At 45.0% G+C, this 72,089-nt stretch overlaps 1 pseudogene; it reads right to left on the reverse strand.

Annotated features, from left to right (window-relative positions):
* Positions 1 to 1,768: 1,768 nt before the first annotated feature.
* Positions 1,769 to 45,280, reverse strand: LOC138666370 (oocyte zinc finger protein XlCOF6-like; annotated as a pseudogene).
* Between the last annotated feature and the right edge of the window lie 26,809 nt (positions 45,281 to 72,089).

Genomic DNA, 72,089 nt, shown 5'->3' on the forward strand with positions numbered 1-72,089 from the left:
CCGGAGGGAGCCCAAGAGCGGAATTCACAACAGATGACTTAGCGTTCTCGCGAGACCGCTAAGTCTTCTGGGTAATGTCGCAATGCATCTCTAGGAACGGAAGCTGGCGGCAGGCGCGAGCGCATCGTCGGACGACGGAAAATGTGAATGTGTTTTTTTATTATTTTTTACATTACATCTTTTTACTATTGATGTTGCATAGGCAGCATCAATAGTAAAAAGTTGATCACACAGGGTTAATAGCGGCGTTAACGGAGTGCGTTACCCGCAGCATAACGCGGTCCGTTAACACTGGCATTAACCCTGTGTGAGCGGTGACTGGACGGGAGTATGGAGTGGGCACTGACGGCAGGAGAGTATGGAGCGGGCGCCAGGCACTGATTGGACTGAAGTAGGGAGGGACTAATTCTCGGCCTGACTGTGCCCGTCGCTGAGTGGTCGCGGCAGCCAGGACAGGCAGCTGGGCGAGACCAATCAGCGATGTGGGATTTCCGAGACAGACAGACGGAAGTACCCCTTAGACAATTATATATATATATATATATATATACATATGTATATATATATATATATATATATATATATATATACACATACAAATGAATAATAAAGAGTTTTAGAGATCAAAACAATGAATTAAACATTAAAGACATTAGAGAATGACAAAAAAGCAAAACACATTTTCTATCAAAGTCCCCTGTGCTTTAGCTGCAAAAGTTGTATTGCGATGCTTAACACAAAATTCCGGGGGGGGAACGGGAAAGCGGGAATGGACGAGATGGGAGAGGGGGGGGACAGGGACATGAAGGGGGGCACAGGGACAGGGGGAGACAGGGACGGGGGAGACAGGGATGGGACGAGGGATACAGGGACGGGGATGGGGGAGACAGGGATGGGACAGGAGACAGGGGCAAGACAGGGACAGGGATGGGGGGAGACAGGGACGGGACACGGATGGGGGGAGGCAGGGATGGGACGACAGGGATGGGGGAGGGGGAGACAGGGACGGGGAGACAGTGACTGGGGAAGACAGGGACGGGATGGGGGAGACAGGGACAGGACGAGGGGGAGACAGGGACAGACGGGGGAGACAGGGACGGGGGGAGGCAGGGATGGGACGAGACAGGGACAGGACGGTGGGAGACAGGGACGGGGAGAGACGGACGAGACGGGGGGAGACAGGGACGGGACAGGGGAGACAGGGACAGGACGAGGGGGGAGACAGGGACGGACGGGGGGGAGACAGGAACGGGGGAGACGGATGGGTGGAGGCAGGGATAGGACGAGACAGGGATGGGACAGTGGGAGACAGGGACGGGGAAGACAGGGATGGGGAGAGATGGACGGGACGGGGGGAGACAGGGATGGGACAGAGTAGACAGGGACGGGACAGGGGGGAGACAGAGACGGGACGACAGGGACGGGGGGAGACAGGGACGAGGGAGACAGGTACTCGCTTGAATATAGGTCAATATTAAATAGTCTACTGATTAGTTGCCTTTGGTGAGGAAAAATGAAATGAGAGGCTTGGCGAGTGAGTGTGTATACATCACCTCACCCTATATACATGCTTTTTCTATTAGTCACCTACTGACTAACCTTCAGCGGGTGAATTTTGAGTATAGTTTCACATTTGGAATTAATAAAGTTTAGTTTTATCCTTTTTTTCAGCAAACATGAGGAATGACAAGAGACAACCAATTTCAGAAGATTCAATTTTGGTAAAACTATTCCAACATTATGAACATAAAAAGGCTTCTTCGCTATGTGACATCTCTGATGTTTATTAACAGTTGATTTCCAAGTAAAATATTTTCCACATTAACAAAATGAAAAAGGCTTCCCCTCTGTGTGACTGCTCTGATGTCTAACAAGAAGTGCTTTCCATTTAAAACATTTCCCACATTCTGAGCAGGAAAAAGGCTTCTCCCCTGTGTGAGCTCTCTGGTGACTAACAAGATGCCCTTTGTAGGTAAAACATTTCCCACATTCTGAACAGGAAAAAGGCTTCTCCCCTGTGTGAGTTCTCCAGTGACTAATAAGATTCCCTTTCTGGTTAAAATATTTCCCACATTCTGAACAGGAAAAAGGCTTCTCCCCTGTGTGAGTTCTCTGGTGACTAGCAAGATTCCCTTTATGGTTAAAACATTTCCCACATTCTGAACAGGAAAAAGGCTTCTCTCCTGTGTGGGTTCTATGATGGCTATCAAGATCTATTTTCCATTTAAAATATTTCCCACATTCTGAACAGGAAAAAGGCTTCTCCTCTGTATGAGTTCTCTGATGTCTAACAAGATTCCTTTTCTGGTTAAAACATTTCCCGCATTCAGAACAGGAAAAAGGATTCTCCCCTGTGTGAGTTCTCTGATGACTAACAATATTCGCTTTCAGGATAAAACATTTCCCACATTCTGAACAGGAAAAAGGCTTCTCCCCTGTGTGAATTCTCTGATGACTAACAAGATTCCCTTTCTGGTTAAAACATTTCCCACATTCAGAACAGGAAAAAGGCTTCTCCCCTGTGTGAGATCTCTGATGACTAACAATATTCGCTTTCTTTTTTTTAAATCAAATATTTTTATTAAACAGTAAGAAAAATATAAGTAGATTACATTGCTGTAAACAGTACATACATATGTTCTGCATTTTCAACAAACTTTTTAATCCCAAACCAGCCTCCCTCCCCTCCCCCACACCCCCGGAGACCCACCAAGAACCACTCCGATCCTCCCAAACGTCTATCCTTAACCAAGAACAAGAAGCAAGAAGGTGTCATGTCAGTACTGCTCCCACGGGGGCAGAGTACCCAAAAGCTAGAAAACAATCTCCAGATCACGTCGACTCAAGCCAAGGATTCCACAACTTGTTGAAAAGGTCCATCTTGTTTCTTTTAGAATAAATGCTCTTCTCCAATGCCACGATATAGTCCACTTGTGTCATGAAATCTCTTCTCGTTGGTGGCTCTACCCTTATCCAAAACTTAGCGATCAACTTTCGGGCAATAAACAGTAATCTCGCAATAACTGTTTTGTACGAGTTATCAGTTACAATCTCCTCCACGTAACCCAATATGCATACCAGAGGGTCCCGTGGTATCGAACATTTGTATGTTAGTCCCACTTTATTTAGCACCACGATCCAAAATGAGGACAACCTGGGGCACTGCCACATCATATGGAGGATACCCGCCTCGGACTGCGAGCACCTAGGGCACTCGGAGTTAGGTCTTAGACCAGCTTTGTACAACATGTCCGGAGTTCTATAAGCCCTATGAATAACCAACAGCTGTGACAGCCTCCCAGGCTCACTCATCGAGATCCTGGGCACGTATTCCAATATTGAGTCCCACTGATCGCCGTCAATCGCCCCCAAGTCTGCCTCCCACTTCGCTCTGGCTCTGATAGGGTGCCCCTCTAAAAAGGAAAATAGAAGGAATTCATATATTGCTGAGATCACCCCTTTCGTGCCTTCCCCCATGAGGATAAAATCTAGCATTAGATCCACCTGGATCTCCATAGGCCCCCTCTTACATTGTGCCCGATATGCATGAGAGATGCGGTTATATTGGTACAGTTCAGAGCTGGGTAGCCGAAATTCCTCCTGTAATGTTTTGAAGTTCTTAATTCTACCTTGGAGCAAGACTTGGCTTATCCGAGAGATTCCCGCTCCCTTCCAAACATGGAATCCCTCCATCTGTCTAAACTCCTGCAAAAGACAATTATTCCATATGGGCGAAAACATAGTAAGTGCCCTCACACCCCTAATTCCTTTAACTTTGTCCCAAACCTTATGGATAAGCCTAATAGTGCAGAATTTAGTACCCTTCTCTCGGAAATGCCCACCCTCCAAACCCTCAGTTAGTACCTTTGACCCAATCAATTTCCTCAGACTGCAGGGTGTCCGCTCCCAACCCGATTCCACACCCCATCCCCTAAAATGTTGACATTGTGAAGCCAAAAAGTATAACCATGGGTTAGGCAGTGCCACTCCCCCCTCCGTCTTTGGTCTTTGTAGAATTTCCTGTTTAAATCTAGGACTTTTCCCGCCCCAAATCAGCTCGCCAAACAAAGATCTAATCCTCCGAAATCTATTCTGCGATATCCATATAGGGGAGTTGTGCAGCACGTAGAGAAGTTGCGGCATCACAATCATCTTTATTAGATTTATTCTACCAATGACCGATAAGTGTAACTTTTTCCACGCCTGAACCTTAATACATATCTTCCGCAATAGTGGCGCCAAATTTAGTTCCTCAAAACTTGTCAGAGGTAACGCGATCTGAATCCCCAGATATTTAAATTTATCCACCAACCTCAACTTTGTATGAGATTCCCTCATTACACTATTCTCATAATCCCCATCTACTAACATCATATTGGACTTTTCCCAATTGATTCTCAGGCCAGAGTAGCTCCCAAATTCTTCAATAATGGCCTCCGCCCCTGTCAGGGATTCCCCCGAGTCCTCCAGGAAGAGCAAAATATCATCTGCGTATAACGCTACCTTTTCTTCCGAATCCCCGTACATAAATCCCCTCACCTCCCGGGAGCCTCTAATTTTCGCAGCAAGGGGTTCCACCGCCAGGGCAAAAAGCAGCGGGGACAAAGGACAGCCCTGTCTAGTTCCCCTAGACAAAGAGAAAGTCTCAGAGAGGGCGCCATTCACCCTTACTTTCGCCACCGGGGAAGAATACAACAGCCGCACCCATGAGATGAATCTAGGTCCAAACCCCAAACGTTCCAACACTGACCACAGATAACTCCACTCCACACAGTCAAAGGCCTTGTGGGCGTCCAAAGATGCCACAACCCGTTTGCCAACATTATCCGAAGGGATTTGTAGATTTAAGAACAACCTTCTCAGGTTGAGTGCCGTTGATTTGTTAGGCATGAAGCCTGACTGGTCAGGGTGTACCAATTTGTCTATCACCCTACTCAACCTATTTGCCAAGGCTTTTGCCAAAATCTTAATGTCAGCAGTCAAGAGTGAAATTGGTCTATAGGATTCTGGCATCAGTGGATCTTTGTCGGCCTTAGGGATAACCACCACTATAGCCTCTCTCATCGACAAAGGCAACTCCCCTCTTTCCAGCGAGCTATTATACACCCCCACCAGCCTGGCCAACAGAGTTTCTTTCAAGGTCTTATAAACTTCAGCTGGAATACCATCCGATCCCGGAGCCTTACCCCCCGCAACACCCGCCAAAGCCACCCCCAATTCCTCCTCCCCAATCGGTTCCTCCAATAATTCACACTCCTCTCCACTCAACCGGGGCAGATCAATTTCTTCCAAGTACCTCGCCATATCCTCGGATCCCCTCTCCACACTGGACGTATATAATTTTTCATAAAATTTCGTAAACACTTCCAGGATCTGCTCCCCCTGAGTAACCAACGTTCCCTCCTCCGTCTTAATAGAGTAGACATGTGAAGAGTCTCTTTGCGCGGACACCACTACCGAGAGCAAGTGCCCCACCTTCTCCCCCTCCGAGTAGAAAGTCTCTCTCTGAAAGGCCCTCAACCTCTCCGCCTTTTTCAAAAATAACTGATCGACCTCCCTCTGAGCTGCCCTCATACGACTCTGAGATTCCCTAGTACGATGTTCCCCCAATGCCGCCTCTGCTGCTTTCAACTCCTCTAGAACGCCCTGATCCCGCTCTTTAGTCCTTGTCTTATGTCTTGAGACGTCCCTAAACAAAATTCCTCTTAAATACGCTTTCATGGTGTCCCACACTACATGGCATTCCGCGCTCCCTTCATTAATCTTGAAAAACTCCTCTATCTCTACCCCCACCTTTGCCATGTCCAAAATTTGTCACAATATTCGCTTTCAGGATAAAACATTTCCCACATTCTGAACAGGAAAAAGGCTTCTCCCCTGTGTGAGTTCTCTGATGACTAACAAGATTCCCTTTCTGGGTAAAACATTTCCCACATTCTGAACAGGAAAAAGGCTTCTCCCCAGTGTGAGTTATTTGATGGCTATCAAGATCTATTTTCCATTTAAAACATTTCCCACATTCTGAACATGAAAAAGGCTTCTCCCCTGTGTGAGTTCTCTGGTGACTAACAAGATTCCCTTTGTGGGTAAAACATTTCTCACATTCTGAACATGAAAAAGGCTTCTCTCCTGTGTGGGTTCTTTGGTGTTCATCAACATTCCCTTTATAGGTAAAACATTTCCCACATTCTGAACATGAAAAAGGCTTCTCCCCCGTGTGAGTTCTATGATGAGTCACAATCAGTGATTTACGTGCAAAGATTTCCCACATTCTGAACAGGAAAAAGGCTTCTCCCCTGTGTGGATTCTTTGGTGTCTAACAAGATTTTCTTTGAGGGTAAAATATTTCCCACATTCTGAACATGAAAAGGACTTCTTTGCTTTAGACGCTGTTTGTTTTTTAATGCCTCTTTTGTGACTTTGATTTTCCTTAGTAGTCAGTAATGAATCAGAAGACAGGACCTGTTTCATAGGATCAGATGATAGATCTTAGCTGTGAATGAATGATGATATATCTGGAGTAACAGCAATCTCTTCAGTTGTATCTTGTAGGATCTCAAGATCATCAGATTTAAACATTGACGATGTCAGATGTCCCTCTGATCTTCTGGTACAGTCATCTGCTAAGATAAAAAAAACATTTTTTTTATAAAATATCCTAGAGTTTTATATTTTTGAACATTTCTACTTAAACTGTCCATAAAAATGGCAAGCTATGTAAAAAAACTTTAATTATTTACCAAGACAATGACAGTTCACAGTCTAGTAGAAAACCTTGTTGGATGAACCAATAATGTGTGGCATTCAACTGTTTGTTCATTCTGCCTCCCAAATATGAAATAAAAAGAAACCAATCAATATTATGTAGGTGAAAATAATACCAATTCTCATCTCAGAAAAAACAAGTCCCCACTCAGGTCCATCATCTGTCAATGGAAAAACAGAGGTTCCCACACTATTAGTGGCTCAAAGACTGTTGAAAAGCAACAGCGTTTCTATAAACCAATCCAGCAAAATCTGCTCTCACTTCTGAGTCTTGCAGTGTGCTCAAACAACATTTAGGATCCCTGTATTTACCAATATTCTAGTGAGAAGACTCCACTTAATTTGCGGTGTGCGTCTCCTGGAGCACAATCTGAGCACTATGTCCTGGGTAATAAAATGGCAGGTGTGTAATTTTCACTCTCCAACATCCACTTCGTGCTAATTTCCAGAAAGTGGATATGGAGTCAAAATATTCATTCCTCCTGCACACGTGGTCTAAATTGTTGGTACCCGTCGTTTAATGACAGAAAAACCCACAATGGTCACAGAAACAACATGAATCTGACAAAAGTAATAATGAATAAAAAATTTTAATCTATGAAAATGAACAAATGTAAGTCAGACATTGCTTTTCAACCATGCTTACACAAAATTTAAAAAAAATAAAAAATACAACTCATGAAATAGGCCTGGACAGAAATGATGGTACCCTTAACTCAAGCACTTCGTGATCGCCAACAGTAGATAAACATCGGCGCTAGCAGGGCTTTGTGCAGCACCAACGTTTGCCTACAGTCGGCGCACAAATCTTACTGTGACCCCCGACCTCATCGAGACCTGACTGGTTCAGGTCCTGATGACATCAGCATCACACCAGCTAATGAGACAAATGACTAGGACAGTTGATTGCAGCAATGAACTTTCCTCGGGCGATCTGCGTCATAAAAACGCTGTTACTCCTCAGATCTCCTGTCTGTGAGAGATTAGAGGAGAAACAGTGTTACAAGTGCTGCTGCCAACAGCTGCGTCAGTCAGCGATCGTGTTATAAAGTAAAAAAAAAAAACAGATAAGGCAGGTTAGGGTTAGTGCTATTGGTAAGGTTAGTGTTGGGACTAAAAATAGGGTTACTGTTAGGCTAAAGTTAGGGTTTGTTCTAAAGTTAGGGTTAGGCTAAAGAATTAGCCTTTTCTCAATTGTCTCCCCAATAATTTGGTCACGTCACATCAGAGTTTTCTATTTCCAGAAAAAATAAAAACGAATAAAATGGCCATCAGTATTATAGTGCAGAGGAGGCTTATGCAGTTTTATGTTCTGACAGTGAAGATAGTGCAGTGCCAGATGGCGATGTGGATTTCGAGGGCTTTAGTAGCAGCGACAGTGATAGCTCAGAAATGAGCAGTGATTCTGGTCCATCCTCACACACATGGACCAGTACAACAAGAAGGACAAATAGCGTTTCTGGAGAAATGTCTCCAACTCAGGCAACAATGCCCAGTACTAGCGCTGTCCCTAGTGCTCGTGAATTGGTGCACACCAATGTCCAAGGGGCTTTGCCTCTTGATGTAGCATTTCCCATATGGGAGGCTTCGGATTAGACTACTCCATTCATCCTTAATTTTAATGCCATTTCTGGTATAAATGTGGAGGTGGAAAATTTTGGACCTATTCATTTTTTTAAATCTGTTTATGACAGATAACTTGCTAGAGCATATTGTCCTATAACACTGGCTACGTAATATATAGCACAGCCCACATAGTATGTAACACTGGCCACGTAGTATGTAACAGTGGCCACGTAGTATATAGCAGCCACGCAGTATATAACACAGCCCACTTAGTATATAACACAGCCCACATAGTATATAACACTGGCCACGTAGTATACAGCAATGGCCACGTAGTATATAGCAGCCACGCGGTATATAAAACAGCCCACTTAGTATATAGCAGTGTTGGCACCATATCCCTGTTAAAAAAAACTATTTAAAATAAAAAATAGTTATATACTCACCCGCCGGTATCCAGCGAAGCTGTGCCGATGCGAGACCGCTAAGTCTTCTGGGTAATGTCGCAATGCATCTCTGGGAACGGAAGCTGGCGGCAGGCGCGAGCGCATCGTCAGACGACGGAAAATGTGAATAGCAGGTTTTTTTTATTATTTTGAACATTACATCTTTTTACTATTGATGTTGCATAGGCAGCATCAGTAGTAAAAAGTTGATCACAAAGGGTTAATAGCGGCGTTAACGGAGTGCGTTACCCGCGGCATAACGCGGTCCGTTAACGCTGGCATTAACCCAGTGTGAGCGGTGACTGGACGGGAGTATGGAGTGGGCACTGACGGCAGAAGAGTATGGAGCGGGCGCCAGGCACTGATTGGACTGAAATAGGGAGGGACTAATTCTCGGCCTGACTGTGCCCGTCGCTAAGTGGTCACGGCAGCCAGGACAGGCAGCTGGGCGAGACCAATCAGCGATGCGGGATTTCCGAGACAGACAGACGGAAGTACCCCTTAGACAATATATATATATATATATATATATATATATATACATACATACAAATGAATAATAAAGAGTTTTAGAGATCAAAACAATGAATTAAACATTGAAGACAGAGAATAATGACAAAAAAGCAAAACGCATTTTCTATCAAAGTCCCCTGTGCTTTAGCTGCAAAAGTTGTATTGCGATGCTTAACACAAAATTCCGGGGGGGAGCGGGAAAGCGGGAATGGACGAGATGGGGGAGGGGGGGACAGGGACGGGAAGGGGGGCACAGGGACAGGGGGAGACAGGAATGGGGGAGACAGGGATGGGACGAGGGATACAGGGACGGGGATGGGGGAGACAGGGATGGGACAGCCCTAATTTTAATGCCATTCCTGGTATAAATGTGGAGGTGGAAAGTTTTTGGACCTATTAATTTTTTTTTTTATTCCAAACGATTTTATTGGATTTTTCAACTGGAACAGGGTAGTTATGAGGGGTGGGTAGGGGAGGGGGGGAAAGGGGGAGTGGGAAGGGAGAAGGGATATGGTGGGGGAGGGTAAGGGGAAAAATAACATTAACAATCAGTGTAATGTGCATCAGATATCAAACAGTTTGTTGACAGCAAAAATCATGCAAGCCTTTAGAAAACCATTTGATGTACATCCTGTAAATGAACAAATTAACGTATGTGAGTGGGAAACCTTTATTAACCTATGTCACTCTTTATAATGGTGGAGTAGGTATGTTAACTAGTCTTGAGGTTCAAGTATTCATTTTTTTTAATCTGTTTATGACAGATAGCTTGCTAGAGCATATTGTCCTACAAACAAATTTATATGCATCCCAATTCATCAGCCAGAATTCACAATCCTATTATGCTAGATCAAATTTATGGACACCAACTAATGTCCTAGAAATGAAAAAATATTTAGGACTTACATTCGCTATGGGGCTTGTTAAAAAAAATGACCATTAGGTCCTATTGGTCAAACCGCCCTGTTCAAGCCACCCCAATGTTTTCTGCCGTTCTTCCTAGGACTCGTTATGAAATGCTCATAAGATTTTGGCATTTCAACGACAATAGTCAATGCCTTCCCAGAGATGCCCCAGAACATGACAGACTATTCAAAATCAGACCCATCATCGAAGACTTGACAGAAAAGTTCTTAAAGCTTTACACCCCAACAGAAAACATTTCCATTGATGAGTCCCTTGTAAAATTCAAAGGAAGACTGCACCTCAAGCAATTTATTCCTTCTAAGAGGGCAAGGTTCAGAATAAAGTTCTATAAAATGTGTGAGAGTTCAACCGGATGCACATCAGCTTTTCGCATTTATGAGGAGAAAGATAGCCAACTAAACCCACCAGGATGTCCTACTTATCTGGGGACATCTGGATAAATCGTTTGGGAGCTGATAACTCCATTTTTACAAAAAGGCTACAGTCTGTATTTTGACAACTACTACACCAGCATACCCCTATTTAAAAGTCTGTTTGAACATAACATGGGGGCTTGTGGGACCATTTGCAAAAAACGTCAGGGGATTCCACAATCATTGGTCAAAAAAAGAGCTGAAAGGGGCATTCAGGGGCTTTACACAATGGAAAGCTGTGTGAAAAAGATATTTTTATCCTGAGCTCGATCCACACAGATGCCACAAGGGCCACTACAGACCAACAGGGATCCACTACTCCTAAACCTGTGTCTGTCATTGACTACAACAAATATATGGGGGGTGTGGACCTTGCAGACCAGGTTCTACAGCCATACCAGGTACCAAGAAAATCATATACCTGGTATAAAAAGTTAGTCTTATTTGTTTGTTTCAGGTGGCCTCATATAATTCTTTTGTGTTATACAAAATGCAGTTACTTTCCTTGATTATCAGGAAAAGGTCATTGAAATTCTTAACCCTCAACTGGTGAGGTGAGGTTTTTGTCACGCAACTGGTGATGTGGGGTTTGCTATACCCCAGTGTTTAGAAATCTCTTATTTTTACAGAAAGTGCAAAGATCACATTTGTTTTAATCGTTTTCTTATTGGCGATTGGTTACACATGAGTATAACAAATTTTTGACACCCACAAGTATCGAAAAATGTAATACTTTGATGGAAATAAAGAAGCTTTCAAAATTTGAAAATGTAAAAAAGAATTACCGTCTATACTCGAGTATAAGCCGAGATTTTCAGCCCATTTTTTTAGGCTGAAAGTGCCCCCCTCGGCTAATACTTGAGTCATTGCCGGCGGGGGAGGGGAGCGGAGGCTGTCACATACTCACCTGGTCCTGGTGCGGTCCCTGTATCTCCGATGGTCTCCTGGCAGAGCTTCCTGTGTTCAGCAGTCACATGGTACCGCTCATTAAAGTAATGAATATGAACAGTGAGAGAGCTGGAAGACAGAGCGGCACGCAGCGGTGGAACGAGGAAGATGAATATCGCAAGTGTCGGGGACTTGAGTGACAAGAGGTGAGTATGTGACTTTTTTATTTTAATCGCAGCATATGGGGCATAATCTATGGAGCATTTTATGGGGCCATAATTATAATCTATGGAGAATCTTATGGGGCATAATCTTTGGATCATCTTATGGGGCCATACTGTATGGAGCCTCTTATATGGAGAATCTTATGGGGCATAATCTATGGAGCATTTTATGGGGCATAATCTATGGAACATCTTATGGGGCATAATCTATGGAGCATCTTATGGGGCCATTATTAACCTTTGTGCAGCATTATATGGGGCATATTTTAATATGGAGCATTCTATGGGGCGTATTTTGTATGGAGCATCTTATGGGGCCCATCATGAACTGTATGGAGCATTATATGGGGCTCCTGATTCAATATGGATATTCAAAAACACTTAACCTACTGATGTCTCAAATAATTTTACTTTTATTGGTATCTATTTTTACTTTTGAAATTTACCGGTAGCTGCTGCATTTTCCACCCTAGGCTTATACTCAAGTCATTAAGTTCATAGTTAGATCATAGTTATTAAGGTTGAAGGAAGACTATAAGTCCATCTAGTTCAACCCATAGCCTAACCTAACATGCCCTAACATGTTGATCCAGAGGAAGGCAAAAAAAAACCATGTGGCAAAGAGTAAGCTCCACATTGGGGAAAAAAATTCCTTCCCGACTCCACATACGGCAATCAGACTAGTTCCCTGGATCAACGCCCTATCAAGGAATCTAGTGTATATAACCTGTAACATTATGCTTTTCCAGAAATGTATCCAGTCCCCTCTTAAATTTAAGTAATGAATCACTCATTACAACATCATACGGCAGAGAGTTCCATAGTCTCACTGCTCTTACAGTAAAGAATCCGCGTCTGTTATTATGCTTAAACCTTTTTTCCTCCAAACGCAGGGGATGCCCCCTTGTCCCTGTTTCAGGTCTATGATTAAAAAAATCATCAGAAAGGTCTTTGTACTGTCCCCTCATATATTTATACATTAAAATAAGATCACCCCTTAGTCTTCGTTTTTTCCAAACTAAATAGTCCCAAGTGTAATAACCTATCATGGTATTGCAGACCCCCCAGTCCTCTAATAACCTTGGTCGCTCTTCTCTGCACCCGCTCCAGTTCAGCTATGTCTTTCTTATACACCGGAGACCAGAACTGTGCACAGTATTCTAAGTGTGGTCGAACTAGTGACTTGTATAGAGGTAAAATTATATTCTCCTCATGAGCATCTATGCCTCTTTTAATGCATCCCATTATTTTATTTGCCTTTGTAGCAGCTGCCTGACACTGACCACTGAATATGAGTTTGGCATCCACCCATACACCCAGGTCTTTTTCATTGACGGTTTTGCCCAGAGATTTAGAATTAAGCACATAATTATACATCTTATTACTTCTACCCAAGTGCATGACCTTACATTTATCCCCATTAAAGCTCATTTGCCATTTATCAGCCCAAGCTTCTAGTTTACATAAATCATCCTGTAATATAAAATTGTCCTCCTCTGTATTGATTACCCTGCAGAGTTTAGTGTCATCTGCAAATATTGAAATTCTACTCTGAATGCCCCCTACAAGGTCATTAATAAATATGTTAAAAAGAAGAGGGCCCAATACTGACCCCTGTGGTACCCCACTGCTAACCGCTACCCAGTCCGAGTGTGCTCCATTAATAACCACCCTTTGTTTCCTATCCCTGAGCCAGCTCTCAACCCACTTACACATATTTTCCCCTATCCCCATTATTCTCATTTTATGTAGTATTATTATTATTATTATTTATTTATTTATTTATATAGCACCATTGATTCCATGGTGCTGTACATGAGAAGGGGTTACATACAAGTTACAAATATCACATACAGTAAACAAACTAACAATGACGGACTGATACAGAGGGGCGAGGACCCTGCCCTTGCGGGCTTACATTCTACAGGATTATGGGGAAGGAGACAGTAGGTTGAGGGTTGCAGGAGCTCCGGTGTTGGTGAGGCGGTAGCTTTGGTGTTGGTGAGGCGGTAGCTCCGGTGTTGGTGAGGCGGTAGCTTCGATAGTGATGAGGCAGCAGCGGTGTCAGTGCAGGCTGTAGGCTTTCCTGAAGAGATGAGTTTTCAGCTTCCGTCTGAAGGACCCGACTGTGGTTGATAGTCGGACGTGTTGGGGCAGAGAGTTCCAGAGGATGGGGGATGTTCGGGAGAAGTCTTGGAGGCGATTGGATGAGGAGTGAATATGTGTGGAGGAGAGAAGGAGGTCTTGGGAGGACCGGAGATCACGTGAGGGAAGATATCGAGAGATTAGTTCAGAGATATATGGAGGAGACAGGTTGTGGATGGCTTTGTAGGTCAGTATTAGCAATTTGAACTGGATACGCTGAGGGAATGGGAGCCAGTGAAGAGATTTGCAGAGGGGGGAAGCGGAGGAGTAGCGAGGAGAGAGATGGATTAGTCGGGCAGCAGAGTTAAGGATGGACTGGAGAGGTGCAAGGGTGCTAGCAGGGAGGCCACAGAAAAGGATGTTGCAGTAGTCAAGGCGGGAAATGATGAGGGCGTGCACAAGCATTTTAGTAGATTGGGGGTTGAGGAAAGGACGGATCCTGGAGATATTTTTGAGCTGGAGGCGACAGGAGGTGGAAAGAGCTTGGATGTGTGGTTTGAAGGACAGGGCAGAGTCGAAGGTTACTCCGAGGCAGCGGACTTCGGGTACGGGGGAAAGCATGATGTCATTGACTGCGATAGATAGGTCAGGTAAGGAAGATTTGTGGGATGGAGGAAAGATGATGAGTTCAGATTTGTCCACATTGAGTTTGAGGAAGCGAGAGGAGAAGAAGGAGGATATGGCTGATAGGCACTCTGGGATTCTGGACAGCAGAGCGGTGATGTCTGGGCCAGAGAGGTAGATCTGAGTGTCATCAGCATAGAGGTGGTACTGGAATCCATGGGACTTTATGAGTTGTCCCAAGCCAAGTGTATAGATTGAGAAGAGTAGGGGTCCTAGAACAGAGCCTTGGTGGACCCCAACAGAGAGAGGGTGGGATGATGAGGTAGTATGGGAGTGGGAGACGCTGAATGTGCGGTTGGAAAGGTACGAGGCGATCCAGGATAGGGCGAGGTCTTTGATGCCAAAGGAGGAGAGCATCTGCAGTAGGAGGCAGTGGTCAACTGTGTCGAAAGCAGAGGACAGGTCTAGAAGGAGGAGTACAGAGTATTGTCCAGTAGCTTTGGCGGTAAGTAGGTCATTAGTGATTTTGGTCAGGGCAGTCTCAGTTGAGTGATGGGGGCGGTAACCAGATGTTAGATTGTCGTACAACAAGTTAGATGAGAGGTGGGAGGAGAGTTCAGCATGGACGTGCTGCTCCAGGAGTTTGGAAGCAAATGGGAGCAGCGATATTGGGCGATAGGTGGACATAGCAGTTGGATCAAGGGTTGGCTTTTTAAGGATAGGCGTGATTGTGGCATGTTTGAACGCAGAGGGGAAGGTGCCAGAAGTTAGTGATAGGTTGAAGAGGTGGGTTAGGGATGGGATAAGTGTGGTGGTGAGGTTGGGGAGGAGGTGTGATGGGATGGGGTCGAGCGCACAGGTGGTGAGGTGGGATTTGGAGAGGAGACAATTAAGTCCCCCTTCAGTGATGTTGGATAGGGAGGTTATGGGGTTTGGGCATTGGTCTGGTATACAAAGGGGTTGTGGTGGTTGAACAATAAAGACTTGCCTTGTCTGGTCGATCTTATTTTTAAAGTGTGTGGCAAAGTCCTCAGCAGAGATGAGGGAGGTTGGAGGGGGCAGTGGGGGGCGGATGTTGTGAATTCTGTGGTCAAGCTCCCTCCTGTGGTCATGAGTGGTACTTCGGCCGGTTCTGTCTATGAGCTTCCTTTGGTGGATGTGAGTGGGGCTGCGGCTTCTGAGTTTCCTTCCTCAGGTGACGAGGTGAAGTCGTTAGGTGCTGCTCTATTTAACTCCACCTAGTGCTTTGCTCATTGCCTCCAGTCAATGTTCCAGTATTGGTCTTGCTCTCTCCTGGATCGTTCCTGTGGCCTGTCTATCCTGCATAAGCTAAGTTTTGCTTGTGTTACTTTTGTTTTGCAATATTTTTTGTCCAGCTTGATATATTGGTTTTTCTCGCTTGCTGGAAGCTCTGGGACGCAGAGGGAGCACCTCCGTACCGTTAGTCGGTACGGAGGGTCTTTTTGCGCCCTCTGCGTGGTTGTTTGTAGGGTTTTGTGCTGACCACAAAGCTATCTTTCCTATCTTCGGTCTGTTCAGTAAGTCGGGCCTCACTTTGCTAAAATCTAATTCATCTCTGTGTTTGTATTTTCATCTCAACTCACAGTCATTATAGTGTGGGGCTGCCTTTTCCTTTGGAGAATTTCTCTGAGGCAAGGTAGGCTTATATTTCTATCTTCAGGGCTAGCTAGTTTCTCAGGCTGTGCCCGAGGCGCCTAGGACTGGTCAGGAGCGCTCCACGGCTACCTCTAGTGTGGTATGATAGGATTAGGGTTTGCGGTCAGCAGAGTTCCCACGTCTCAGAGCTCGTCCGATGTTATTGGTAACTGTCAGGTCACTTTGTGGGCTCTTAACCACTAGGTCCATTGTGGTTCTGAATCACCAGTTCATAACAGTACTGGAGGCCCAAAGTACTAATGCTTCTCAATAGAGGGAAAAGAGAAGTTCTGAGACCATTTTTTTTTCTTTGCACTGTGTTTTGTCTTTTTTTTCCCCTAGACATTTGGGTGGTTCAGGACACAGGTGTAGTGATGGACATTAAAGGTCTGTCTTCTTGTGTGGATCATCTCACTGCAAGAGTACAAAAAATTCAAGATATTGTGGTTCAGAAATCTATGTTAGAACCTAGAATTCCTATTCCTGATTTATTTTCTGGAGATAGAGCTAAGTTTCTGAATTTCAAAAATAATTGCAAACTGTTTCTGGCTTTGAAACCCCGCTCCTCTGGTGACCCAGTTCAACAAGTTAAGATCATTATTTCTTTATTACGTGGCGACCCTCAAGACTGGGCATTTTCCCTTGCGCCAGGAGATCCTGCATTATGTGATATTGATGCGTTTTTCCTGGCGCTCGGATTGCTTTATGATGAACCAAATTCAGTGGATCAGGCTGAGAAAAATTTGCTGGCTCTGTGTCAGGGTCAGGATGAGGTGGAGATATATTGTCAGAAGTTTAGGAAGTGGTCTGTGCTCACTCAATGGAATGAATGTGCGCTGGCAGCAATTTTCAGAAAGGGTCTCTCTGAAGCCCTTAAGGATGTCATGGTTGGATTTCCTATGCCTGCTGGTTTGAATGAGTCTATGTCTTTGGCCATTCAGATCGGTCGACGTTTGCGTGAGCGTAAAACTGTGCACCATTTGGCGGTTTTATCTGACCTGAGCCTATGCAGTGCGATAGGACTTTGACCAGAGCTGAACGGCAAGAACACAGATGTCAGAATGGGCTGTGTTTCTACTGTGGTGATTCCACTCATGCTATCTCCGATTGCCCTAAGCGCACTAAGCGTTTCGCTAGGTCTGCCACCATTGGTATGGTACAGTCGAAATTTCTTTTGTCCGTTACTTTGATCTGCTCTTTGTCATCCTATTCTGTCATGGCATTTGTGGATTCAGGTGCTGCCCTGAATTTGATGGACTTGGAGTATGCTAGGCGCTGTGGGTTTTTCTTGGAGCCCTTGCAGTGTCCTATTCCATTGAGAGGAATTGATGCTACGCCTTTGGCCAAGAATAAGCCTCAGTATTGGACCCAGCTGACCATGTGCATGGCTCCTGCGCATCAGGAGGATATTCGCTTTCTGGTGTTGCATAATCTGCATGAAGTGGTCGTGTTGGGGTTGCCATGGCTACAAGTCCATAACCCAGTATTAGATTGGAAATCAATGTCTGTGTCCAGCTGGGGTTGTCAGGGGGTACATGGTGATGTCCCATTTCTGTCTATCTCATCATCCACCCCTTCTGAGGTCCCAGAGTTCTTGTCTGATTACCAGGATGTATTTGATGAGCCCAAGTCCAATGCCCTACCTCCGCATAGGGATTGTGATTGTGCTATCGATTTGATTCCTGGTAGTAAGTTTCCTAAGGGTCGACTGTTTAATTTAGCTGTGCCTGAGCACGCCGCTATGCGGAGTTACGTGAAAGAATCCTTGGAGAAGGGTCATATTCGCCCGTCATCATCGCCATTGGGAGCAGGGTTCTTTTTTGTGGCTAAGAAGGATGGTTCGCTGAGACCTTGTATTGATTACCGCCTTCTAAATAAAATCACGGTCAAATTTCAGTACCCCTTGCCGCTGCTGTCTGATTTGTTTGCTCGGATTAAGGGGGCTAGTTGGTTCACCAAGATAGATCTTCGTGGTGCGTATAATCTTGTGCGTATTAAACGAGGCGATGAATGGAAAACTGCATTTAATACGCCCCAGGGCCATTTTGAGTACCTGGTTATGCCATTCGGGCTTTCTAATGCTCCATCAGTGTTTCAGTCCTTTATGCATGACATCTTCCGAGAGTACCTGGATAAATTCCTGATTGTATACTTGGATGATATTTTGGTCTTCTCGGATGATTGGGAGTCTCATGTGAAGCAGGTCAGAATGGTGTTCCAGGTCCTGCGTGCGAATTCTTTGTTTGTGAAGGGGTCAAAGTGTCTCTTTGGTGTTCAGAAGGTTTCATTTTTGGGGTTCATTTTTTCCCCTTCTACTATCGAGATGGACCCTGTTAAAGTTCAGGCCATTTATGATTGGACTCAGCCGACATCTCTGAAGAGTCTGCAAAAGTTCCTGGGCTTTGCTAATTTTTATCGTCGCTTCATCAATAATTTTTCTAGTATTGCTAAACCGTTGACTGATTTGACCAAGAAGGGTGCCGATGTGGTCAATTGGTCTTCGGCTGCTGTGGAAGCTTTTCAAGAGTTGAAGCATCGTTTTTCTTCTGCCCCTGTGTTGTGCCAACCAGATGTTTCGCTCCCGTTCCAGGTCGAGGTTGATGCTTCAGAAATTGGAGCAGGGGCTGTTTTGTCACAAAGAAGTTCTGATTGCTCGGTGATGAAACCATGCGCCTTCTTTTCCAGGAAGTTTTCGCCTGCTGAGCGAAATTATGATGTTGGCAATCGAGAGTTGCTGGCCATGAGGTGGGCATTCGAGGAGTGGCGTCATTGGCTTGAAGGAGCTAAGCATCGCGTGGTGGTCTTGACTGATCACAAGAACTTGACTTATCTCGAGTCTGCCAAATGGTTGAATCCTAGACAGGCTCGTTGGTCGCTGTTTTTCTCCCATTTTGACTTTGTGGTTCCGTACCTTCCGGGCTCTAAAAATGTGAAGGCGGATGCCCTGTCTAGGAGTTTTGTGCTTGACTCTCCGGGTTTGCCTGAGCCGACAGGTAATCTCAAAGAGGGGGTAATTTTGTCTGCCATCCCCCCTGATTTGCGGCGGGTGCTGCAAAAATTTCAGGCTAATAGACCTGACCGTTGCCCAGCGGAGAAACTGTTTGTCCCTGATAGGTGGACGAATAGAGTTATCTCTGAGGTTCATTGTTCGGTGTTGGCTGGTCATCCTGGAATCTTTGGTACCAGAGATTTGGTGGCTAGATCCTTTTGGTGGCCATCTCTGTCGCGGGATGTGCGTTCTTTTGTGCAGTCCTGTGGGATTTGTGCTCGGGCTAAGCCCTGCTGTTCTCGTGCCAGTGGGTTGCTTTTGCCCTTGCCGGTCCCGAAGAGGCCTTGGACACATATCTCTATGGATTTTATTTCGGATCTCCCCGTCTCTCAAAAAATGTCGGTCATTTGGGTGGTTTGTGATCGCTTCTGTAAGATGGTCCATTTGGTACCCTTGTCTAAATTGCCTTCCTCCTCTGATTTGGTGCCATTGTTATTCCAGCATGTGGTTCGTTTACATGGCATTCCAGAGGACATCGTTTCTGATAGAGGTTCCCAGTTTGTTTCGAGGTTTTGGCGAGCCTTTTGTGCTAGGATGGGCATTGATTTGTCTTTTTCCTCGGCTTTCCATCCTCAGACAAATGGCCAGACTGAACGAACCAATCAGACCTTGGAAACATATCTGATATGTTTTGTTTCTGCTGATCAGGATGATTGGGTGTCCTTTTTGCCTTTGGCTGAGTTCGCCCTTAATAATCGGGCCAGCTCGGCTACTTTGGTTTCGCCGTTTTTCTGCAATTCTGGGTTCCATCCTCGTTTCTCTTCAGGGCAGGTTGAGTCTTCGGACTGTCCTGGTGTGGATACTGTGGTGGACAGGTTACAGCAGATTTGGACTCATGTAGTGGACAATTTGACTTTGTCCCAGGAGAAGGCTCAACGTTTTGCTAACCGCAGGCGCTCTGTGGGTCCCCGACTTCATGTTGGGGATTTGGTTTGGTTGTCATCTCGTTATATTCCTATGAAAGTTTCCTCTCCTAAGTTTAAGCTTCGTTTCATTGGTCCGTATAGGATTTCTGAGGTTCTTAATCCTGTGTCTTTTCGTTTGACCCTTCCAGCTTCTTTTTCCATCCATAACTTATTCCATAGGTCATTGTTGCGGAGATACGTGGCACCTGTGGTTCCATCCGTTGATCCTCCTGCCCCGGTTTTGGTTGAGGGGGAGTTGGAGTATATAGTGGAGAAGATTTTGGATTCTCGTGTTTCGAGACGGAAACTCCAGTATCTGGTTAAGTGGAAAGGCTATGGTCAGGAAGATAATTCTTGGGTCTTTGCCTCTGATGTCCATGCTGCCGATCTGGTTCGTGCCTTTCATATGGCTCATCCTGGTCGGCCTGGGGGCTCTGGTGAGGGTTCGGTGACCCCTCCTCAAGGGGGGGTACTGTTGTGAATTCTGTGGTCAAGCTCCCTCCTGTGGTCATGAGTGGTACTTCGGCTGGTTCTGTCTATGAGCTTCCTTTGGTGGATGTGAGTGGGGCTGCAGCTTCTGAGTTTCCTTCCTCAGGTGACGAGGTGAAGTCGTTAGGTGCTGCTCTATTTAACTCCACCTAGTGCTTTGCTCATTGCCTCCAGTCAATGTTCCAGTATTGGTCTTGCTCTCTCCTGGATCGTTCCTGTGGCCTGTCTATCCTGCATAAGCTAAGTTTTGCTTGTGTTACTTTTGCTTTGCAATATTTTCTGTCCAGCTTGCTATATTGGTTTTTCTCGCTTGCTGGAAGCTCTGGGACGCAGAGGGAGCACCTCCGTACCGTTAGTCGGTACGGAGGGTCTTTTTGCGCCCTCTGCGTGGTTGTTTGTAGGGTTTTGTGTTGACCGCAAAGCTATCTTTCCTATCTTCAGTCTATTCAGTAAGTCGGGCCTCACTTTGCTAAAATCTAATTCATCTCTGTGTTTGTATTTTCATCTCAACTCACAGTCATTATATGTGGGGGGCTGCCTTTTCCTTTGGGGAATTTCTCTGAGGCAAGGTAGGCTTATATTTCTATCTTCAGGGCTAGCTAGTTTCTCAGGCTGTGCCCGAGGCGCCTAGGACTGGTCAGGAGCGCTCCACGGCTACCTCTAGTGTGGTATGATAGGATTAGGGTTTGCGGTCAGCAGAGTTCCCACGTCTCAGAGCTCGTCCGATGTTATTGGTAACTGTCAGGTCACTTTGTGTGCTCTTAACCACTAGGTCCATTGTGGTTCTGAATCACCAGTTTATAACAGGCGGAGGAGGGAGTTAAATGTTTTGAATAACTGTTGGGGTTGTGGGATAGGGAAGATACGAGGGTTGTGAAGTAGGCCTGTTTAGCAGAGGTGAGTGCAGATTTAAAAGCAAGTGTTGCTTGTTTGAATACAGTGAAGTCATCTTGCGAGTGTGTTTTCTTCCAACGCCGCTCCGCAACCCTGGACACTTGCCTTAGCTTTTTGGTGGTGTTATTATGCCAAGGTTGTCTATTGATGCGTCGCGCTCTGCCATGGACGAGAGGGGCAATCGTGTCAATAGCTGATGCAAGAGTGGCATTGTAGAAAGCAGCGGCACTGTCTGTGTCGTGGAGTGAGGATATGGATGCCAGTGGTAGGATGGAGTCAGAGAGTGTGTGGGTGTCTAGGTGTGCAAGGTTTCTGCGTGGGTGCGCATGTTGCTGGATATGGATGATTGGTGAGGAGGACAGGGATGAGAAGGTGAGCAGATGGTGGTCGGATAGAGGGAGAGGGGAGGTGGTGAAGTTAGATAGAGAGCAGAGATGGGTGAATACCAGGTCTAGTGTATGCCCATCCGTGTGGGTGGCTGCGGAGGACCACTGAGTAAGTCCAAAGGATGAGGTAAGGGACAGAAGTTTGGAGGCTGTTGACTGAAGGGTATCAATGGGGATGTTGAAGTCACCCATGATGATGGTGGGAGTGTCAGCAGAGCGAAAGTGAAGAAGCCAGGTGGAGAATTGGTCAATAAAGGCAGTGGCCGGGCCCGGAGGTCGGTATATGACGGCCACTTGGAGGTTGGAGGGAGAGTAGATGCGGACAGAATGGACTTCAAAAGAGGGGAGGATAAGGGAGGGAAGAGGTGGGATTGGGTTAAAGGTGCAGTTTGAAGAAAGGAGAAGACCTACTCCTCCACCATGTTTGTTGCCGGGTTGAGGGGTGTGGGTGAAGTGGAGGCCTCCGTAACACAGTGCAGCAGGGGAGGCTGTGTCAGAGGGTGTTAGCCATGTTTCTGTGAGGCCAAGGAACGCAAGATTGCGGGAGAGAAAAAGGTCGTGAATCACATGAAGCTTATTGCAGATTGAGCGGGCATTCCAGAGTGCTCCAGAGAGAGGGAGCAGGGAGGTGGGCATCAGGGGCACGGGTTTTATGTTGGAAAGATTGCGGAAGTTCATGTTGGATAGGGAGTGATAGGAGGGAGTAGTAATGGGAGGTATGAGATGTGGGGGTCCAGGGATGGGAGATATGTCTCCAGCAGTGAGGAGAAGGAGAGAGAGAGAGCAGGTGGGAGAAAGAGAGTGGCCGACTTGTTTTATGTGTTTGTTGGACAGATTTGAGGTTGAGGAGCAGGTCAGCAGGGGAGGACAGGTGGGGAGGTAAGAGGGAAGGGGAGATGATTATTAGGTTAGAGAGTGCTGGGATTTGTGATAGCGAAGGAGAGAGAGAACTAGTGGAGCAAACACTGTAGGGGCATAGGTAAACATGGCGAAGAAGTAAGATGGGTTAATAAAAAAGCTAGATCCAAATAATAAGAAGTGCTTACTCGGAAGACGTACCCAGAAGAAACAGAGCATAGAGTGGGGTCCTGACTCCTGCCGTGACTAACTGCCGTTGAAATAACTGCGGCGTCTGTATGCTTAGCTGCCGTGATGCTTTGCTGCAGGGATTCGCGTGCCTGACCTTTTTGTGTGGCACCGTATCAAAAGCATTTGAAAAGTCCATATACACTACATCCACTGGGTTCCCTTGGTCCAATCCGAAACTTACCTCTTCATAGAAACTGATCAAATTAGTCTGACATGAACGGTCCCTAGTAAACCCGTGCTGATACTGGGTCATGAGGTTATTCCTCTTCAGATACTCCAGTATAGCATCCCTTAGAATTCCCTCCAGGATTTTACCCACAGTAGAGGTTAAGCTTACTGTCCCCTTTTTGAATATTGGCACCACATTTGCTATACGCCAGTCCTGTGGTACAGACCCAGTTATTATGGAGTCTTTAAAGATTAAAAATAATGGTCTATCAATGACTGTACTTAATTCCTGCAGTACTCGGGGGTGTATCCCATCCGGGCCCGGAGATTTGTCAATTTTAGTGATTTTTAGACGCCGCCGCACTTCCTGCTGGGTTAAGCCGGTGACATTTAATTGGGAATATTTATCACTAGTCATTTTGTCTGCCATGGGATTTTCTTTTGTAAATACTGATGAAAAAAAGTCATTTAGCATATTGGCTTTTTCCTCATCCTCATCCACCATTTCACCCAGACTATTTTTAAGGGGGCCAACACTATCATTTTTTAGTTTCTTACTATTTATGTAGTTAAAGAATATTTTAGGATTATTTTTACTCTTTCTGGCAATGAGTCTCTCTGTCTCAATCTTTGCTGCCTTGATTTGCTTTTTACAGAATTTATTTAATTTTTTGTATTTATTTAATGCCTCCTCACTACCTACTTCCTTTAATTCTCTAAATGCTTTCTTTTTGTCACTTATTGCGCCCCTTACAGCTCTATTTAGCCATATTGGTTTCCTCCTATTTCTAGTATGTTTATTCCCATACGGTATATACTGTGCACAGGTCCTATCCAGGATGCTAATAAATGTCTCCCATTTTCTTTGTGTATTTTTGTGTCTCAGGATATAGTCCCAGTTAATTGCACCAAGATCATCTCTCATCCGTTGGAAATTTGCCCTCCTGAAGTTTAGTGTCCTTGTCACCCCTCTACTACACATCTTATTAAAGGATACATGAAAACTTATTATTTTGTGATCACTATTCCCCAAGTGACCCCCAACCCTTATATTTGATATGCGGTCTGGCCTGTTGGTTAATATTAGGTCTAGCAGTGCCCCCCTTCTTGTTGGGTCCTGAACCAGTTGTGAAAGGTAATTGTCTCTCATAGTTGTCAGACACCGATCACCTTTGCTGGAACTGCAGGTTTCTGTTCCCCAATCTATTTCAGGGTAGTTGAAGTCCCCCATAATAATGACTTCTCCCTGAGTCGCAGCTTCATCTATTTGCTTTACAAGGATATTCTCCATTGCTTCCATTATTTTTGGAGATTTATAACAAACCCCTATCAGTAATTTATTATTTTTTCCCCCTCCCCTTATCTCCACCCACAGGGACTCTACATTTTCATTAAATTCACCTATATTATCACGCAGGATGGGTTTTAAGGACGATTTTACATAAAGACACACCCCTCCCCCTTGCTTATGTGTATGGTCATTTCTGAACAGGCTATAGCCCTGCAAGTTAACAGCCCAGTCATGGCTCTCATCCAGCCACGTCTCAGATATCCAAGTCTCTATCTGCACTATCTTCCCCTCCTATAAATTGAATACCCTCCCCCCCAATTCCTAGTTTAAACACTCCTCCAACCTTCTAGCCATTTTCTCCCCCAACACAGTTGCACCTTCCCCATTGAGGTGCAGCCCGTCCCTAGTGTAGAACCTGTAGCCAACTGAGAAGTTTTCCCAGTTTTTTGTGGTAAAATTAGGGGTCTCGGCTTATACTCGAGTATATACGTTACATGAGTGGTGATGTGGGGTTCAGCAAGGCCAAGACAGCACTTAGCGACAGCTAGCTCTGTTATGCGTGGCCAAAAGAGAGAGGCCTTGACAACATCCTGTTGACAAGGAAATGGATGGAAGCTAGTGAGACACGTATCTTCATACCAGCATTTTTCAATGAATGGCAGCCGAACGAAAATTCCCTGGGGTGTGGCAAACCCCACCTCACCAGTTGAGGGTTAAGAAAAAAAAAAAGTCTTTTTTCAGCTCATCTGTCCACTCAGTGCATGGCTGCCATCCCAGGAAAATCCAACAAGTAATAAAAAATCCAGTACCAAGAGGTTGTAGTCCAATAAGCTTTATTGCAAAATCTTCATTAAAAGCATGGACAACCGACAATAGAAAAATGGCATAAATAGCAGGGGTCCCTGACACGGGTTTACACATTTCAGGGCCAGATATGCCCCTTAGTCATAACCTAGTGTTTATACCAGTGAGTTAGGGTTTATATAAAACGCCTCATCACAGGGTTCAGTTATTTCACACCCACAACATTAAAACTCTTTCACCAGTACAAAAATACAACCTTAAACCCAACAATATGCTGCTGTCATTATACACAGTCCAGAGTTCAGTGATCAATATTAATAACACAATATTCTATCTGTGCTTATTTACACCGGTGGGACAGGCGGCCTCTATTATCAGGATCCAATGAGTTTTTCGGCTAAGGAGTTTTTGTTGCCAAGCTCCGCCCCTTCTGGGCTTGCTGACCCTTTCCATTCCGAAAAACTGGAAACCGCTCAGATCACCGCCGTGCACCTGATAAAATGTCTGGATACATTAGAGGGATTAGGTCTCTTGTCACTGGATCCCTGAGAGGCTCACTGAGGCTGCCGGAGGTCTCGTGTTGTGCCCCTGATATAGGAGAGATCACAGATACTGCAGGTAACCATGTATGTGACTCATGTACTACTGCAAGTCATAAAGTCACCAATAACCATTGTCTCAGGCCTCACTTAACAAATTGCTTGGTATTTCCTACATATTTACCTGCTCCACATCTGCCCCTGCAGGTGAAGAAACCTTTAGTAGACAACCAGGACGTTTTACTAGGACCATCCATCACCAGATTAGGAAGGTGGGAGCTCTCCTTAATAAACCCCCTCCTGAAGAATACTCTCCAGAGCAGGATCCCTTCTGAGCATTGGCGCATATTTATTGAGAATCGTCTTTATCTGCTATAGGTGGTGACAAATGTGGGTTTTTTATCCTCCTGTGTTTTTGGTCTTTATGGAATTTTACCAGGTCAGTTCTGGGGATTTTTTCAATTTTTTTTTGCTTTTTCCAAAGCCCAATTCTGATGACCTCTTTCCCTCCAGCGTGGACAGATGTCTACGCTCTCTTTCATATAGGATTCATGGTCGCTGCGGATTCTTTTAGATCTATATAATTCTCTCCTAGGGATATTAACCCTCACATGTCAGGGATGACAGGAATCGGCTCTCAGAATGGTGTTGCCCATAGTTTCCTTGCGGAAAGAAGTAGGTAGTTTTTACCTTATTCCTGTCCAGTGTCAGACTGGAGTACCAAGGGCCCACCAGTCAGTAACATTGACTTTGGGGGGCCCACTTTTCACCTGCTTACAAATATTCAAATATTACACTAGCCTTGTTCACAAATGTACCTATATCTCTATTTAATAATAAACCTGGCAGTTGGGTTAATAAATGATGAGATGCTGCTTTTTTTCTGTAGAGTGAATCAACTGAATTATTCCAAGTACTGTCCATACAATGGGGCTGGTGGTCCAGATCTGCACAGGGGTCCACCGGGGCATTCCCCTGCGGTCCAGTCTGAGCCTGTTCCTGTCATTCAGAGATCAATAGATCCAGAAAAACTGATGCTAGTTTTATTATGGGTGTGGTTAAAAATGGTTACAGTTATTATAGTTCAGATAACTCATAAATTTGGGAATCTCGGAAACGTCAGTGCTAATGCTCAGAAGCGATTCTGATCTGGAGAGTATTCTTCAGGAGGGGGTTTATTCTCCACAAGGAGAGCTCCCACCTTCCTAGTCTGGTGATGGATGGTCCTGGTAGAACGTCCTGGTTGTCTACTAAACGTTTCTTCAGCTGCGGGGGCAGATGTGGAGCATGTAAATAAGCAGGAAATACCAAGCAATATATTAAGTGAGGCCTGAAACAATGGTTATTGGTGACTTTATGACTTGCAGTAGTACATGTGTCACATACATGGTTACCTGCAGTATCTGTGATCTCTCCGGCAGCCTCAGTGAGCCCCTCAGGGATCAGTGACAAGAGACCTAATCCCTCTAATGTATCCAGACATTTTATCAGGTGCACGGCGGTGATCTGAGCGGTTTCCAGTTTTTCGGAATGGAAAGGGTCAGCAAGCCCAGAAGGGGCGGAGCTTGGCAAAAAAACTCCTTAGCGGAGAAACCCATTGGATCCTGATGGAGACCGCCCGTCCCACCGGTGTAAATAAGCGCAGATAGAATATTGTGTTATTAATGTTGTTCACCGAACTCTTGACTGTGTATAATGACAGCAGCAGATTGTTGGGTTTAAGTTTGTATTTTTATACTGGTGAAAGAGTTTTAATGTTTTGGGTGTGAAATAACTGAACCATGTGATGGGGCATTTTATATAAACCCTGACTGACTGCTATAACACTAGGTTATGACTATGGGGCATATTTGGCCCTGAAACACGTAAATCGGTGTCTGGGACCCCGGCTATTTATGTTATTTATGCCATTTTTCTACTGTCGGTTGTCCAGGCTTTTAATGAAGATTTTGCAATAAAGCTTATTGGACTGCAACCTCTTGGTATCTCATTGAAAATCTTGTTTTTGGAAATATTGTCCCCGTCAATCCTTTAGAATCTGAAGATGTCAGAAGACTCACTGAGCGACATTTTATTGCCCTCATTCCAGCAACTGAAACAAGAAATAACCCGAGAGAAGATGTCGTGTATGTTCCAAGAGAGGAATGAGGCATGATACACGCTATTATTGCCCACAATGCCCATCATTGCCGGCCTTATGCCTCCATGACTGATTTACAATCTTCCACACAGAACCACGTTTTTAAACTGTTGTGACATTCAAGCATTTGGTTTATTTAGTGATTTGAGTAGAGCTGATAACAATTTCCGGTGGTAGGTGGGGCGATGTCTCCAGAGACACAAGCTGGGCACAATATATTGGGCACTACAATGACCGTTTTGCTCTAAAACTTCCACTACGTATTTCTGGAAATCATCCGTATAGTGAAAATGGTCACTATATCCACAGATGAATAACCAGAGGGGTGTCATTTCCAAAATGGGGTCAGTTTAGTGGGGGGTTCTGTTTTCCTGGCACTTAGTAGCTCTCCAAAGTGCCATAACATCAGAATCCCCCCTGAAATGACCCCATTTTGGAAATGACACCCCTCTGGGAATTGGAAATGACACCTCTCTGCGAATTCATCTATGGGTGTAGTGACCACTTACCTATCTACCTACTTTCCAATGTAAAATCTGGGGTTAAAACAACATTTTAGTGGTTAAAATGTAACTATGTTTTATTCACTGCCAATTATATAATTTTCTATGGAGCAGCTGTGGTGTCAGTATGCTCACTGCACCACTAGAAGAATTCATTCAGGGAAGTATTGTGTAAAATGCAGTCACTTTTGGGGGCTTATGCTGTTCAGGCACCTCAGGGGCTCTGACAATGTGACATGTCACCCACAAACAATTCCAGCAAAATCTGCACTCCAATATGGCGTTCCTTCCCTTTCGAGCTCTGCCATGCGCCCAAACAGTGGTTTACCCCCACATATGGGATGTCAGCATACTCAGGACAAACTGCTCAACAACTTTTGGGGTCCAAATTCTCCTTTTACCCTTTGGAAAAAAATTGAGGGTGAAAAGATCATTTTTTGTAGAAAAAACATGATTTTGTATTTTCACGGCTCTACGTAATTAACTTGTGTGAAGGACTTGGGTTTTCAAAGTGCCCACCACACATCTAGATAAGTTCCCTAAGGAGTCTAGTTTCCAAAATGGGGTCACTTGTTGGGGTTTCCACTGTTTAGCCATGTCAGGGGCTCTGACCACGTGACATGTCACCCACAAACCAATTCCAGCAAAATCTGATCTCCAATATGGCGCTCCTTCCCTTCCAAGCTCTGCCATGCGTCCAAACAGCAGTATTCCCTCACATATGGGGTATCGGCGTGCTCAGGAGAAATTGCACAACAAATTGTATGGAGCAATTTCTTTTGTTACCCTTATGAAAATGCAAAATATGGAGCTAAAAAATGTATTTGTGAAAAATGTTATTTTTTTTATTTCCACGGCTCTACGTTATAAACTTCTGTGAAACACCTGTGGGTTCAAGGTGTTCAATACACATCCAGATAAGTTCCCAAAAGGGTATAGTTTCCAAAATGGTGCCAATTGTGGGGGGTTTCCACTGTTTAGGCACATCAGGGCTCTCCAAACGTGACATGTCAACCGCTAATTATTCCAGCATATTTTACGTACATTCAAAACGTCAAATGGCGCTCCTTCCCTTCCAAACCCCGCTGTTCACCCAAACAGTAGTTTTCCCCCACATATGGGGTATCGGTATGTTCAGGAAAAATTGCACAACAAAATGTACAGACCATTTTCTCCGGTTACCCTTGTGAAAGTAAAAAAAAAAAATAGGTCTAAAGGAAAATTTTTGTGAAAGAAAAATGTTTATTTTTTCCTTCTACATTCCATTCATTCCTGTGAAGCACCTGAAGGGTTAATAGGCTTCTTGAATGTGGTTTTGCGCACCTTGAGGGGTGCAGTTTTTAGAATTGTGTCACTTTTTGGGTATTTTCTGTCATATTGACCCCCCAAACTCACTTCAAATGTGATGTGGTCCCTAAAAAAATGGTTTTGTCAATTTTGTTGTAAAAGTGAAAAATCACTGGTCAATTTTAACCCTTATAACTTCCTAACAAAAAAAAAAATTTTTTTCCCAAAATTGTGCCGATGTAAATTAGACATGTGGGAAATGTTATTTATTAACCCCTTCCTGACCTGTGACACAGCGTATGCGTCATGAAAGTCGGTGCCAATCCGACTTGTGACGCATATGCTGTGTCACAGAATGATCGCGTCCCTGCAGATCGGGTGAAAGGGTTAACTCCCATTTCACCCGATCTGAAGGGACAGGGGGAGTGGTAGTACAGCCCAGGGGGGGTGGCTTCACCCCCCCGTGGCTACGATCGCTCTGATTGGCTGTTGAAAGTGAAACTGCCAATCAGAGCGATTTGTAATATTTCACCTATTAAAACTGGTGAAATATTACAATCCAGCCATGGCCGATGCTGCAATATCATCGGCCATGGCTGGAAACACTGGTCTGACCCCCCCACCCCACCGATCGCCCCCCTCCCCCCCCCAAGTCACTGATCTGTCCGGTACACAGCTCCGCTCCCCTCCGTCCTCCTGTCCGCTCCCCCCGTCCTCTTGTCCGCTCACCCCCGTGCTCCAATCCCACCCCTGTGCTCCAACCACCCCCCCTGCACTCCGATCCACCCCCCCTGCACTCCGATCCACCCCCCGGTGCTCCGATCCACCCCCCCGTGCTCCGATTTACCCCCCCATGCACCGATCCCCCCCCGTGCCCCTCCCCACCCCATCATACTTACCAAGCCTCCCGTGGTCCGTCCGTCTTCTTTCCTGGGCGCCGCCATCTTCCAAAATGGTGGGCGCATGCGCAGTGCGCCTGCCGAATCTGCCGGCTGGCAGATTCGTTTCAAGTGCATTTTGATCACTGCGATAAAACCTATCACAGTGATCAAAATAAAAAAATTACTGAATGACCCCTCCCCTTTGTCACCCCCATAGGTAGGGACAATAATAAAATAAAGAATTTTTTTTTTCTTCCACTAAGGTTGGGGTAAGAACTAGGGTTAGGGTTAGGGTTTCGGTATGTGCACACGTATTCTGGTCCTCTGCGGATTTTTCCACTGCGGATTTGATAAATCCGCAGTGCTAAACCGCTGCGGATTTATGGCGGATTTACCGCGGTTTTTCTGCGCATTTCACTGCAGTTTTACAACTGCGATTTTCTATTGGAGCAGTTGTAAAACCGCTGCGGAATCCTCAGAAAGAAGCGACATGCTGCGGAATGTAAACCGCTGCGTTTCCGTGCAGTTTTTCTGCAGCATGTGTACAGCGATTTTTGTTTCCCATAGGTTTACATTGAACTGTAAACTCATGGGAAATTGCTGCGGATCCGCAGCATTTTCCGCAGTGTGTGCACATACCTTTAGAATTAGGCTATGTGCACACGGTGCGGATTTGGCTGCGGATTCGCAGCAGTGTTCCATCACGTTTACAGTACCATGTAAACCTATGGAAAACCAAATCCGCTGTGCCCATGGTGCGGAAAATACCGCGCGGGAACGCTGCGTTGTATTTTCCACAGCATGTCAATTCTTTGTGCGGATTCCGCAGCGTTTTACACCTGTTCCTCAATAGGAATCCGCAGGTGAAATCCGCACAAAAAACACTGGAAATCCGCGGTAAATCTGCAGGTAAAACGCAGTGCCTTTTACCCACGGATTTTTCAAAAATGATGCTGAAAAATCTCACACGAATCCGCAACGTGGGCACATAGCCTTAGGGTTAGGGTTGGAATTAGGGTTGTGGTTAGGGTTGTGATTAGGGTTATGGCTACAGTTGGGATTAGGGTTAGGGGTGTGTTGGGGTTAGTGTTGGAGGTAGAATTGAGGGGTTTCCACTGTTTAGGCACATCAGGGGTCTCCAAACGCAACATGGCGCCACCATTGATTCCAGCCAATCTTGTATTCAAAAAGTCAAATGGTGCTCCCTCACTTCCGAGCCCCGACGTGCGCCCAAACAGTGGTTTACCCCCACATATGGGGTACCAGCATACTCAGGACAAACTGCGCAACAATTATTGGGGTCCAATTTCTCCTGTTACCCTTGTGAAAATAAAAAAATGCTTGCTAAAACATCATTTTTGAGGAAAGAAAAATTATTTTTTATTTTCACGGCTCTGCGTTGTAAACGTCTGTGAAGCACTTGGGGGTTCAAAGTGCTCACCACACATCTAGATAAGTTTCTTTCGGGGTCTAGTTTCCAAAACGGGGTCACTTGTGGGGGATCTCCAATGTTTAGGCACACAGGGGCTCTGCAAACGTGACATGGTGTCCGCTAATGATTGGAGCTAATTTTCCATTTAAAAAGCCAAATGGCGTGCTTTCCCTTCCGAGCCCTGCCGTGCGCCCAAACAGTGGTTTACCCCCACATATGGGGTATCACCGTACTCAGGAGAAACTGGACAACAAATATTGGGGTCAAATTTCTCATGTTACCCTTGGGAAAATTAAAAAATTCTGGGCTAAATAATTATTTTTGAGGAAAGAAAACGTATTTATTATTTTCACGGCTCTGCGTTATAAACTTCTATGAAGCACTTGGGGGTTCAAAGTGCTCACCACACATCTAGATAAGTTCTTTTCGGGGTCTAGTTTCCAAAATGAGGTCACTTGTGGGGGGTTTCTACTGTTTAGCCACATCAAGGGCTCTGCAAACGTAACGTGACGCCTGCGGAGCATTCAATCAAAGTCTGCATTTCAAAACGTCACTACTTCACTTCCGAGCCCCGGCATGTGCCCAAACAGTGGTTTACCCCCACATATGGGGTATCACCGTACTCAGGAGAAACTGGACAACAACTTTTGGGGTCAAATTTCTCCTGTTACCCTTGGGAAAATAAAAAATTGCAGGCTAAAAGATAATTTTTGAGAAAATAATTTTTTTTTTTCATGGCTCTGCGTTATAAACTTCTGTGAAGCACTTGGGGGTTCAAAGTCCTCACCACACATCTAGATTAGTTCCTTTGGGGGGTCTAGTTTCCCAAATGGGGTCATTTGTGGGGGATCTCCAATGTTTAGGCACACATGGGCTCTCCAAACGTGACATGGTGTCCGCTAATGATTGGAGCTATGATAATTTTCCAGTTAAAAAGCCAAATGGCGTGCCTTCCCTTCCGAGCCCTGCCGTGCGCCCAAACAGTGGTTTACCCCCACATATAGGGTATCAGCATACTCAGAACAAACTGGACAACAACATTTGGGGTCCAATTTCTCCTATTACCCTTGGCAAAATAGGAAATTCCAGGCTAAAAAATCATTTTTGAGGAAAGAAAAGTTATTTTTTATTTTCATGGCTCTGCGTTATAAGCTTCTGTGAAGCACCTGGGGGTTTTGAAGTGCTCAATATGCATCTAGATAAGTTCCTTGGGGGGTCTAGTTTCCAAAATGGGGTCACTTGTGGGGGAGCTCCAATGTTTAGGCACACGGGCTCTCCAAATGCGACATGGTGTCCGCTAACAATTGGAGTTAATTTTCCATTCAAAAAGTCAAATGGCGCGCCTTCCCTTCCGAGCCCTGCCGTGTGCCCAAACAGTGGTTTACCCCCACATATGAGGTATCGGCGTACTCGGGAGAAATTGCCCAACAAATTTTAGTATCCATTTTATCCTATTGCCCATGTGGAAATGAAAAAATTGAGGCGAAAAGAAATTTTTTGTGAAAAAAAAGTACTTTTTCATTTTTACGGATCAATTTGTGAAGCACCTGGGGGTTCAAAGTGCTCACTATGCATCTAGGTAAGTTGCTTGGGGTGTCTAGTTTCCAAAATGGGGTCACTTGTGGGGGAGCTCCAATTTTTCGGCACACGGGGGCTCTCCAAACGTGACATAGTGTCTTTAAAGAGTGGAGCCAATTTTTCATTCAAAAAGTCAAATGGCGCTCCTTCCCTTCCAAGCCCTGCTGTGCGCCCAAACAGTGGTTTACCCCCACATGTAAGGTATCAGCATACTCAGGACAAATTGGACAACAACTTTCGTGGTCCAGTTTCTCCTTTTACCATTGTGAAATCAAAAAAATTGTTGCTAAAAATAATTTTTGTGACTAAAAAGTTAAATGTTCATTTTTTCCTTCCATGTTGCTTCTGCTGCTGTGAAGCACCTGAAGGGTTAATAAACTTCTTGAATGTGGTTTTTGTGCACCTTGAGGGGTGCAGTCTTTAGAATGGTGTCACTTTTGGGTATTTTCAGCCATATAGAGCTCGTAAACTGACTTCAAATGTGAGGTGGTCCCTAAAAAATGGTGTTGTAAATTTCGTTGTAAAAATGAGGAATCGCTGGTCAAATTTTAACCCTTATAACTTCCTAGCAAAAAAAAAATTTTATTTCCAAAATTGTGCTGATGTAAAGTAGACATGTGGGAAATGTTATTTATTAACTATTTTGTGTCACATAACTCTCTGGTTTAACAGAATAAAAATTCAAATTGTGAAAATTGCGAAATTTCCAAAATTTTCGCCATATTTCCGTTTTTATCACAAATAAACGCATAATTTATTGACCTAAATTTACCACTAACATGAAGCCCAATATATCACGAAAAAAAAATCTCAGAACCGCTAGGATCCGTTGAAGCGTTTCTGAGTTATTACCTCATAAAGGGACACTGGTCAGAATTGCAAAAAACGGCCAGGTCATTAAGGTCAAAATAGGCTGGGTCATGAAGGGGTTAATAAACATTACTGATTTTATATTATAGTGCATTGTGTATAATAAAGTATTTTTGTGCTTCATGGCAATTTGGGACTTTATTTGGATTTGAGTACACACATTGCAGGTTATTGGGGAAACTATCTGTAGGGACGTCCTCACCAGTAGACCGGACCCGCACTGCCATGTAGCCCTTACAGCCGGACTAGCTGGATGTTGTTGTTTGTTTTTTTAAATTCATAATTGTTTTTTCTTTATAAGACATAAGCTGGTTTTCTCTGAGGGTTTCACTGCTGCTGCCACCACTGATGGGACAGGCTGTGACATATTTTCCAGAGGAATAATGTATCTCTCCTGTTCTCTCCTGGTTCTCCTCCTATCTCTCTGACCGATCCTTCACTGTATGTTTTGCTGGTTCCTCCTCCTCTCACCTTCCCCTTACTGTTGGGGTTCCTCAAGGATCAGTCCTAGGCCCCCTACTCTTCTCGTTGTATACTGCCCCTATTGGACAAACAATCAGTAGATTTGGTTTCCAGTACCATCTCTATGCTGACGACACCCAATTATACACTTCTGCTCCCGATATCACACCGACCTTTTTAGAAAACACCAGTGATTGTCTTACCGCTGTCTCTAACATCATGTCCTCCCTCTATCTGAAACTAAACCTGTCAAAAACTGAACTCCTCGTGTTCTCTCCCTCTACTAACCTACCTTTGCCTGACATTGCCATCTCCGTGTGCGGTTCCACCATTACTCCAAAGCAACATGCCCGCTGCCTTGGGGTCATCCTTGATTCTGACCTTTCATTCACCCCCTACATCCGATCACTGGCTCGCTCTTCTTACCTGCATCTCAAAAACATTTCTAGAATTCGCCCTTTTCTTAATTTCGACTCTGCAAAAACTCTGACTGTTTCACTTATTCATTCTCGTCTGGACTATTGTAACTCTCTACTAATCGGTCTCCCTCTTGCAAAACTCTCCCCGCTCCAATCTGTCCTGAATGCTGCAGCCAGGATCATATTCCTCACCAACCGTTACACCGATGCCTCTACCCTGTGCCAGTCATTACACTGGCTACCCATCCACTCCAGAATCCAGTACAAAACTACTACCCTCATCCACAAAGCACTCCATGGCTCAGCACCACCCTACATCTCCTCCCTGGTATCAGTCTACCACCCTACCCGTGCCCTCCGCTCCGCTAATGACCTCAGGTTAGCATCCTCAATAATCAGAACCTCCCACTCCCGTCTCCAAGACTTTACACGTGCTGCGCCGATTCTTTGGAATGCACTACCTAGGTTAATACGATTAATCCCCAATCCCCACAGTTTTAAGCGTGCCCTAAAAACTCATTTGTCCAGACTGGCCTACCGCCTCAATGCATTAACCTAACGATCCCTGTGTGGCCTATTTATAATAATAAAAAAAAAAAAAAGGTTCCTCGCATCATGTTTTCATACACTTTATGCAGTATTAGCCCTCTGTGTCTGTACTGCTACATACTTAGGCAGGTAACTGGTTCATGCAGATTTACATGAACACCTGAGCCTTACACTATAGCTGGTCCGAATAACTAAAGCAATTGTTACCATCCACCTCTCGTGTCTCCCCTTTTCCCCATAGTTTGTAAGCTTGCGATCAGGGCCCTCACTCCTCCTGGTATCTGTTTTGAACTGTATTTTTGTTATGCTGTAATGTCTATTGTCTGTACAAGTCCCCTCTATAATTTGTAAAGCGCTGCGGAATATGTTGGCGCTATATAAATAAAATTATTATTATTATTATTATTATTATCTCTGGAATGTTAGGCAATATTCACAGTTTTAGTTTTTTGTACTAATGGTTACAAAATTCTGACGACCTGTGACAGAGCTGGAATGAATATGTCGCATGTATTTGTCTTGCTCCATCAATGAAGGAATGTTCCCCTCAGACCTCCTGGATCAGACCTAAATCTCAGGACAATAAAACCTCACCCTCCTCATCTATGAGCTGCCCCAATATTTCTGGCCACAACTGTTTCCCCCTCCCATATTGATAGTTCTGCATCACTTGTCTTATTTATGGCCAGTTCTCTATAATATGGGACTCTTCACATTTTATCTCGCTTATCTTAACATAACAATCAGTTGAGTGCAATCCTGTAAATGTCGGCTGCCCTCGGAGCAATGTTCTTCTATCAGGCCGGGCAGATCTGTATTCAGCTGCAATGTGACTGAGATCAGATGGGTGTGAGCAGAAAACATTGGACGCCATACGGCCCATCAGTGCAACATTTATAAAGATACAATTCTGTAATATGGAAAACTGGAAATGGTCCTGTAAGATTAATAAACCTGGGCTAGTCCACCACTGAGAAGTGAGAACAGATCACCCGTTCTCCTGGATGAGAGTGGGAGCGCTTTCTGTATCCACTGCTGTAAGTGTCCACCTATACTGAGCCTGATAAAGACCGGAGGAGACGCCGGCTACAATCATTGTTACACTTCTCCTTTAAAAGGGTATCAACCACTGATGATTCTCAAATTTTAATATTTTACTGATTCTTTTTTTTAAAGAAAAATGTAGACAATTACAGTATCCTGTTTATTTACCACCCTTGTGCAGCATGCCGTAACAACCTGATGCACGCTGCCAGTAATGAAGCATGGTTCAGTCTGCCCTAATTCAGCCTCTTCTCTACTGGGAATTATTGTTGGGGGAGTGACATGAGGAGAGCATCAAATGAAGGTCGTGGTGGAGGTGTACCTGCTTCAAGGAGATGACATGGTTGATCTGTGCCCGTTACGTGTCCACATGAAACACGTTCCTCTGGTGCATGCAGTCCACGGGATGTTCTGCACCATATCCTAGGCACGAGCACCGCTGGATGGATAGTGAGGCAAGAACATGTTCAGACGGTGTTAGATTGGATGGCTGAGAGCGCCTCCAGTTCCGTCTACTGCTGAAAGCGCAGAGTTTTCACCTGAGGACCGTGGGCATCTTTCTACCACCTCACCCCCTTGCAAATTGGCCAAGCAGTATCAGCCCAAAGTCATGAAGCCTTCTCTTCTGATTTTTTTTTTCCTGAAAAAGTGTTGCATTGAATTCAAGGCCTGCCCTGCTACCAGTTCATAGGCACCCCAATAAGCCTTTCAACCCACATAGTGGATGGGCCCATGAAAATCCACTTCACAATATGCTTTTTGTGCTCCGTACTCCTTTGTTTTACACATTGGCGGCAAGGCCAGCCCTGCTGCATAGTCATATGCACCCCATTAGGCCTTGGAACCCAAATACTGGATGGTTCCATGAAAATCCACTCGTATTTTTTATGGTATGATGGTTCCCTCTTTGCAGAATTATTTACAGGAGAATTTTCAATACAAAGCAATTGCAAACTACAAAATTCAAGGAATATTAAGATTGAATAGAGTGAGTGCGTACATTTTTGTATATGTTAGCAATAACACACACAGGTTAATAATTACATATAAGGATTACATACATATACTGATTACGTATATATGAAGATTAACTTCATACAGTCTACTTAGATCATCACCAAGAGGCTTTTAAATATCATCCGTCTGGAATATCAGAGAAGGAACACCAAGACAGAGAACCCCTGGGAGATTACTTACACTGCATGTGCGTCCCCAATTATGCAGGTATGAGCACACTGTACATGTACAGGTACCCCAGTTTTGGCATCTGCCTTAGTCATGTTTCTCTGGTCTTATATAGTGATTTACACTATGTAGTAGTTCTAGTTTCACCCAGACCTTCAAGTGGCCAGCTTTCAAGGTTGTATGAAACTGAGATATCATGGAGTCATCAGACCAGGGGCCATAGACCACTAGAAAATAAAAGCCACAAGGATTTAGATCAAACCACCACAGGCTGAGTTTCAGTAAACCTTAATGTTTTACAATGACAAACAGCAAATATATAGAGGTTTCAAACTGATTCCGAAGTGAGAAAACAAGCATTCATCAAGATTGTGTCACTATGAGCATTGTCTGTCACATCTGTAAATGTTTTACAAGACATGCAGCTATGTGATTGTCCGAATGCATTCGGTGTACAGTATTTCAATTGTGTTTAAAAATCACCATTTGTATATTCGCCATTTGTACATTTGAGGCAGCCAAAGTTATGGCTCTCAAGGAGAGAAACTAATATAGTGGACAAAGAAATATTTGTAATAAACTACTGAGCCAAACTAACATCATTGCATTATCAAATTTATATGAAGTGTATTGTGTCCAATTTGAGCAACCAGGCAACACAAAAAGGAGCTGTTCCAGTGAGCTCTTTAAGGTACAAAAATGTGTAGTGTTTGCCATCAAGGATGTGGTTTCACCAATGGGGGGTACCTTTTTTAAAAATATACTATTGCCATCACAGCCACCCTTGCCCAAACTTCACGGGCCTATAACAATACAAAGCATGCTCACCCAGGTCATGTCGTCGGAGATAAGGAAGAGACATTGCAGGAGACAGCGTTAAGAATTAGGCCAATGTAGTGGTGTGTGTCTCTGAGACTTGTAATGCAGTGCATGATCTGCCAAACAGTTCCCCAATGGGGGTACCTTTTTTAAAAATACACTAGTGCCATTGCATGCCCCTAGCCCACATATCAACGGCCTATAACAGTACTGAGCAAGTTTACCCTGGTGATCTAGTGGCAGGAACATTTTAGATTGCAAGAGACTGAGTTAAGAAGTCGGCCCAATGGAATGTCATGCCCAATTCCCCAATGTGGGATTCTTTTTTTAAGAAAATAAGAGTGCCAACACAGCCCCCTTGGCCAAAATGCATCGTACAGAGCACATTCACCCTGGTGATCTACTGGCAGGTACAGGACAGTTTGCAGGAGACCGAGTTAAGAAGTCGGCCCAATGGAATGTCATGCCCAGTTCCCCAATGTGTTGTCCTTTTTTTAAAAAATAAAAGAGTGCCATCACAACATCCTTGGCCAAAATGCACCGTACAGATCACTTTCACCCTGGTGATATATTGGTTCTGGATGAGGAGGATGAGGATAAGGAGGAAGATAAGAACAAACAGACCCAATCTGGAAGCGTATACCCATGTGGGGTTGTGAAGAGGTGCATGAGAATACGCCTCTCCAAAAGAGAGAATGTATTTGAAGTTATGTTTCGCTGTTTTCACTTGGTGGTGTACAGAAGTCTTTCCCAATCCAGGCCTTGTTCATTTTTCTAACAGTCAGCCTGTCAGCATTTTCATTTGACAGGCGGATGAGCTTATCTGTTATAATTCCACCAGCGGCACTGAAAAACCCTCTCTGACAGAACGCTAGCAGCAGGGCAGGCCAGGACCACCAAGGCGTAGAGAGCCAGTTCATGTCACGTGTCCAGCTTGGATACCCAATAATTCAAAGGCACAGAATAATCACGGAGGACGTTTGTATGATCTGCAAGGTACTCCCTCACCATCTTCCCAAACATTGCACTTCTTGTGACAGCACCCCTTGCCTCTGTGCCGCAACGATGGGAGTGTCTGAGAAAACTGCCCCAGAACTTGGCCATTGTTCCCCTGCCTGAGCTGGATTGTACTTCTGTCTCTTGCTTGGAGTCCTTGGTTGTACAACAAACTCTGACGTCTGCTGCCAGCGTTCTCACATGGGAATTTTCTAAGTAATTCCGCTACAAGGGCCCTGTGGTACTGCAAAATTTTAGTACACCTCTCTGCCTCAGGCAGAAGAGATTGAAAGTTATCCTTGCAGCATGGGTCTAGAAGTGTCACCAACAAGTAATGAGTGTCACCCAAAATTTTGATAATCCGAGGGTCACGTGAAAAGCAGCGCAACATAAAGTCAGCCATGCGTGCCAGACTGCTAACAGGCAAGACTTCCGTGTCCTCACCAACAGGACGACTGACTATGCTGTCCTCCTCCTCCTCCCTGTCCTCAGGTCATCCCCGCTGAATGGAAGCTAATACAGATGTGTTTGTAGTACCATCTATAGTACATGAAAGTAGCTCCTGTTCTTCCTCCTCATTGCCTACCAATCCACATTGAGAAGACATGAAGCTGGGCTGAGTGTAATCCCCCTGTATGTTTCCTTCCTCCATGTCCTCGTATTCCATCTGCAATGCATCCTCTTTGAGTGTGAGCAGTTTTTCAGAATGCTGAGAAGCGGGATAGTGATGCTAATTATGGCATCATCGCCACTCACCATCTTATTGCAGTCTTCAAAGTTTTAGAGGATGTTACATATGTCTGACATCCATGTCCACTCCTGAGGTCTTATGTGTGTAGTCTGACCTGAAATTCGACGGCCTTGTTGATGTTGGTAGTCAACAACGGCCCTCTTCTCACAAATCCTTTCCAAAATATGCAGCGTAGAGTTCCAGCACGTGGGGATGGGGACATCACACAACAGTCAGTGAGCTGGAATCTGAAAACGCTGCTGAAACATGGCAAGGGCGGCTGAAGCTGTAGCTGACTTTCTAAAATGGGCAGACAGACGGCATACTTTCACTAGCAGATCCGGCTGCTCCAGGTAGCTTTTCAGAAAACGTTGAACCAAGAGGTTAAGCACATGGGCCAAGCAAGGTACGTGTGTGAGCTCACCTTGCCTCAGAGCCGCCACCAGGTTACGGCCATTTTCACACACGACCATGCCTGGCTGTAGGTTCAGCGGTGTCATCCAAACATCTGACTGCTCTTTCAGTGCTGACCACAACTCTTCTGCATTGTGCGGTTTGTCATCTATGCAGATTACTTTCTGCACAGCCTGTTGCCGCTTGGCTGAGGCAGTGCTGCAGTGCTTCCAGCTTCTGACTGATGTGTTGATTTCAGAGATGGAGGATGAAGAGGTGAAGGAGCTGTAGACTGTGGGGGCAACCCTGATTGACATAGGGCCAGCAATCCTCCCGCGTGGGGAGGATGTGTTCCATCCCAAGGTCCAACTGGGTCCCGGCTTCCACTATGTTAACCCAGTGTGCTGTGATTGAGATGTACTGTCCCTGCCCACAAGCACTTGTCCACGTGTTCGTGGTTAGGTGGACTTAGCCGGTAACAGCATTGTTGAGGGCACGGGTAATGTTGTGGGACACATGCTGGTGTAGTGCCGGTACAGCACACCGGGAGAAATAGTGGCAACTGGGAACCGAGTACCTTGGGATGACAGCCCCCATCAGGTTGCAGAAAGCTTCCATCTCAACAAGCCTAAAAGGCAGCATTTCTAGCGCAAGCAGAAGAGAAATATTAGAATTGAGGACTGTGGCCTGTGGGGCATTGGCTGGGTATTTCTGCTTGCGTTCCAAAGACTGGGTTATAGACAACTGAACGCTGTGCTGGGACAAGGACGTGGACGGGCTCGCTGATGGTGCTGCTTGACTGTGGCCACAACAGGTGCCGGGCTAGAGGCATCTTTACATGCACGGTGTACTGGGGATTGGCTTCTACGCAAAACAGTGGAAGAAGCAATGGTGTGACCAGCAGGCAGTGGTCCTCGAGCCTGGGGTTCGGCCCACAAAGTCGGGTGCTTTGCTTGCATGTGCCTGATCATGCTGGTGGTCAGACTGGTTGTTTGGCTACCCTTGCTGAAGCGGACATAATAATAATAATAATAATCTTTATTTATATAGCGCCAACATATTCCGCAGCGCTTTACAGTTTAACAGTTTCAAACACAAAAGTCATAAGTAACAACGTTAACAATACAATAATTAAAGCAAAATAAGACGACCCTGCTCGTGAGAGCTTACAATCTACAATGAGGTGGACAATCTACAATGAGGTGGGTGGACATGGCAGGTGCTGCAAATGGCCTGTTTAGGGTTATCGGCAGAGTCTTTAAAAAATAACCAGACTTGGGAAGATCTCACAGGTGGAATGGCAACTTCACTCATGTTGGTGTTACGGGGAACGGATGCACGCCTTCTGTCTGTGGCCACCACACTGCTTCTTCCTGCCTGTTGGGGGGATATGCCTCCTTCCCCATTTGTGCTGCTGTCCTCGCTACGCATGTCCTCCTGCCAGGTTGGGTCAGTTACTATGTCATCCACCACCTCATCTTCCACATCCGCACCCCGCTCCTCCTCCTGACTTTCTAACAATTGTGTCTCATCATCGTCCACCTCTTGTGACACTTTCCCACCATTGCCTTCGTGTGACTGGGGCTGGTCAAAGCTTTGGGCAGCTCTACATGCGATCTCATCTTTCCCCACTTCAAGTTGACTGGGAGAGATTTCTGAATCTTGTAATGGAAAACTGAACAGCTCTTCAGAGTGTCCAAGTGTGGGATCAGTTGTTTCAGGGCACTCGGCATGGTGGGAGGAAGGAGGATCAGGGTGAATATCCTGGCCACACTCACGGCTACTCAGAATTGACCGTGTGGAAGACAAGGTGGTGGCTAAGTGACTGGAAGCATTATCCACTATCCAACCAACAACCGTTACACACTGCTCTAGCTTCAATAGTGGTGTGCTGCTGTCCCCTAGAAACTGGGACAGGAATGTCGAGCGAGAAGATGTGGGTCTTTGTTGTTGCCCACGGTCTCATCCTCTGGATGCACCATCAGCATCACGTCCACTTCCCCGTCCCTTGCCCCTTGCCTTTGTGAATTCTGTCACACTAGGGTGCGACCCGTCTTAATTGTCTGTGGTCAAATTGGTTCTCTAGGAGAGAAAGTACGTGCACGGAGGAAAGAATCACAGGACACAGTGGATCGTGTCTCAAATGGTTCTCGCCCGGTTTAATGGTTGTAGATTGCCTCCTTTTATAGGAGTAAAGCACATTACATCATTGGGTTTTTCCAACTTAACACTTATCAGAAAACTCTTTTGATCTTTACATGTTCTATGTTATTATCTTTATTACTATAGTACCATTATTCTAATGATTATTACTTTTAATCTATTCCTGTACCATTATCGCCCTAATGGCGCCTTTGGGTCAAGCTGACATCTGTCTCTGCACGTATTCTACTTATCTTTGGTTTATTGGCGATCGATTCACCTTCGTGCAGATACATTTACTCTAGATAAGGGTAGGGGATTTACACAGCCTTTCTTAAAGTCCATCTGGATACTGGGTGTATCCTGGTACATCCTGGTACAGAGTGATCAACAGAATTTAGTCTTATAATAGAGAATCAGAAAACCTTAAAGCTACATGAATCTAATATATATATATTCAGCAAAGCGTCCATATAAGTTTGATTTCAGTATATCTTCATATGCCATATAGTCTCTCCATAACAGTTCCCCCTTTGGAGATATGCAGAATCAAAAACCCTAATCTCGTCGAACCTATCGATCTGCTCCATTGCGCCTAAATCTGACTAACTAATTTTCACCGTATAAATGAGACGGTCCATCTCTAGTAGATGGACCCCCTCCTAACGGACTTTGCACAGGAGGAGTCAGATCCTAGTCTCTCCCTCATCGGCGTGCTTCAGGCAGACGTATTATGGGGGAGGTGGATATGGCAGTCCTCTCATGGTCTCACAGCAGCATCTTTCGTCTATGGGATCTTCAAAGTCAGCATGCATGGTCATCACTGTGGTTTCCATGGTTGTCATCATCATTTTCTTAAGGCATGGAGCTAAGCAACATAGAATTAAGGCTAATATAATCAAAACACTTAGAATAGCTATTCCAAACTTTGTGAGTGCTCTTTGCCACCCATCCCACCACCCAAACCAGGTGTCCCATTGATCCTTTACCCCTGAATTTTGGGCTAATTCTTCTGATAGGTCAGTAAGGCCTTTAAGTGCCCTGGTTATGCTTCCGTCCGGAGCAGTGTTGTTAGGGATGTAAGTACAACAGCTAGTACCTATCATTTTGCAGACTCCACCTTTCTCTGCTAGGATCATGTCTAGGGCCATCCTGTTCTGGAAGGCCATGATGGATGTGGGACCTAATTGCTCAATGAGTCCCTTTATAGCATCTCTAGTAAAATTAACAAATCTCTGCTGATTATAGTATAGGTAATTTATCCATTTTACATTCTTATTTACCCCAATCATGGGGATTATTGACTCAAACCCAGCTGCTACCTCATTTCTGGCTTTGAACTCGTTAGGTACTCCCTGTGGGACCCCAATAGTGTCTATGTAGATGTGGGGGTCAAAAGAACCTTGTAGCTCCCTTTTTACTTTTTGGGGCAGGTGGTCTTCTTGGAGTACTTGGTCCCAGCTTGGTAGATCGAATATATGAAAGGGCATAAGGGCTTTTACCATGGCACATTGTCCTTTCCATGGGGTATTAAGTCTAGGCCTGATTTTCATGTCTCCACATAGCCAATATACATCAGGCAATTGGTAAATTTGTCCTACAAACAAGGAATCATTGTATGGGGTGCCTTCCTGGACCGGGATCACTTGGTTATTACAGTATTCAGGTGGTAAGTTATCTACCTGTCGTCCAGCACCTTTTCTTTGAAAACAGGTGTAATTCCCTGGATAGGGGGTAATCCCATGGCCAGTTGGTTCACTACTTTGGTAAGGAGGATATAAGTGGGATACAGTTTGGCATTTATGTGAGTTACCTGGTTGGTTATTCATGTACAGAGATAAGGCACATAAGAATCCCTCCTCATCCACCCGTGGGTCTATTGGGAATGGTACTGTGCCTAAATGGGGTCTGGCGGTGGTACAAGCTATGCACGAGGAGCGATTTGCATTGGTAACAGTGTATCTTACCCACTCTAGCCAGACATTGGAGTCAGAGAATCCTGTTTCTATAGCAAGCTTATCTTCAAAGGTTAGATCTACGAGGAATTTGGCTCCTGGAATGGGGTCATTGTTCTCTACATCCTCAGATATAGACCTGGAGGCAAGATTTTTCAATCGAAATTTTCCCATTTTGTCACCTTCCCCTTCCCTACCAAGCTTTGTACTTGAGCCTAGTACATATAACCCTTGGTCATTTTCTGAGGGATTGTCAATAGTGAGGTAGAGAATTATGCATCCCTCCTTGGGACAGTGGGTGGCAGGGATAGGGAGAATTGAACCCAGATACCCTCTCTTGCCTTTGAACGGGGCTTTGGTCAGAGACATACGGGTGATTAAGCTGGCCCCCCATTTGTCTGTGCGTTGCAGGGCTAGGGCTGGTTGATATCCCCAATTTCCTTCTCCGGTGTGCCACCCAACAAGTGTCCAATCTTCACAGTTTGACCCCTCCCCCCTTTCAGCTGCGGTGACACAGATGAATTGAGTGCCTAGCCAGATATCAAACTGTCCCATTGGACCTGGGCATTCAACTATGAGGCAATAGTCAAATTGATAAGTAACCCTGGGGGTGGAGACATTATACCAAAAAGTAACTATCCCCTCTTCAAGGGAGATGGCCCCTTGAGTACTGGCTACTGCTGGGCTCAGGTAAAGGATAAGTATCAGATGGATGAAGGGTGGCATCCGCCACTGGCCTCTGGATCTGGATCCGGCACCTTCTTGCAGTGGGAAGCGTGGATCCATGTGGGCTTTCCTTCGAGCTTGACTGCTGTGGCAGTGGTCAACAGGACTTGGTACGGGCCGTCGTATCTGGGCTCGAGGGTGCGTCTGTTGAACCTCTTTGTCAGGACCCAATCACCGGGCTGGATCTGGTGGGTTCCTTCTAGGTCCTCAGGATCTGGGATGGATGAAAATACTCGAGAATGTATTTTAGTCAGGTGTTTAGCTAATTCAATCACAAACTTAGTCAAAGTGTCATACTGCACAGACAACTGCTGTGGGAAGTTCAATCCTAACCTGGGGGCACTTCCAAACAGGATCTCATATGGGCTGAGTTTGGTAGGGCCAGATGGTGTGTGCCTGGCACTAAACAGTGCAAAGGGAAGACTCTCGTGCCATGGTTTCCCTGTCTCTTGTGCTGCTTTCAGCATTTTGCGCTTCAATGTCCCATTTAACCTCTCAACTTTGCCGCTGCTCTGCGGGTGGTATGGAGTGTGTAGGGCTAACTCAGTCCCGAGTGCGTCCCATATCTCTTTTGTGAGGTTAGCAGTGAATGCAGGCCCTTGGTCACTTTCTATGGTTTCTGGGAGCCCATACCTGCAAACTATCTCAGAGAGGAGTTTGGCAGTGGTCTTTGCTGACTGGTTTTCGACTGGAAAGGGGGCATTTTCCTATATGACCTCAGTTACACAACATTGCGTATTACCTCCCTGTTGTTGTAGCTTCTTGGCATCTGGAAGGCTTCTGGTCATCCTGGGAAGAGATCAACACACACGAGCACATACATTTCTACCTGGTGGTAGTTGTATGATGGCAGTCTACAGTCATTGAAACGGGTAGAGAGGCTTGGGCATGTGTCTGTAGTGCATTGCCTATACTACCTGTGTTGTGCAATGGGGTACATGCCTGAGTAGAATCCAAAAGGGAGCATTATGAAATTGTGGGTGACCCTTTCCTCTTCCGTGGCACAAATGTTCTTAGACCAGTGTATCGGGTTGTGAGCCCCTTGGGTCATCACAGAGTACACATATCTTGGCAGACACGCCCGCTGTCCCACCTTCCACAAACCTGCATGGTCCCAAGTACCACTCTGTGACCAGACCTTTGACTCCTTCCCGGTGGATCCCCGAGTCAGAGCCTGTAAGATACTGAAGGTCAACTGGTTATACTTAGTGCTTACCATGGTCCGTAGAGGTGCCTCAGGGGTCTCATGTCGCCATCTTCCGGCAGCTCCTGTGGCTGCTTGGACCTCCTTGTTCATGCCTCGTGCCTTGTTGGTAGAGAGCTTCCTGTGTGACCTTACCTCAACTATGGCAACCTCTTTCGGGAGCAGTAGTGCGTCCATCACCTGCTTAATGAGGTACCAGTGTTTGACAGGAATGCCTGCTGCTGTAAGAAAACCTCTTGCCCGCCATATGGGGCCAAACTTGTGGGTCACTCCAAAAAGATACTCTGATGTCACATTGATGTTGCAGCGCTTCCCTTTTACCCCTCTAAGCGCCTCAATGAGTGCCGTCAGCTCCACTGCTTTTTTGGAGATGTAAAAAGGGAGTGGTTCTGCTTCTATTACCTCATGCTGTGTGACCACTGTATATCCAGCATAGAACCGTCCATCCTTTCCGATGCTCCTTCCACCATCTACAAAAAGCTCAACATCTGGATTAATGAGAGGTACACGAGAGACATATGAGAAAACTGCAGTGGCTTGAGCCATAAGGGCTATACAATATACAGAAACAGCAAAAACACAGTATTTTACTAGTACTCCTTTCCCCCCCTTTGAATACACTTCCTTAGTGCAGAAGAGTAGTTGGATTCAAACTCCAAGAAAGTTTCCCTGGCACAAAGCCAAAAATTTAAGACTTCAACAACTTAACAACTAATCAAAAGCAGAAAATTTTGTTCATAGGGCACCACGTACTTGGGGCATAGAATCTATGTGCAAATTTTGGACAATTGGCAGAGTGCCAATTCTTCGTACATTTACTGGGCTGTCTTATCTCAGACACCTTTTATTGCTCTCCGAGTTCTTTCAAACAACTTTCCCTTTTCCCTTCTACAATTTCTCTTATCAGTCTACAGTGAACATTTCTTTACAACCTATACAGTAGTTCCTTCTTATCAACATGCTTATACATTCTCAATCAACATGACATTGCCCTCTATTGATCTATCTGTGTGTCAGAGGCAAACCGTTCTACATTTGAAATCCACAGAGGTAAGCAAAGTGTTTTGCAATCTGGACGTAATCTTCTGGTCTCCCTCTGTTCAGGGGGCACCTGAATGGTATGTCACTGGGATACCAGAGATTATTGTCCTCTATGTGATTCAACAAGGTTCCCGGGGCCCACAGAATAGTCCCGTGAACGTTAAGTCGGAAACACTTCAACTCAGGGAATCTATCTGACAGGGGTCCAAACCCAGTATTCTCTTGGCTATAGCCTAAATGTACCGTTTTTACGATCCACCATCCTTCTGGCGAAATAGCCAGTAGCAGACCCACCTTGCAATCTGGGCACGACATCTACAAAATTTGTGCAGGGGGTCGGCCTTTTCTAATGTTCCAAGTAATCCTAATTCCTATCAACCATGAAAACACAAAAAGTCCCAGAAAAACAAAAGCAAACCCTTCAGTATAATACAGATTAATGTACTTCAATGGTTGTTCACAATACTTGGCACTATATTCCATATGGGTGAAACATCAGAACCTATATACGTATGTGTGTTAGAAAGGAGCTCTATTTCCAACGCATATACACTTGGCGTGAAAAAGAAGAAAAAGAAAAACCTAGCTGTCTGAATTATGATACTCTCTATTTCCTAAAAACAAAAACACACTATTCCTATCTGTTCTTTTTTTTTTTTTCCTAAAACCTGCAGAACCCATACAACAATCTGCAAAGCATTCAGCACAATTGTTCACTTGCAGCCTCCCCAAATATCAGTTAGACAAGTAGCAAATAGTTGGTTTCAGCTTATCTCATACACATGTGACTATGTGTTTCACTGTTAATGTTCCTCAGTTTTGTCCTGGCACCAATCGGCCAAGGACCACACCTAATTGGATTCCCTTATACAAGCAGGATTTTTATGCTTAAATCCTTATTTATCATACATACGTCTTGCAAACGTCAAACAGGGAATCTCATATATCAATCATTCTCTTTCACACACAGTTATTCTACTTAGCTAACACTAATTTCCTTTTTGCAGCTACCGGATTCTCACTTCCTTGTCCTTATCTGTGTACTATGACCGGCTTCCCCTTGCTGCCTGATCTCACCTCAGCGTCTTCTACTGCTTCTCTGTTATCTGCCACTCCTATCCCTGTGTTCTCTGGTTATTCTGACAACTCACTGTTCTCTAATGTGGTGTAGTAATGTACCTTCAGGACTAGGAACAGATATCTTAGCGTGAATGTTCAGTCTAAACACTTTAAATTCAGGACATTCAGCAGAAAAGGCGGTATAACCAGTGTTGAATCTGCGGACGGGTGTGTCTAGTACTTTGATAATGTGCCAACCCTCTTGTGAGATAGCGAGTATGAGTGTTTGTACACAGTGAGGGCAAGACATGAGACTACTGTGAGTAGTAATGCAATAGTTAAATGCGTTTCCCTTCCCGTCACTGGTTCTGTAACCAAGACAACTAGGGCTGAACTTTGGTACTTCAGCTGCAATGGGCAGTAATTTAGTTAATGATCAACTTTGGTTAGTACAGTTGATCTTACTGCGGAGGGGTATAGCAATGCCACAATCCTTTGAATCAATTGTCACATATATGTGTATGCCGTGTCAGTCACGTCACCAGACCCCTGTTTTGCACTATGGGGCGAATGGCCGGACGTGAGCACCTGTATGAGTATAGCTCTTCGACCGTCTAAGGCCGGAACCAGGGCGATTGCGTGTTGGTACTATAACAGTCCCCCCTCCGCACTTAGCTGATCTAACAGCCCATGTGTAGTGTGGGATGGCATAGGAGTAGACACTAGACACACCCTCAGTCGGACTGGACAATACACACAGATACAGACAATTAAGGAAATATATATCAGACCAGGTTCGTAGACTCAGGACTTTCAAATGTGGTCTATTGTCCAGGGACGACAGCCAACTATCTCAGCCCAGGGGAGGACGTATACAGGGGTCAGGTAAGATGATATATTTTCTTACCTTGTTCAGAGCTGCAGACTCTTCCCACCGATGACGTCCGTCCTGGGGGAGATGTGGTGCGGCTGTGGTCGTCTGGGTATCGTCCTGAGCCCCTCGTTGGTAGCGCTAGCTGTTAATTCTGTCACACTAGGGTGCGACCCATCTTAATTGTCTGTGGTCAAATTGGTTCTCTAGGAGAGAAATTACGTGCACGGAGGAAAGAATCACAGAACACAGTGGATCGTGTCACAAATGGTTCTCGCCTGGTTTAATGGTTGTAGATTGCCTCCTTTTATAGGAGTAAAGCACATTACATCATTGGGTTTTTCCAACTTAACACTTATCAGAAAACTCTTTTGATCTTTACATGTTCTATGTTATTATCTTTATTACTATAGTATCATTATTCTAATGATTATTACTTTTAATCTATTCCTGTACCATTATCGCCCTAATGGCCCTTTTTGGGTCAAGCTGACCTCTGTCTCTGCACGTATTCTACTTATCTTTGGTTTATTGGCGATCGATTCACCTTCGTGCAGATACATTTACTCTAGATAAGGGTAGGGGATTTACACAGCCTTTCTTAAAGTCCATCTGGATACTGGGTGTATCCTGGTACATCCTGGTACAGAGTGATCAACAGAATTTAGTCTTTTAACAGAGAATCAGAAAACCTTAAAGCTACATGAATCTAATATACAGTTAGGGCCAGAAATATTTGGACAGTGACACAATTTTCGCGAGTTGGGCTCTGCATGCCACCACATTGGATTTGAAATGAAACCTCTACAACAGAATTCAAGTGCAGATTGTAACGTTTAATTTGAAGGGTTGAACAAAAATATCTGATAGAAAATGTAGGAATTGTACACATTTCTTTACAAACACTCCACATTTTAGGAGGTCAAAAGTAATTGGACAAATAAACATAACCCAAACAAAATATTTTTATTTTCAATATTTTGTTGCAAATCCTTTGGAGGCAATCACTGCCTTAAGTCTGGAACCCATGGACATCACCAAACGCTGGGTTTCCTCCTTCTTAATGCTTTGCCAGGCCTTTACAGCCGCAGCCTTCAGGTCTTGCTTGTTTGTGGGTCTTTCCGTCTTAAGTCTGGATTTGAGCAAGTGAAATGCATGCTCAATTGGGTTTAGATCTGGAGATTGACTTGGCCATTGCAGAATGTGCCACTTTTTGGCACTCATGAACTCCTGGGTAGCTTTGGCTGTATGCTTGGGGTCATTGTCCATCTGTACTATGAAGCGCCGTCCAATCAACTTTGCAGCATTTGGCTGAATCTGGGCTGAAAGTATATCCCGGTACACTTCAGAATTCATCCGGCTACTCTTGTCTGCTCTTATGTCATCAATAAACACAAGTGACCCAGTGCCATTGAAAGCCATGCATGCCCATGCCATCACGTTGCCTCCACCATGTTTTACAGAGGATGTGGTGTGCCTTGGATCATGTGCCGTTCCCTTTCTTCTCCAAACTTTTTTCTTCCCATCATTCTGGTACAGGTTGATCTTTGTCTCATCTGTCCATAGAATACTTTTCCAGAACTGAGCTGGCTTCTTGAGGTGTTTTTCTGCAAATTTAACTCTGGCCTGTCTATTTTTGGTATTGATGAATGGTTTGCATCTAGATGTGAACCCTTTGTATTTACTGTCAAGGAGTCTTCTCTTTACTGTTGACTTAGAGACAGATACACCTACTTCACTGAGAGTGTTCTGGACTTCAGTTGATGTTGTGAACGGGTTCTTCTTCACCAAATTAAGTATGCGGCGATCATCCACCACTGTTGTCATCCGTGGACGCCCAGGCCTTTTTGAGTTCCCAAGCTCACCATTCAATTCCTTTTTTCTCAGAATGTACCCAACTGTTGATTTTGCTACTCCAAGCATGTCTGCTATCTCTCTGATGGATTTTTTCTTTTTTTTCAGCCTCAGGATGTTATGCTCCACCTCAATTGAGAGTTCCTTTGATCGCATGTTGTCTGCTCACAGCAACAGCTTCCAAATGCAAAACCACACACCTGGAATCCACCCCTGACCTTTTAACTACTTCATTGATTACAGGTTAACGAGGGAGACGCCTTCAGAGTTAATTGCAGCCCTTAGAGTCCATTGTCCAATTACTTTTGGTCCCTTGAAAAAGAGGACGCTATGCATTACAGAGCTATGATTCCTAAACCCTTTCTCCGATTTGGATGTGGAAACTATCATATTGCAGCTGGGAGTGTGCACTTTCAGCCCATATTACATATATAATTGTATTTCTGAACATGTTTTTGTAAACAGATAAAATAACAAAACTTGTGTCACTGTCCAAATATTTCTGGCCCTAACTGTATATATTCAGCAAAGCGTCCATATAAGTTTGATTTCAGTATATCTTCATATGCCATATAGTCTCTCCATAACAGTACGTCTGATGGCACTGAAGGAGTTCTTTGACCAGGTATCACCAGCACACATTAAACTTCACACTCCAGCCACTAGGGGGAGAAAAAGGCTTTATTTATTGGGCCACTCCTCACACTGGTGAAACTAGGGGTTGGATAGGAAGTTAGATCAGAAGCTGACTGGGTTGGATTCAGGCAGCATCCCGTGGCAGGGGGTGCTGCAGGGAGAAGATTCAGGGGGGTCCCTGTCAGGCGTGGGAACCTGGCAGGTACCTAGCGAACAGAACAGAACGTTACGGAACCGCGCCTGCACTTACTTGCGGCGGTATCCTAAGAAAGAGAAACGAAGCGAAGGATATTGTGGAACAGTGAGAAACGAGATCAGCACAAAGGAGATCCAGTAGGAGTTGTACCCGAGAACGGCAACATCCTACTGAGGCGCGTAGCCGGTGGCCGGAACACCGAGGAAGTAACTGACTATATGCCTTACTTCAAACTCCGCAGGACAGTTAATTATAGGTTGGCTGTCTACCTTAAATTTCCTACGAAGACATAGGGGGCAACGCGTGGAGAGGGGCGTCTCTAGGGTCCCGGAAGAGCTCCAAGCCTTTCCGTCATACGGGTTCGTCCTAGCCATAACATAACTGGGGGACGAGAAACTAGTAACATCTGGAACGAAATAGAACGAAATAGAAAGAAAGAGAACTAGAAAGAACGAACTAGAACAGAAGTTGTGAGGACTATACCGAATGCTCAGCAGGGTAGCACTACAACGCACAGGCGCTATTGGTAGGCAACGATTTCCACCTGCAAGGGGTCTCTGACAGCCCGGTTAATCGTGCTCTGGATTGAGGATCCTGAAGTCTTCAGTAAAGAGGTAAAGAGACTGCAACCCTGTGTCCTCGATATTGCCTGCACCTCACACCATCACCATCCACCTTACTGGGAAGCCCTGGGGAAATACTTCACCTGTGGGAAGGTTTACCATCTAGCTGCCATCACATCACCCCAGTGGACCCCAAGCAGCGTCGGTCACCCTGACCGAATACCACAGGTGGCGTCACGAAACCTTGACAGACTCCTATCACCTTTTATTGGGCGCCCCTTAGCAGGGTCACGGACCAGGTCCAGCCACCGTGACATCCCCAGAACCGAGACAAAGAGGACCGGTACCGAGTAACCCGCGGCCCTGTGTCTGGGGGCGATCCACGACGTGTGGCATTTTGTCGCTAATGCAAGTCTATGGAGAAAAAACGCATCCTGCGGGCAACTTTGCAGGATGCGTTTTTTCTCCAAAACGACGCATTGTGACGTGCCTCATATGATGCTAGTGTGAAAGTAGCCTTAATGTGAGAGGGGCATATAACCTTATACGTATACACCATGGTGATGGGTGGAAGACCGCATTCACTACACCTGAGGGGCAGATTGAACATTTGATGCTGCCATTTGGGGTAACCAATGCTTCGGCAGTCTTTGAATATGTCATTAAAGGGAACCTGTCACCTGAATTTGGCGGGACCGGTTTTCGATCATATGGGCGGGGTTTTTGAGTGTTTGATTCACCCTTTCCTTACCCGCTGGCTGCATGCTGACTGCAATATTGGATTGAAGTTCATTCGCTTTCCTCCGTAGTACACGCCTGCGCAATCTTGCCTTGTGCACGCACAGTATGCTTTGCCCAAATGCGGGCAAAGCCGAAAAGCATTAGTGCGCATGCGCCGGTGCACTATGTCTCGGAAGTATTTCGCTGTGTTCCGGGACATAGTGCGCCGGCGCATGTGTACTATTGCTTTTGGGCAATACAGGCGTGTACTACGGAGGACAGAGAATGAACTTCAATCCAATATTGCGGCCACCATGCAGCCAGCCGGTAAGGAAAGGGTGAATCAAACTCCCGAAAACCCCGCCCATATGACTGAAAACCGGTCTCGCCAAATTCAGGTGACAGGTTCCATTTAATTATATTTTTTCTCACTGATTGGTAGATTTGTGGTGATTTTCCTGGATGATATATTGAGTTCCTCACGTTCTCTGGAGGAGCATGGTGAGCATGTCAGACAGCTGGAGTGGGAAGAACATTACCTAGCAATCCGTTTTTGACATTTCGACTCCATCATTAAAAAATGTCCTAGCACCAAGAAAGAGAAAAAAGAAGATGGAAGATTCACTAAAAGTGGCGTCTTCTGAATAAAGTCATTACATGCGATCTGACAAATTGTCTATGTTGTCCTGTGATCTGCCATGGTCTCTCTGAATTCACCCTTATTTCTACAGGTGACATTTTCCCTATGAAAAGTCCCATGTCATGTTCCACTAGTTCTGTCATCTGTGTGATTATATGCTAATGTCAGAATGTATATGTGGGAAGGACGACCCAACCCCCCACAAAAGGCTGAACTCACACCGTCCCAAGATCCAATAGGGTTTCCTCAAACATGGGCTTTCACGCCACTGCACCATCAAACACAATAAAGATGACAAACAATGGAAAATATTCCCCACCGAGGAGATTCCCCCACAGGCTCAGAATCGCATTGGACAACGACATCGTAAAGAAATCTTGTGGATTTATAAACTAAACACCTTACTGCAAATGGACTCAGCAAAATCACAGATGTATTTTTGTGACTTCATAAATTGTATTATTTATTATAACAGTTTATTGTCATATTCATAATACATTTTATTGGTCTGTTCATTGAGGATCTTCTACTATAATAACACATAGTTTATTTATATCACATCGGGTAACTATTATTTTCCTATCCCGATATATACTATATTATACACTGCACACTTGACACCAATTCCTGTGTGTGTAGTTTAGTGATTGGTGAGCAGTAAAATGCTCGGGAGCTCGTTGCTCGGGTCGAGCAGATTGGAATACTCAGGTACTCGACCCGAGCAACGAGCCCAATGTAAGTCTATGGGAAACCCAAGCATTTTTGTCGCAATCCCCCCGGGGTCCTTTTAGGGTCTAAAAACATCAGAAATTGATGGGAGCACTGCTCAAATGACAGGGGAACATCATGGAGAAGACCCCTGGAAGCATTCCTGACTCCTCGGTCGCAGCTGTGACCAATGTTGTCAGAGTGTGACACCACTTTTACAGGCGCACAATAAAACATACAAAAACAAAACCAAAATGGATTTTCCTGGGAAATAAGTTAAGGAACATCCTTTCCAGGGTAATAATTTGTATATAAGGCAAAATAAAGAACCTCAAAAAAAATGTTCCTCCACCACTTGGGCTATGTTCACACGCAGTGTTTTTGAAGCGTTTTTCAACTTTAACGTTGCTTTCAACCACTACAAATGCATTCACTGGGAAATGTCATTGTAACCTGTAACCCCCCTAGCTGGCCATATGGTGGGTGACACATAAGGAGACATCTTGTTTCATTTATGGAGGAGGGACTCTTAAAGTCACAGAGCCTATTGTTATAGGGGCATCAGGCGGCATTAATATTCTTTTTTTTTTTTTTTTTAACTCAATTGAACATATTGTATTCTGAGCAGCATTGCACCATCAAGCAGAAAGTTCTGTATCGAGGTCTAGGGCATGTGACGGTTCAGGTAATAATAAGCAAATATTCCTGAGTCCACAGAGAGCATCACGTTCATGCACTGAAGAAGGAAAAATCTTCGGGGTTAGATCTCGCGGGTGAGGAATTCACAGCACCAGAGGTCGGGTGTGTCCATAAAGAATCGCACCATCTTTCCCAAGTTTTATGACATTTCTGGGGACGACCTCTGTTCCTATATAGTATGTTCTCATATGGAATTATACCATTCACTAATTTATTCCACTGATTGACCGAAGGAGACTTTCCCCCATCCACCTCAGTGCAATCGCTTTCCTAGCTATGAATAGAGCCTCTCTGAGGAATATTCTGTCATAAGGAGTCCACATTTCTTCATCCCCGACACCCAACACACACAGCTCCGGACTACATTCAACCGGTAACCCAAGAATCCTCTCCATGGTAAAAATCACATCCTTCCAATATCTTCTAGTCTACAATCCCAAATGAGAGGCCAAAAATCCGCTCCCTCCTCCCCGCATCTATGACATTCATCATTTACTCTTCTGCCAAATTTATGTAACCTACTCGGGGTCAAATAGGATTGGTGGAATATATAGAACTGAATTAATTTATTATTTACAGCTGGAGACACCATCGTATGCGGCTCCAGTGCTTCATTCCACTGGTCATCAGTGATAGAGGGGATTAGGTGCCTCCATGTCTCAGCTGCAGGTATCTATAAAAATCTCTATGAGGGATTCCAAATTTTATATGGAATTGTTCGAATGATAATAAAATTTGATTTTCAAAGATCTGATTGAGCGTTGCTATATTATATTGCTTCCAGAAGCCTGGGTCTTGCAAATTCTGGAGATGTCAAAATTCAGGATTATCCCATATCCAAGTTTCCCCGACCTGGTCAGAAAACTTTAAGATACGCTTACTTTCCCGCCAGACCCGTATCGCTAGACTATATGCAAACAGCAAACCCTATCGTGGTCTGTAGGGTTGAGCGAAACGGGTCGGCCAGATTCAGAAGTCGCCGACTTTTGGCAAAGTCGGGTTTCATGAAACCCGACCCGACCCCTGTGTGGGGTCGGCCATGAGGTCGGCGATCTTCTGATCTGGAATCGGAATTCCGATACCGAGTTCCGATATGTTTAAGATATCGGGAATCGGTATCGGAATTCATATTTAAGTGTAAAATAAAGAATAAAAATAAAAAAATATTGATATACTCACCCTCGGACGCGCCCTGGTTCTCACCGGCAGCCTTCCTTCCTAAGAATGAGCGCCTGAAGGGCCTTCGATGACATCGCGGCTTGTGATTGGTCACGTGAGCGGTCACATGGGCGGTCACGCGACCAATCACAAGCCGCGACGTCATCTAAGGTCCTTCAGGCGCTAATTCTTAGGAAGGAAGCGTCCGAGGGTGCGTCCGAGGGTGAGTATATTCCTAATAGGTATATACTCACCCTCGGACGTGCCCTGGTTCTAACCCGCAGCCTTCCTTCCTAAGAATCAGCGCCTGAAGGACCTTAGACGACGTCGCGGCTTGTGATTGGTCGCGTGACGCCCATGTGACCGCTCACGCGACCAATCACAAGCCGCGACGTCATCGAAGGTCCTTCAGGCGCTCATTCTTAGGAAGGAAGGCTGCTGGTTAGAACCAGGGCGCGTCCGTGGGTGAGTATAGCAATATTTTTTATTTTGATTCTTTATTTCACACTTAAATATGGATCCCAGGGCCTGAAGGAGAGTTTCATCTCCTTCAGACCCTGGGAACCATTAGAAACCCAATGCACTGCATTGGGTTTCGTGTTTCGGCCGACCCCGACCCCGACTTTTCTATAGGATCGGCCGATTTCACTCGACCCGACTTTTGAAAAAGTCGGGTTTCGTGAAACCCGACCCGATCCTATAAAAAGAAAAGTTGCTCAACCCTAGTGGTCTGTATGAGTCCTCCAATATTGCCCATGATGTGTGCCCCCCAGAAAATGAATGAGACGGGCCTCTACGTTATTGAGTTTATCATGGACCAACCAATGTGTTAAGTATCATAGTTGGCCAGATAGGTAATACAGGAAAATGTCAGGCACCGCATATCCGCCTTCTCTCTTGGGCCTTTGTAAGGAACCAATATTGACTTTAGACCTAGAGGAGCCCCATATAAAAGCTGCCATTAAGCTATGCTTTTTTTTAAAGAAACCTTTAGGGGCTCTAATTGGTCTAAATATCTTTTATAAAGCTCCGTGGGCATACTGTCAGGTCCGGGAGTTTTTCCACTAGGAAGGGGCATGGTTGTTTCCCGAATTTCCTCCAAAGTGATATCCCTATCCAAGAAAGCCTGGTCCTCATCAGTAAGTTTAGGAAATTCAATCTGGTCTAAATACTCATCAATTTCTTCTACAGTAAGGTATATTGAGAATTACACAACTCTTTAAAGTGCTCTTCAAATCTGCAGTCTGGTCAGACCTGAGCAATGGGGTTCCCTCCCTCGTGTTAATGGACAGAATGGATGGGGGCATTTGGTTTTGTTGGACTATGGTATATATGCCAAAAATTTACTGGATTGGTTCCCTAGCTCAAAATAAGTTTGTTTGGTGAAGAAGAGTTTCCTCTGGGCTTTTTCCCGTAAACACAACAGATATTCCCTCCCTTTCCTGAGCCATTTATTCAAAGAGTTTTCAGAGGGGTTGTTAATATATTCGGCTTCCAGTGATTTACCGTCCTCAGCATGCCTTCGTTCCCCAATACAGGATTCCATTTTAATATACAAAATTGTGGATTTAACACATCCCCTCAAATACGCCTTAAGCGTGTCCCACAACACTAAAGCTACCGTCACACTAAGCGACGCAGCAGCGATACCGACAACGATGTAGATCGCTGCATCGTCGCTGTTTGGTCGCTGGAGAGCTGTCACACAAACATCTCTCCAGCGACCAACGATGCCGAGGTCCCCGGGTAACCAGGGTAAACATTGGGTTACCATTGTAAATGTAAAAAAAACAAACACTACATACTTACATTCCGGTGTCTGGTCACGACCCTCGCCTTCAGCTTCCCGCACTGACTGAGCGCCGGCCGGACAGCACAGCGGTGATGTCACCGCCGCACAGCGTGCTTTACGGCTGGCCGGCGCTCAGTCAGTGCGGCGAGGGACGTGACCAGACACCGGAATGTAAGTATGTAGTGTTTGTTTTTTACATTTACGATGGTAACCAGGGTAAACATCGGGTAACTAAGCGCGGCCCTGCGCTTAGTAACCCGATATTTACCCTGGTTACCAGTGAAGACATCGCTGGATCGGCGTCACACACGCTGATTCAGCGATGTCAGCGGGAGATCAGCGACAAAATAAAGTTCTGATCTTTCCCAAGCGACCAACGATCTCCCAGCAGGGGCCTGATCGTTGGTCGCTGTCACACATAACGATTTCGTTAATGATATTGTTGCCACGTCACAAAAAGCAACGATATCGTTAACGATATCGTTATGTGTGACGGTACCTTTACCCATCCGAGAAATCAGCACGGTCTGTTATAGAGACATCCAACTGGTCTATTATTCTGTCCCCATTGAGGGATAGCCAGACTGGATGTATACGGAATCTCTAATGTCCACCAGGACCACCCAGGTGAAGGCTCACCATCAATGGAGAGTGATCTGATACTGCCCTAGGAAGGTACTCAATTTCACGTAGATCCGATAATACGGCACTATTTCCAAATGCATGATCAATTCTGGATAAACAGCGAGCGGCCGACGTGTCGCAGGAGAATTCTTTCTTAAAACGATTATGTCTCCATAAATCCATCCAGCCTATCTCCGCTATCACAGCACCCAACACGGTAGTGTCTTGGCTGCCGGGCCTAGGATCATTCTATCCAAATAAAGATTAAGAATCATAGTGAAATCTCCCAGGCATAATATCTTAGCATCAGGATATTGTGATACGACATTGATCGCCTGGTGGAGTACTTCCATCTTAGCTGGAGGGGGGTTGTAGATATTGAGCACTATGTAAGGGACCATATCTATAAATGCATATAAAAATATGAATCTTCCTTCCGAATCTTTAATTGCTTGAACTGACCACCTCAACGACCCGTGCACCAGAACAACCACTCCCCTGGAATAGGACGTATGTGTAGCATGCTTCTGCCATTGTATCCAAGGCTTATTCGTCCTGGACACAGTGTCTGGTGTCAAATGAGTCTCCGGAAGACATACAGTATTATCTGCGCTAATCTGAGAGAATACCATATTCCGCTTCCTGGCACTCCCCAACCCTCTAATGTTCTACGACAGGAGTTTAAGTGATGCCATGTGGACTTCGTAGGAAATCTTTACACAGGTTAGTATTTACTTTTGGATCATTCAGCTCCATCACATACAAACCATCCATGCAAACTGAATTATAGGGGCAGTGCTGGGTTTTATCTGAGATTCCTGGTAAACTCAGAATTATTGACCAATAATGGCCACAAAAGGAAAACAAGAGATGCCCATTGTTCTGCCCATTAATGAGCAGCAAGTTAATTCACAATGTAGTCACCATTAGAGGTGATTAGGTACACATTTATCCTGTTCCTGTATCCAGGAGTTTATCGCTTTAAGTCTGTGTTCTGACTAGTACCGCCCCCCTGGTTTCCCGGGCAAGAGTCGCCATTTTCCCCCGGACCTTGAGTCTTACACACGTGTTCCTGCCTCTTCCTGCAAATCATGGCTCTTGATAAGCGGATTCCGGTGAGGCACAACTGTACTTACATGTGTGTGATATGGTAGAACAGTTATGCAGCCACTGTGTAGCAGAGTGTGTAGTCCGGCGTGTTGTGCTGTTTGTATGCAGATAGGTGTTTGCCTGTATAAAGTAGTGCAGTGCTGACAGGCTGAACCTGCCCTAGATAGCCATGATAACTGTGTATCTGCCTTATCCTGTGTTAGCTCTGTAATCTCTGTTATTCATGTTATTGCATCCTGGGACATGCTGTAATATGCCAAATACTGATGCACTGTTATTTCCTTTGTAGTTTTTACCTGATCATCCATTATTGCGCATATTTCACAATATCATCTACTATTGTTGTTCATCGTTCACCATCTCAATAAATATAGACTTAAGAACCTACACAGTCTGTTAACTGAGGCAATGGATGAAGGTTTAGCCGTATGCTAGAATCCACACAGCATCATACGTGGAGGAAGCCAGAACACCCATGAACTTCTTCAAACTGGAGCATAGGCATAAATGAACTCGTCATATTCTCTTCCATTTATCTGAACCACAAATATTATTATTTATTATAGCACCATTTATTCCATGGCACTTTACATGTGAGGAGGGGTATACATAATAAAAACAGGTACAATAATCTTCAACAATACAAGTCACAACTGGTACAGGAGAGAGGACCCTTCCCACGAGGGCTCACAATCTACAAAGGATGGATATAACGGATTTAATGCATATCCATAAAGTAGCTTCCTCCACCCCCCACCACCATTCCCCACCACAGGGAGACATTACCAGGATTATTGGCCCGACCACTCAGCTTTTGCCAGACCCTTAGGGTAGCCGAGTTTTCAGACCAGGAGATGTGGCAGCCCGCAGAGATGAGCAGCCCACCACACCTCCACTTTGAAGTCTCAAGATTTACCATCATCCCCCCAAGGAGCAGGAACCCAGATGTCTGCATACATAGGACAAACATATCATATGAATATGTATCACGATAGTCCACAGGATAAAACTTTCAGGGGGGGGAAGGAGCAACAATGTCTAATCAGCCAATATATTAACCTTTCAGCAAAGCTATATGGGAGCAGTGTTAAAAATATACTAAGTAATCTTTTCAATTACCTAACTTGGTACGTACGCAAGAGTGAGATACAAATATTGCGAAAAATTAAGAACCAAAGGTATAATGGTTCAATCAGCAATCACCATCTGAAATATGATGTTCAGCGCACACCCTACAATAAACCTTGCAACATTGACATGTAGTATCATCACTACTTGTGGCGTCTTTCTTTTTTGGAGATCCATTCCTCTGCCTCCGCTGGGTTCTGAAAAAAATTACCCTGTCGCCATCCACCACTCTCCATCTAGTTGGGTATGCCATTGAATAAATGACAGTAGAGTTCTTCAGACGTCTCTTGAGGTATAGGAGGCTCTCCGTTTCTGTAAATCCGCCGAAAAGTCCAGGAACAACATCACAGAGGTATCTTCATATTTAATTGTTTGGCCTTTTCTTGCCAATTGCAGAATATAATCTCTGTCCTTCCAGTTGAGGAATCTGGCGAGCAGAGGTCTAGGAGGAGCCCCGGGAGGATTCGGTTTTCCAGGCACCCGATGTGCTCGCTCCACCGCATAAGCAGCAGAGAAGGCAGCTCCAGGAATAGAATTTGCGTCCATTTTTCCACAAAGTCACTAGGATTGTTCCCTTCTGCTCTCTTCGGCAATCCTATTGTACAAATATTGTTTCTGGATACACATTTCCAACTTTTGTTCTATGACTCTGAAACGTTCTGGTAAAGGTGCTGCTTGGTCCTCCAGAACTGAGATTCTGTCCTCCGCCTGTCTGACCTTCTCTCCCAAATTAGACATATCATTTCGGAGGAGACCCAAGTCAGTCTTTACCTCATCAATTTTCCCAGTCAATGAGGCTGTGCTACTCTGAATGGCGACCAGCAGTTGTGCGGAGACCTGCTTTAGGATGGGATCCATATCCTCTGACTCCTGTAAGAGTGTTGACTCCTCTTCACTTGATCTATTTAAGGATTTTTTTAGATGTTGTTGTTGAGCTATTCCCCCTGGCGTAGGTTTTCAATGTTTCCACTGCATATTGTGGTTTATGAAGACTCCTAGTGCGTCTTCAAGATATGTACGTAATCTGAGATCTATTTTTATTATTGGTTATGTAGCATGCTTTTGCAGAATAATTTGGTGGTCCGGAAATTAATTTCAAACAGTCTACAGAGTCATGTCTATTCAATTTCAGCATTATATTCTTATGTGCTGACAGCATAATGCATAAAAAGAATACAGGGGCAGCAGAGAGCAGTGATCTGCAAGTTCACTAGGACTTCATGTACTGGCTAGGAATTTCAGCTCAGACCAGCAAACAACGGGGGAGAGGAGCGGACGTTCACCCTCTGCAGCCCAGGAGATCAAATTCCCCCTCTATAGACAGGCACACCAGTCTTATAGCCGTTGCAGAATCAGAAGTCTGCGGTTCCACAGCACACTCACTGCCAGACTCCCCACCTCCTTTATGTGTTGGAAGCTCCCAAGATGGCGCTGTCCCTCAGCTCAGTTCCCGCCACAGACTCTCAGCAGCTCCTGGGGATCCGGACCCAGCGCTCAGCCTTCAGCCCCTCCGCTGTCTTCACCTCACCGATAAGCCGACCTCCAGGTGAGTTATGTGTTGCACAGATCTGATGTCTGCTGGTTTCCAGCACACTGCTGCCACAATTCTGCAGGCACTCTGTATTCAGGGGCAGACGCAGTCACAACGTCTCCCGGAGGTGCTCCAGCGTGTCCTCTCACCACTCCAATCTTCACCTCTCAGTTCAGTGGGCAGGAGACCGATATTTGTGCCGTTATCAGCAGGAGCTCCGTGGCATCGATCTCTCTCCTCAGCGTCCTGGCCACGCCCCCTTTAGAAACATTTTAATTTTTTTTCTTGTAATATAGGAAAGCCTAAGGCCAGAAATAAACCCCATAAATCTCTGTACATGGAGACTTTGGGATCAGATCATTTCTGTCCGCGTTGATTGTGGAAACAAAAAATCTTTTCTAAAAGCCTCAAACTTCTGTATGTGAATCAGAGCTGAGATCTAACGTGATAGAAGATTACAGTGCGGGGAAGACGGGAAACCTTCATATAGAGGCCGGTGGTGATGGAGTCAGTGACCGACTCTGGCCAAATCTGTCTCTAGAGCCGCAGTAGAAGATGAAGATGTCGTCCTCATCATGAAGTAGTTATTTCTCATGTCGCGTGTAATGAATATCTCCTGCAGTATTGCTAATGCCGATTCCAGGGTCGGTAAATGAGACGAGAATTAGCGTTATGGAAGATGAGTCTATGAGGAACGTATTCAGCTGCCGACTCCGAGGAGGAAACTGCTTGTTGTCTGTGGCCTAAATATATAGGATTTATTAGTAGATGTAAAGAAGGAAACTAAATACTGTAAAATAATAAATCTCCTCACATGTTTCCCTTATTATCTCCAGTAATTGTATTATTACAGGATTCTTATGATGTTACATCGGCTCATCTTCTCATTCAGGTCTCTACAATATCGGATCCTCTCAGTGAAGATCTTCTACAAAAGAACATTTTCCTGATTTACCCATCAAAGATGGATATGGACAGAGACAAGATGGCAGAGAGGATATTACACCTCACCTTAGAGATCCTCTATGCTTACATTTTGCTGGACGTAATTTTTTTTTCTAAGCCTCCCAATAACCACAATATTATAGGCATTATCAACAATTATCAATGCTATTATATGCATTATGTAAAATGGGGGGCAGGTCAGTGAGGGGTCAGTGACCTGTTATAAGCCAATACAGATGAATATGTAATCAGAGCACCACGTAAAGCCCCGCCCACAGCCCCACCCCAGAGCACGAGAATCTCATTAGCTGAAAACTACAAATACAGATTAAACAACAACCACAAGACGGATTTCATCACCAGGTATCGGTGTAATCAGTATAACGGCACTGACCTGACAGTGTCTGTAGTCACTGAGCACAATCCTGCTGACAGGTTCCCTTTAAGACATCTCCGCTCTGCACTATTATACACAGTTCTCTTTAAATGTGTAATATTTCTTCTTGAAACTCATCTGACAGAAAATATTGGAGCTTCCGATAGTTTAGATTGTGAAGTCACCGAGCCCCGTGCTCTAATTACCCCAGAGAGGTTTCACCACTAGCTGCTCATTTATTACTGATGGAGACTGTTCAGTTGGAGCATTTCAGTAGATGTTATTGTCTGTAGTCAGTTTTTGATTACAGTAGTGTCCAGAATCCTCTGATTTAACCTCTTCCAGTTTTGTGTTCTTAATCAGGCCCCATTTTTACAATCTGACGTGTGTCACTTTATGTGGTGATAACTTTGGAATTATTCACAAAGGATAATAGAAAACAAATGGATCTTACAAATTATTTTCCAGCTTCTCACAATACCCTACATACGATTGTACACTACTCTCTGGGCACATGGCAGTGTTCAGAAGGGAAGGAGCGCCATTTAGCTGTTTGACTGCAGATCTAGCTGGAATAGTTTGCAGACACAATGTATTGGGAGCACTGTTCGTGGTCAACTGGCAGCTCAAAAGATCTCCACCATGAACATGCTTGGCACTATCTTCTCTGCTTTCCATATCCCAAGGATTGCCTTGCTCATCGCCCTTTATCACCATTACATGGATCTGGACTTACACTGGGACCCCTAGGCTTGGACCATGGTGTTACCTTCTATTCTGTGTTATTAGATGGCAAGAAGAATAGTCAGGTAGCTGGGTCAGAACCGGAAGGACAGAATACAGAATCAGAAGACACAAGAGTAGTCAGTGAACGGGCCACGGTCACAACAGGAGACAAATACACTTTAATAGTATTCATTAAAAATAGAAATAGGCTATAAGACATAGAAAGCCCGGATATACCGGAGGGAGAGGGCCTGTGTAACCTGTACGTGTTTCGAACACACAAGTGCTCTTAGTCTCAGCTCTGACCAGGCATAGCATCAATTTATACAAAGATGTGTATATAAAACAATTAATTGAATGGTAAAAGCTGAAATTGTCAGGCCAACGTTGATGAAACAAAGAAATCCTGAATGTTACATTATGACTGTCTCATGGACTTGCATTAGTTTAGGCTGACATACTGTCATTGAAAAACGGGGAGAGTGCCTGTTTCATTTATTTCAGATTTTTTATGTTGCTGGACTTTGCCTATTTTCCCCTTTTTTTTCTTACTATGGGTTCCCTCATTGATCCTCCCCAGACTTGTTACAAACCATACATGAAGTGGAACACGCGTCTGGTGGGATCAAACCATACTGGAAAATTACCTTCCTCAGAATATGATCCCTAGAGGACGGAGAATAAAGAAAATGCCCACAACAGTTTATAACACAGATTTTGTGGTGGAATGGAATTCTATTCTAATTGTTCAACTCGGCTCATGCAATTAATTATTAAATATGAGAGCTGTCTGGGGGGTATGGGGTATCCAGATAGAGGTAGCACCTCTGGTGGAGTGCCTGCCGTGTCCTCTTTGGACAGCTCTTCCATCTTTGGTCCTCATCTGATGCCCAACTCTCATCTGTACCTCCAAGTAGCTGCTAGCATGCGGCAGCGGGTACACCCCGGAACACCGCCTCGGCAGGCGGGCCAAACCAGGTGAGGGTAGCTGTTGGGTTCTTTGAGACCTACAGTGATTTTCAAGGGTTTGCCTACCCATGCATGTGAAGACTGGATATGGCAGACTGTGTGGAAGAAACCAAGGTTCAACGGACAGACAAGCGATTTCCAGCACAGTGTTGTGGAGCGCTGAGAGGGCGCAGCGAGGCTCATATAGGACACTGCTGGCCATCCACTGCACCCTGACCTATCTCCAGTTGTCTCGCTTAGCTCTTGCCACTGGGGCTCGATAGGTACGAGCGAGAGGGTGAGGTTGACGACTGCGCAACTCCTCCTCACTTTAATCCAAGTCAAGCGCAAGTCATGACTTCAACCACTGCGTAACAAAAAGTCCTGTGGCGATGGGAGAGTGGCAAAGCAGCAGGTGTGGAGTCACTGGAAGCTGTAGTCACGAACCTGCACACAGGCGGCCCAGGCCATATGGTCGCTCTCTACTGGACCGAAGCAGCAGTGGAGTTCGGCAGCCTCCTGGGTGTCTGAGCAGTCCTGTTCAGGATCACTCTGCTCACCTCAATCGAGGAAGGGGCTAGAAAAGGTGCCTCAAACATAGTCTGCTTCATTTCACCTGGCCAGCCTACCGCAGCTGGCGGGTTTCCCATACAGCGGTCGACACACAATAAAGAAAAAGAAAATGATGGTACTCAACCTTGGCACATGGAATGTGAGAACTCTGCTGGATAATACCAAGGCAGACAGACCAGAGAGAAGAACGGCATTGGTTGCTCGGGAGCTAGCTCGTTACAAGGTTGATATAGCAGCTCTCAGCGAAACACGCCTGGCAGACAAAGGTCAATTGACAGAGCATGGTGGTGGATATACATTCTTCTGGAGTGGTCGAGGCAGCACTGAAAAACGAGAAGCAGGCGTGGGATTTGCTATCAAAACTCATCTTGCTCGTAAACTTACCTGGCTTCTGGAGGGCATTAACGACCGTCTGATGACATTTCAGCTCCCACTTGCAAACAAGAAACGCGCGACTCTGATCAGTGCCTATGCTCCCACGATGACTAATCCGGATGACATTAAAGATAAGTTCTACGATGAACTTGACACACTTATTTCAGCAATCCCACGAGCAGACAAGCTCATTATACTTGGAGACTTTAATGCCAGAGTGGGAACAGACCATCAAAACTGGGAAGGGGTCATTGGGAGACACGGCACTGGCAAGTGTAACAGTAATGGCCTGCTGCTCCTCAAGATGTGTGCCACACATGACCTTGTCATCACCAACACTTTATTCCGCTTACCCACCCGCAAGAAGACATCATGGATGCACCCACGCTCGAGGCATTGGCATCTCATTGATTACATCATTGCCAGGAAAAGGGATGAGATGGACTTTAGAGTGACGAAGGCCATGTGTGGTGCAGACTGCTGGACTGACCATCGCCTCATTGTGTCTAAGTGCAGGCTCCGCATCCTGCCTGCGAGGAGACCCCAAGGGCAGAAAACGACAAAGAGGCTGAATGTCTATAAGCTGCAAAACAAAAGAATTTCAGGGGAATTTGCCAGTGACCTTGATGGCAGACTGTTAAATTTACTGCAGGCAGAGGAGATTGGCGTTGAGGAACAGTGGACAATTCTGAGAGATGCTGTTTATAATACTGCTCTGGAGCATCTTGGATCAGCAACCAGAAATAATCAAGACTGGTTCGATGAAAACGACGAGGAAATAAAGACACTCCTAGAAGAGAAACATCAGCGGTATAAGGTGTACCAAAATGACCCCACATCGTTAGCTAAGAAAGGTGCCTTTACCAACATAAAAAGAAAGGTACAAATCAAGCTACACGAGATGCAGGATATCTGGTTTAGCAAGAAGGCCGACGAAATTCAGGGCTATGCAGATACCCATGACCAGAAACGCTTTTACGATGCGCTCAAAGCTGTATATGGACCCCAGTCATCAAGCTCTTCATCTCTGCTTAACGCAGATGGAACTAAGCTGCTGACAGAAAGGAAACAAATTCTGGAACGGTGGGCTGAACATTTTAATAATATTCTTAATCGCCCTGCCAATATCAATGAGGAGGCTATTGCTCGCCTGCCCCAAGTAGAAATCAACAATGACCTTGATGTTCTTCCAAGTGGAGATGAAGTCAGGAAAGCAGTAAAACAACTTTCTTGTGGAAAAGCACCCGGAAATGATGCTATACCTGCTGAGGTATATAAATCTGGCGGCCCTGTTCTGATGCAAACTATTCCAATATATGTGGACAAAGGAACAGGTTCCACAACAGATGAAAGATGCCAGCATAATCCACATATACAAGAGGAAAGGTAATCGTCAATCTTGTGACAACCATCAAGTCATCTCCCTTCTGTCCACTGCAGGCAAGATATTGGCTCGTGTCTTGCTCAACCGCCTTTTACATCACCTTGAGCAAGGACTATTACCCGAAAGCCAGTGTGGTTTCCGTGCTAAACGTGGAACAGTAGATATGGTCTTTTCAGCACGTCAACTTCAGGAAAAGTGCCAGGAGCATCACCGTGACCTTTATGTAACTTTTGTTGATTTGACCAAGGCTTTTGACACAGTCAGTAGAGATGGCCTGTGGAAGATCATGGCAAAATTTGGCTGCCCGAGCAAGTTCATCTCAGTCATCCGGCAGTTCCATGATGGCATGATGGTGAAGGTTCTGAACGATGGAGACGTATCTGAGGCTTTGCCAGTAACAAATGGCGTAAAACAAGGCTGTGTGCTGGCTCCAACCCTGTTCAGTATGCTGTTCTCTGCAATGTTAAGTGATGCCTTTAACAACTGTGAAGATGGAATCCAGGTTAGATACAGGACTGATGGCAAGCTATTCAACCCAAAACGCCTGAAGGCGGTTACGAAAGTGCATGAGACTGTTATCCGTGAATTACTATTTGCTGATGACTGTGCACTTAACGCTAGCACGGAACAGCAGATGCAGCATGAAATGGACAGTTTCTCGCAAGCCTGCGACAGTTTTGGTCTCGAGATCAACATTAGAAAAACCGAAGTTATGTATCAACCGGCTCCAGGAAAACTGTACAAGGAGCCACGTATCACGGTGAAGGTGCAAAACCTCAAAGCAGTCGATAACTTCACCTACTTAGGCAGCACACTTTCCCGTGAAGTAACCATAGACGCTGAGGTTAACAACAGAATCGCCAAAGCCAGTGCCGCCTTCGGGAGACTGCGTAAGAACGTCTGGGAACGAAGGGGACTCAGCCTTACCACCAAGCTGAAGGTCTACTGCACGGTGGTCCTCACCACACTTCTCTATGCTAGCGAGACCTGGACAGTGTACAGCCGGCATGCTAAACAGCTTAATCATTTCCACATGAGTTGCCTCCGCAGACTCCTCCACATCAGGTGGCAAGACAATGTCCCAGACACGGCAATTCTGGAACAAACTGGGCTCTGCAGCGTTTACACTCTCCTGCTGAAAGTCCAAGCCAGGTGGGCTGGACATGTGGTCCGAATGCCGGACAGCCGACTACCGAAACAACTGCTGTACGGAGAACTGTGCCAAGGAAAGCGAGCAGTTGGGGGGCAGAAGAAGCGCTACAAAGACTGCCTTAAGGTGTCTCTCAAAAACCTGGAAGTCAACACCAATGAATGGGAAGAGCTTGCCCTGGATCGTCCAGGTTGGCGGGGCAGGATCACCTCAGGAGCACGTGCAGCTGAAGATAGGAAAATCTGTGACGCAAAAAGAAAGCGTGCTGTTCGCAAGGCACAAGCAGAATCTGGTGTACTGACCACATCTGCTTTCGTATGTCAAGTATGTGGGCGAACCTTCAGGGCTCGGATTGGACTCATCAGCCACCTCCGGACCCATAACTATTAATTCTCTTCTAACCCTGAAGTCATGGTCATCTTCGAAAACGAAGGACGAACATCATGAGAGCTGTGAACTGTCCAATATTCAGACAGACTTGAATAAAAACTTATTGTTTCTCAAGTCTAAAATGACTACGGTCAATTTTGAGATTTTCCAAAAAGATTTAAAATCTAAAATAGTCATTGGAGGATTCCATCATTTCTCTCAAAAAGAAAAAAAATATATAGTTACATAGTTATTAAGGTTGAAGGAAGACTTTAAGTCCATCTAGGTCAACCCATAGCCTAACCTAGCATGCCCTAACACGTTGATCCAGAGGAAGGCAAAAAAAAAAACGTGGCAAAGAGTCAGCTTTCTCATGTACAGCACCATGGAATTAATGGTGCTATATAAATTATTATTAATAATAATAATAATAATAAGCTCCACATTGGGTAAAAAAATTCCTTCCCGACTCCACATACGGCAATCAGACTAGTTCCCTGGATCAATGCCCTAACAAGGAATCTAGTGTATATACCCTGTAACTTTATACTTTTCCAGAAAGGTATCCAGTCCCCTCTTAAATTTAAGTAATGAATCACTCATTACAACATCATACGGCAGAGAGTTCCATAATCTCACTGCTCTTACAGTAAAGAATCCGCATCTATTATTATGCTTAAACCTTCTTACCTCCAGACGTAGAGGATGCCCCCTTGTCCCTGTCTCAGGTCTACGATTAAAAAGATCATCAGAAAGGTCTTTGTACTGTCCCCTCATATATTTATACATTAACATTAAGATCACCCCTTAGCATTCGTTTTTCCAAATTAAATAGCCCCAAGTGTAATAACCTATCTTGGTATTGTAGACCCCCCAGTCCTCTAATAACCTTGGTCGCTCTTCTCTGCACCCGCTCCAGTTCAGCTATGTCTTTCTTATACACCGGAGACCAGAACTGTGCACAGTATTCTAAGTATGGTCGAACTAGTGACTTGTATAGAGGTAAAATTATGTTCTCCTCATGAGCATCTATGCCTCTTTTAATGCATCCCATTATTTTATTTGCCTTTGTAGCAGCTGCATGACACTGGCCACTGAATATGAGTTTGTCATCCACCCATACACCCAGGTCTTTTTCATTGACGGTTTTGCCCAGAGTTTTAGAATTAAGCACATAGTTATACATCTTATTACTTCTACCCAAGTGCATGACCTTACATTTATCCCCATTAAAGCTCATTTGCCATTTATCAGCCCAAGCTTCTAGTTTACATAAATCATCCTGTAATATAAAATTGTCCTCCTCTGTATTGATTACCCTGCAGAGTTTAGTGTCATCTGCAAATACAGAAATTCTGCTCTGTATGCCCCCTACAAGGTCATTAATAAATGTTAAAAAGAAGAGGGCCCAATACTGACCCCTGTGGTACCCCACTGCTAACCGCGACCCAGTCCGAGTGTGTTCCATTAATAACCACCCTTTGTTTCCTATCTGTTGTGAATTCCGCTCTTGGGCTCCCTCCGGTGGTTGTAAGTAGCATTTTTGAGGGTTCTGCTCTTGGGCTCCCTCCTGTGGTTTTGAGTGGTATGGCTGCTTCTTGGATTTAGCTTCAGCAGCTGTTTTCACTGATCGTCTTTCTGGCTCGGCTATATTAGTCTGGCCTTATCCCTCATTCAATTCCAGTTGTCAATTGTTCCAGCCTGGAGTCATTGCTCTTAGGATTTTCCTGACACTCTGACCAGTTCAGCAAAGCTAAGTCCTTGCTTGGCCTTTTGCAGTTCACTTGTTGTGGACTTTGTTGTTCAGCACTTTCTATGTTTTTGCTCATTTGTCCAGTTTATCAGTATGGATCTATTCAGCTAAGCTGGAAGCTCTG

This window comes from Ranitomeya imitator, chromosome 2 (assembly GCF_032444005.1).
Source record: "Ranitomeya imitator isolate aRanImi1 chromosome 2, aRanImi1.pri, whole genome shotgun sequence".
Taxonomy (NCBI): domain Eukaryota; kingdom Metazoa; phylum Chordata; class Amphibia; order Anura; family Dendrobatidae; genus Ranitomeya; species Ranitomeya imitator.